At 44.0% G+C, this 71,603-nt stretch overlaps 2 protein-coding genes across 2 annotated transcripts; one reads left to right on the top strand and one right to left on the bottom strand.

Annotated features, from left to right (window-relative positions):
* Window positions 1–35,429: 35,429 nt before the first annotated feature.
* On the top strand, window positions 35,430–45,364 carry SDE2 (SDE2 telomere maintenance homolog). Its single transcript, XM_063124132.1, has 7 exons — window positions 35,430–35,587; window positions 37,269–37,386; window positions 39,709–39,820; window positions 40,629–40,798; window positions 42,073–42,181; window positions 43,518–43,878; window positions 45,031–45,364. The coding sequence occupies exons 1-7, from the start codon at window positions 35,480–35,482 to the stop codon at window positions 45,244–45,246; spliced, it is 1,194 nt and encodes a 397-aa protein (XP_062980202.1). The 5' UTR covers window positions 35,430–35,479; the 3' UTR covers window positions 45,247–45,364.
* Window positions 45,365–62,532: 17,168 nt separating this feature from the next.
* Window positions 62,533–69,977, bottom strand: LOC134398145 (left-right determination factor 1-like). Its single transcript, XM_063125390.1, has 4 exons — window positions 69,704–69,977; window positions 66,941–67,184; window positions 63,366–63,605; window positions 62,533–62,992 (listed from the first exon to the last, which is right to left on the bottom strand). Exons 1-4 carry the CDS (start codon window positions 69,975–69,977, stop codon window positions 62,653–62,655), a joined length of 1,098 nt encoding a protein of 365 aa, XP_062981460.1. The 3' UTR covers window positions 62,533–62,652.
* Between the last annotated feature and the right edge of the window lie 1,626 nt (window positions 69,978–71,603).

Raw genomic sequence — 71,603 nt, 5'->3', positions numbered from 1 at the left:
CCTCTCCCGCCCAGGCCGCGCCTCCTCCTCGCCCGCCCGCCAATGGCGCACAATGGAGGGAAGGGGAGGCCACGCCCACACTCCGTCCTCCTTGCCTACTCTCGGCTTCCCGCGGCCGCCTCTGTGTGTACAAACACAAAAGACACGCCGCGCGCGCCACAGAGGCAGAGAGTGAGTGACTGAGTGGGATTCCCCTCGGCCCTCCTTCCTCTTTCTCTCTCTTCCACCCCTCCTCCAGTCTAGTAGCCGCGGGATGGGAGCAGCAGCACGAGGTCCCATTCAACGGCCAACGGTCCGGCGGGAGCAGCCCCAACGGTCAAGAACCGGCGCGAGGTCAGGGCAACGGTCGCGTTATTACTGCAGTTAGTAAATTATTTGGGAGTGGGGAGAGAGGGGTGCTCCTTACCCCTCGCTCAGAGTCCAGTTCAGTCCCAAGTAGGGGTCTCAGTTTAAGATGGCCACCTGAGAGACCCGCTTCACAGGTGTCACTTGACGACTGAGGCCTCAAAAGGTGATGGCTAGATCGAGCGCCAAAGGGACGTAGCCATGAAGTTGGTCACTCAGCGTTGTGCGGGGCTTCACAACGTGGCAAAAGAAGAGGAGAGGTTGGGGACTGCTTATAGTGAGGCAGAGTGTGAAAAGGAGAAAGGGTTTTTTTTCAAGAGTCCTTTAAAAATGTGACATAGTTTATGACTTCATATTACTTTATCTCATTACTTATGAAAGGATGCTCTTTTTTTTTTAGTCCACCGATTGGGCTGCAAGTCAACAAGTGAATGAGAAAAGGTGAGGTTTGTGGATGTGAGGAACTGGCCTTCATAAAGTTCAGATTCAGTTTTTTGCTCCTCTGGTAATTCTTCAGATTGAATCTGGTGGGACAATCACACTAAAACTTTGCTTTAGCTAGCTGCAGGGTTTTCATTTGTCCAGCTCAGGTGGCTCTGGTTTCAAAGATTGGCAGCTTACTCTCTTTGTATTCAGTTGTCCATCTGTAAAACTAATACTGAGACTTCTTGACCTTCCTACTATGATAAAGATTGTGAGGCCATAATAACGCTGGGTCCAAATCTGAAAGGATGTAAGATAGTGAAGACAAAAAACGCTACAAGATGTCTGTTTTCTAACAAATGAACTGACACCATGTTGCTTTTGAGATTTGTAAAATCTACAATTGAGCCAAGGCTGGCTGCACATTCTGGTAACTGCTCTGTGTGTCTCTTTCAATCATGCACACACATACTGCCATGCAACAGGTGCCTCTCAGTTGAGAAGCTGTACCTAGCCTTCTCCAACCTGGTGTCCTGCAAATGTCTATGCTGGCTAGGAATTATGGGAGTTAAAGGCCAAGTCATCTGCAGGACACAAGGTTGGGGAAGACAGTGGCCTGGTTCAGACAACACGCTAAACCATGCTGCTTAACCACAAAATGGTTAAGGGATTCCTTCTATGGTTAAGATTCCCTTAACCATTTTGTGGTTAAGCAGCATGGTTTAGCATTTTGTCTGAACCAGGCCACTGTAGTGTAGGGATTTCAAGGCAGCAGATGTAAGGGAATGGGATAAAAGATATAAGGGCATGCCTGGCACATAGTAATGTGTGGCACGCTGAGGTTCCAAGCTTTGAGAAGAACTTTGTGTTGCATTTCTAAGCAACAGGATATATAAACTCAGCTGGCATTGAAACATTATTGCTGAAGCAGCCAAACAGTTTCTGCCCAGTGGCCAGCCACTGCCCCCCAGCTCACCTGCTCGCCTGCCGGACTTACCTGAAGCCTCTGCACCACCCAGCCTCCTCCTCTTTGCCCCCCCCACTCACTCCCAGCCACTGCCCTGCCCACCAACCAGCGGGACTTACCTGAGGCCTCCTTGTGCACCAATGAGCCACCCAGCCTCCTCTCTGGGCTGCTGTAGTTTTGGTATAGTAAATGAGATTTAGTGTAGAGGAGGGACAGGAGGCTCACTGGTGTGTGAATAGGCCTCAGGTAAGTCCCACATGTCGCCAGGCAGGCAAGCAGAGGGGGGAGGGGCTGGGAGGGGTAGTCCAATGAACTCCCCATCGGCCTCGTACCTGGCTTTCCCGGGCACCCAGAAAACCGCAACAGTTGCCCCTGTGTGAATAAATAAATTTATGATACTGAGCAATAAAATAGCAATGTGCAGATGCTCTCTGAGCAAATCAAGCTACTAAAAAAATTAAAACTCCAGATGGATGAGGCTGATGGTCAGAAACACTTTTCACCAACTCCATCACATTAAAAAAATTGTGATCTTTTCTCTCTTGGTTTTGGTCCTGTCAGCATCATTTTCTTGCCTTCATAACTAAGATTAGAATACTGACATGTGCTCTGCACGAGATGGGGTTTTATGAATAAGAACATATGAAGAGCCATTCTCGTTCATTTTAGTCCATCTAGTCAAGTATTCTGTTCAAACAGTGGCAAACCAGCTGCCTGTGGTAAACCCGCAAGTAAGAAATGAGTGCAATAGCACCCTACCACTTATTTTCCCCAGCAACTGATACTGGGGGTAGCATATAATCATCAGGACAGGAGCCATTGGTACTTACCCTGCATGATTTTGGCCATCATTACATCTTACGTTAGTGAATTCTATACTTAACTATGTGCTGTGTGAAGTAGTACTTTTATCTACCCCGAATCTCCCACCAATGTGCTTCATGGGATGACCCTGAGTTCATGACAGAGGGAGAAAAATGTCTCTCTGTCCACTTTCTCCACAACATGCATAATGTCTCTCCTCACTTGCCTTTTGTCTTAAGTAAAAATATTGTAAGCTTTCCTCAAAGGGGAGTTGGTCCAAATACTTAATAGTTTTACTTGCCCTTTTCTGCACTTTTCCCAATTCTACAATATCCTTTTTAGGTGCGATGCCCAGAACTGTACACAGTATTCCAAGTGTCATCAGACCATAGATTTGTTTGTATAAGGGCAGTAAGATATTAACCATTTATTTTTTATTCCTTTCCTAATTATGCATAACATGGAATTTACCTTTTTCATATCAGCCACACATTTAGTTGACATTTTCATTGAGCTGTCCACCACAACCCCAAGATCTCTTTCTTGGTCAGTCACCAATAGCTCAAATCCCATCAGATTGTACTTCATATGTGAAATTGCGATTTTATGCCCCAATGTGCATTACTTTATACTTGCTTACATTGATTGCATTTGCCTTTTTGATCCCTGTTCTTCCATTTTAGAGATCTTTTGGGAGTTCTTTTTGTTTTAACCACCCTATTTGGTGTCATCAGAAAATTTGGCACCTCACTGCTCACTCCTAATTCCAGATTGTTTATGAACAAATTGAAAAGCACTGGTCCCAGTACAAATTCGTCACTGTTTACATCCCTCCGTTGGGAGACTTTACCATTTATTCCTTCTCTCTGCTTTGTGTGCTAAGTTTGGTCAGGAGTCTTTGGTGACGGACTATGACCAAGTAAGCAATGTCTACCAGATCACCACTTTCCACATGTTTGTTGACACTCTCTAAAAGGTTAGTGAGACTGGACTTACCTTTGTGTAAGCCACATTGGTTCTTTTTCAGCAGAGCTTGTCCTTCTATGTACTTACTAGCCAAGCGACTGGAATACCACTCTGGCTTGTTTCGTAGCCATCCTCATAGTAAGTGTCGCCTACTTGTTTTGCATTGCACAGTAGAGTAGGATCATCAAGAGCACTGTACACTAACAGAAGCGGCTTGTTTTAGGTTCCAGCAGCCTTCTAAACTTTTCAAGGTGCTTGTTCTGTAAATCTCCTAAATGGTCCCAATATACCTGAGATAGGATACTCCCAGATGAAGGGCTGCTAGTGCTACCAATAAAAAGGCATTGTCCAGCAATCTTTTTCCTTAAATGGATTTGCTGTGGCAAGGAAACAGAAGAATTAGTGGGAAAACACAGGAGGGTTATGAATGGAAAATGATGTCGACTAGACCCCATGTAAGATTCTGTGCATGAAGCAGGGCAATGGGATCATAAAAGGCCTCATCAAGAAGCACCCACGATCTCCTTCCCTTTGTTTAGGTAGCAGTTTCTAAGATCAGCTAAGAATATCTGGCTGAATCAATGCATCACATTTGTATTAAAAGGGGATAGAAAGTGATGTTCTAGTTCCACAACTATAGAAATTATTTTCCCTGGAAACTTAACAGATCCTGTTGTTTGCTGAAGGCAAACAGTGTGGGATCTCTTCTTTCAGAATAGTGATGTCTGGGATCCAGCTAGCTAGATCTTGCCCATCCCTTCTCATTGCATTCACTAGATGGACAAACTCTACAGACCCTGGGATTTAGCAGTTTGGTTTGGTTAGCTATAAAGACGAATGTACAATCTCTTCCCAGCATGAGATGAGCAAGCGGAGACAATATATATGAGCTGGTGAAAGACTTGTTTCAGAAAAGCCGTTGAGGACAAGATGAAGTCTTCTATATAACAGACTTTCTTGACATTGAGAATGTTCTTACCCAGAAGTTTCACCAAATATGTGTGCTTTTCTTTCACTCTGTTTGCCCTCTTAAGCTGTGCTGGGAAGGGTTGAAGAAAATGTGTGTTTATTGATACTGTTTATCAATCTGATAAGTTATTTGGAGTTATTCTTCAGATAGATCTTCCTACTGAACACAGTTCGTATATTTCAATTCAAGCAAATATGAATTGTGATCTTAAGAGTTAATTTGGAATTATGGTCCAGTGAAACCAATAAGAACTAACCATCTTAAATCTAATATTCTGGATTGACATTTGTAAATTGAGCTGAAAATCTTTTGGGGCAAATATGTGAAACCTTTGAACAATATTAAAGTGAATCAAGAATGGGAAAATATTTTCTTCTTTCCCTGTGAAAGAAATTGTAGCTGATATTGTTTTACCTGAGAAACCAAAGTCATTGGAAAGCAAATCAAAATGATTTTTAAAAAAAGGGTAAGAACAGATTTCAAATTTAGAGCTGTGGTAGATAAGTAGTATAAGTCGTGTTCAAAATAAACTAGAGATTGTTTGTCTAAATACAGCTCATTCATCAAAGCATACAACAGAGCAGGCCCCAATCCTGCAAATACTTGTATGAATTCTGAAGTTAAAAGAGCTTCAAGAGTAAATTTTTGCATATTTCTCCTGCATTGTTTTTCAGTTAAATTCATTCATCAGATTTATAATCAAAGCTCAAACTGTATGGGAAATTATTATGAACCCAGAAACCTAAAACACAAATATTTTCACATGTAGACTGAGCATATCTAGCATTGGAAACAATCCTGAGCCTTAGAGTAAATATTAATGAGTCACTCTTTATTAAAGAATAGAATAATTCTAGGTCAAATAATTAAAACAGTCTAAGCAAATAATTAGAGATTTAAAAATGTAATGTAGGTGCTAACTTAACAAGACAAGTACTTTTATAAGTTAAAAGTCATAATCATATAGAGACTGTTCAGAACCACTCCCCCACTCCCCCCCAGAATGCTGCTGCTGCCAGGCTGTTGACTGAGGATCTTTATTCAGAGCATGTAACTCTTTTGCTAATGAATCTGCATAGTATGTTTTGAAGCCCAATTCAAAGTGCTGGTAGTTAACTTTAAAACCCTATGCCAGGGGCAAGTAACTTTTGGGGCCCAAAGACTGCTTTCCCTTGTAACTAGCTGGGGGCCACACGGCAAAGGTGGAATGGTCCCCCACAAAAAACAAAACCAAAGTGGAAGTGACCAAAACAACTCTCTCATCCACACACGCACACCATCCACACATACATATCCGTTTTCGCACTTTAACACACCTGTTCATTCACACAAACACACCCATTCTCCCATGTAACACATATTTATGACAGATGAGGCTATCAAAAGCTACTAGTCATGATAGTTATATACTACCTTCAGTACAGGAGGCAGTATGCAAGTGAGAATATGAGTGAGAGAGTACTATTGCATTCATGTGCTTCTTGTGGGTTTCCCATTGGGGCATCTGTGAACAGAACGTTGGACTAGATAGGCCTTTGGTCTGATCCAGCAGGGCTTTTATAACACCCATTCATTCACATACACATAAGAAGAGCCATGCTGGATCAGACCAAGGGTCCATCTAGTCCAGCACTTTGTTCACACAGTGGCCAACCAGCTGTCGACACACACATAATACATATACCCATTCTCACACAGAAGCACACCCATTCATGCACACCTAATCATACATGCACATACATACACAGAAAACACACCCATCCTCACACATAGCATGTGCCTTCATATTCTCATACACACATATATTTACATGCCCTCTCTCCCCTGTGCCGCAATTAGGCTTGGAAAAAGCCTTGACTCCAGTGGAAGACTTTTTTCAAGCCTAATTGCTGTGTATGGAGGTAGGTAGGCTATGAGCTGGTTAAAGAGGCCCTGCAGGCCATGTCTAGCCTGAAGACTAAAGGTTCCCCACACCTGCCCTCTGCAGTTTGAGCAAAGGATATTTGAAGGATCGTCATTTATCTGTACCCTGCTTTTCTTTCCAAAAGGAAGCACTAAGTGGCTGCCAGCCTGCTAAGATTTTTTTTCCTGGTGGTTCTGCTCCACCTCCCACCACCATGTGAGTGCGCTTCATGAGTATTTAGGACAGGACCTCCTTGGTGATGGCACATAGGCTCAGGAACTCACTCTCTTGGGGGGCTTGTTTAGCCCCTTTCCTCCCAGCCTTCAGAAAGGATAAGTTTTGATAAACTTTTTATTGTTTATGTTGCTGTAATTTTTAATGTTGTTTGTCTTTAGAATGATTGTATTGTTCTTATTTTATTATTATGTGAGCTACATTGGGAGGGCATATGGGCATATAAATACTTATAAAAATAAACAAATGTTACATATGCAATTTATCCTACTGAATTAAAACATAACTTTATGATTCCCTTTCATTAACACATTTCCCCTCTCCTTTCACATGTATAATTTGCTCCTGTGTATCTCTGTACTTTGTGACTTTATACTTTTTGGCCCATTTCAGTGACCCTCTCACGCCTTGTGAGTTTCAAATGTGGAAGGGCAACTAATTCTGCTTGAAGCAGCATTACCTAATCCCTAATATTTACATGGCCCAGTGGTCGCAAGGATCTTCTGGGTGAGAAATTAATAGCTCTGCAGAAGCAGGGTACATTCATTATAACCTCTCCTACACTCCCCAGGTTTTTACAACATATTTGTTCTGCATTTTGTACTCTGGATTATAAATAGGGTGGGGGAGAGGAAGCTATAAAGAGAGGAGTATGTCTGGTTATTCACTACATTCAAATTCTATACCAATAGGATTGTAATACTCTTATATGGCTAATTTATGTACAGGTAGCTATGGCAGGAAGAGAAGAGAAGTGGGGCTATTCCATCAGCTCTGCTGAGCTATCTGTGTATTTCAGTAGCATAGGGTAGCTGCATGAATTGCCAAAATAGAGAACATGTATCACCAAAATAGAGGACAAAAGAGGGTACTCGTTTGCATATGCATGTGTGTGTATGCAAATTAGAAAGAATTATAATAGAATTAGAAATACAGTACATCTCATCATAGTGCAGACAACCATAGTGACCTGCACTATGATGAACCTGCTCAATCTGCTGTACAGGTAGGCAACATTTCTTATGGTTCTTTATCATTAAACTTGAATTGGCCAGGAGTGCCCTTCAAATAGAGGTTTCAATCCCTGTTAGAAAGACCTGAATTGCTCCAATCAGCTGTTTTGTGGAGGCTGCAGAACAGAATTCAGCTTTGTCGACTCTTCTAAACTAATTGGATGTTCCAACATGGATGTTCCATGATTATACTGTTTTTTATATATCATGCTCTGATAAAGGCCAATCAAGGAGCTAGCAGAAGAACTCTCAGAACCTTTGTCTATTATCTTTGCAAAATCATGGAAGACGGGTGAGGTGCCGGACGACTGGAGGAGGGCTAACGTTGTCCCTATCTTCAAAAAGGGCAAAAAGGAACCTGGGAACTACAGACCAGTCAGTCTGACATCCATCCCTGGGAAAATTTTGGAGCAAATTATAAAGAAGTCAATCTGTAAACACCTTGAAATCAATGCAGTGATTACTAGAAGCCAACATGGATTTGTCAGGAACAAATTCTGTCAGACTAATTTGATCTCGTTTTTTGATAGGATAACCTCCCTTGTGGACCGTGGGAATGCTGTGGACGTCATATATCTTGACTTCAGCAAAGCTTTCTGATTAACAAACTAGCTAAAAGTGGGCTAGATGGAACAACTATTAGGTGGATTCACAGTTGGCTACAGAATCGGACTCAAAGAGTACTTATCAATAGAACCTTCTCAAACTGGGGAGAGGCAACGAGTGGGGTGCTACGCGGCAGGGTCCTGCTATTTACTGTGTTATCTGTACAGCACCATGTACATTGATGGTGCTATATAAATAAATAATAATAATAATAATTAATAATTTGGACGAGGAGGTGCAGGGAACGCTGATCAAATTTGCAGATGACACAAAATTGGGTGAGATATCTAATACCCTGGAAGACAGAAACAAACTTCAAAGTGATCTTGATAGGCTGGAGTGCTGGGCTGAAAACAACAGAATGAAATTTAATAGGGATAAATGCCAAGTTCTACATTTAGGGAATAGAAACCAAATGCACAGTTACAAGATGGGGGACACTTGGCTCAGCAATACTACAAACGAGAAAGATCTTGGAATTGTTGTAGATCGCAAGCTGAATATGAGCCAACAGTGCGATATGGCTGCAAGAAAGGCAAATGCTATTTTGGACTGCATTACTAGAAATATAGCTTCCAAATCACGTGAGGTACTGGTTCCTCTCTATTCGGCCCTGGTTAGGCCTCATCTAGAGTATTGTGTCCAGTTCTGGGCTCCACAATTCAAGAAGGATGCAGACAAGATGGAACGTGTTCAGAAGAGGGCAACCAGGATGATCAGGGGTCTAGAAACAAAGCCATATGAAGAGAGACTGAAAGAACTGGGCATGTTTAGCCTGGAGAAGAGAAGATTGAGGGGAGACATGATAGCACTCTTCAAATACTTAAAAGGTTGTCACACAGAGGAGGGCCAGGATCTCTTCTCAATCCTCCCAGAGTGCAGGACACGGAATAACGGGCTCAAGTTAAAGGAAGCCAGATTCCGGCTGGACATCAGGAAAAACTTCCTGACTGTTAGAGCAGTGCGACGGTGGAATCAGTTACCTAGGGAGGTTGTGGGCTCTCCCACACTAGAGGCCTTCAAGAGACAGCTGGACAACCATCTGTCAGGGATGCTTTAGGGTGGATTCCTGCATTGAGCAGGGGGTTGGACTCGATGGCCTTGTAGGACCCTTCCAACTCTGCTATTCTATGATTCTATGAATATAAAAAGAAACCTCTTGGTGTGTTTTACTAGAACTGCAACCTGGTTCTCTTCATCAAGCAAGTTAAAGCTTATCTTTTGAAGCCATTTGACTTTCATAATATCCATTTTGAGGTAGATTTCCCTCCCCACAAAATTGTTGGAATTCCTTATATCAGCATCATTACTAATTGAGAATTGTCTTCTATGGTAGGATCCTTTAGAAGTCTCATGTGATATTCTCCTGCTGCAATCTGATAAGATTGTTTTTGTTTCTATTCAACACTGAAAAACATGTTACAGCATGTTTTACAATGAATGTATTTACAATGAGTGGGGCAGACGTATGACTTGAACCAAAGTCTCTCAGTTTGAGATTCCATTATCTGTTCACTGGGCCGCAGGGTTGTTGTGAGAGAAAAACAGTTTTGAATAGATTGCAAAACATTGTGAAATATAGGCCATAATCCAATGCAGAATGAAGGCCGCAGTTCTAAATAGGGTTAGAACTTACTTGGGAGTAAGTTCCTTGGATACATTTTGTTTTACTTCTGAGTAAACATGCTTAGAATTGTGCTGTCGGTCTGTGTGGGATTGAGGCCTAAGTCTACATACAGTGACCTAATTTGCACTTCACACTGGGGTATTACTGGGTAGTTTAACCCAGGAATTACTGGGGGAGTAGAGCATGTGAGCCATGTGCATGCCTGTTCCTATTTCAATTAATAACCCAAGAATTGGGTTAAACAATCCAGAGTTAAGCCAATAACAAATCAGGGATAATTGTTGGCTTAATTGAGTGTTGTTCAACCATAAACATTCCAGAGTTTCCAAGTCTGGGAGCCATGAAGCAACCCAGGAACAGAGTGTTCATTGAAACTGGAAATGGTTCATATGCTCCGTTCCTCCCACAATAGCCCAGCATGACATGTGAACCAGTTCAATGAATCTGTATCAGTGATAGAGCTTGAATCTAGATTTTCCAGATTGAGATTCAATTCTATCCACTGATCACACTGGATAATAGTAAATACTAGGAAACACTTTCTGTGGAAGGAACTGGGATAACCCTGGCTTCTGTTTATTAGATTCTGTAGAGGATGTATGTGGATTTCTTTTTCTTTTGTGTTTATAGAAGCTGTTAAAAATGCTATGGAGAAACAAGTCAAAGTCAAATTAGTTCTCAAACAGAATCTGTACAACTCCGGTTTACATTTAATTACCATTTTTTTATTAAAATCTGTTAATCCCTTATAATTTCCATTATAAGGAGAAACTGATAAACTGCTGATTCAGCAGTATGTGAACATTAACATATGACATATAAATAAATATTAAAGGACCATGAAGCAGAATATTCATGATTAAAATCTAAAAAATGTACAATATTAACTTTATCATTCCCTGTTTTTTTAAAGTAATCTATAAATAAGGAGCCCCCTTTTGGTATATGAATATAAAATGTCTGAACCTTAAAAGAAGCAATCAGCTTGAAGGGGAAGCCCAATGGTAGCTTACATTTTTCTCTTGTAGCACCAACACAACAAACTTTAACAAATTCTTATGCTGTAGGTGACAGATCAGTAATGGTATTAGTTTAGCTGATTATCAGCTAGTAAATGTAGCTATATTTTCACAGCCAGCTATGCCAAGTCTGCAACCTGCGCCTGATTCATAGTGTTGCCTATCAGGTTGCAGCTGATAGGCGACATAGTAGAACGGACATACCACTTGCTTCGGACAGGTTGTGGTTATTGCTCTGCTGCCACAAGCCACTGCTGTATTGCGACAACTGGGCAGCAAAGAGAATCAGGATGTAATCATTTATGAGACATATTTCTTCCCTAATATGCCTTTCTCTTGACATTATGCCAATAAAAGTTAGGGGTATGGTCTTTCAAATAAGTGCTGGAGTACCACTGTTAGAATAATTGAAAGAGATGTTTTTTCAGTAATGAAATCATTGCTACAAGAACTGGCTTTACCTGTTTAATTGGCATTGCTTCTCCAAAGGGAAACTAGGAGCTGGGATTTTGTCAAGATTCAGAGCACTTTCTGGTGGACATTTCATCCCACAGAATGAAAATTCTCATGGTTCCTCGAGCAAGGGAGAACCCATGACAGTAAAAGCTCTTGAAAATTGGTTTGTGAGGATATTAGATATCCATATTGTGCCACATTAGTCTGGTTATGTCAGGACAAGCTCTGATGTCCCTTATGGATATAGGAAATCCAATGGTCACTTATATTTGGAGATCTTCCTAGGTCTTTGACTTCCTCTTACCCAGCTGAGACAGTAATGCACTAATTAAAGAATACTCAGGGCCTTTCAGTGCCTATCAGTATAAAGGTGCCCAATAAGCATTTTAACAATATTACTGTATCCCTAAAGCAAACCAAGGGCACATTGTAGCCAAAGTTAAGCACTTTGAAGCATACATATAGCTTTCCCATTGGAATCAGTGGGGCACCATAGTGCTTAACTTTTGCTGGATCATGCCCCAAATGTTAACAAAAAGGAGGACAGTGTTGCTGCTCTTTATTAAAAAAAATGTTGCAACTCTAAAGGTACTCTAGAGCTCATCCATGGTCTTGTACAAGACCTATTCATTTTAAGGTAGCTCACACAAAACTGGTTGCACTCCTTTATCTTTTAGTGAAACTATTCTGATCCCTGTTCAGCTGGCCAACAACAGAAAATAATGGAGTGCAAAAGACAGGTTTTGTCGTCACACCCTTTCCCTGTGCTTCCTTTGATGGTGCAATATGGAGACACAGAGGATGGTTCCATCTGCTCTTTGTAATTCTTCAGATCCTTCCTGCTGCATATATAGTATTGCAAATGCCTCATTATTTACAGATCACATTTGTATCCTGACAATACATGGCAACTATCCCATTTGAGGATAACATACCCTGTGAGGTATGTTAGGCTGGGAGAGGACGCAACTGGTTCAGAGTCACTCAGTGAACCTTCATGAATAAATTGGGATTTTTGAACCTAAGTTGTCCTGGCCCAACACTGTACCAGCTCCATATAACAGGGTGTTTTCAAATCCTTTAACGTTGAGCTTAAAGGCCTCTTTCAGATCCTGATTGACAGGGAGTGCACTTAAGTCAGAATCAAGCTACCGGTCTTACAGGTTTGGGGCCTTAAATTATTCTCTACTTAGGCCTGTCCCATGTACTCTTGGTTAGATAGTTCCCATTTGCTATGAACAAGTGTTCTAGGTGAGCCACTACCAAGCGGATGTGGGTGCGGTTTTCAGTAACTTGGGAATTATTTCCAGCTACTGGAAATTCAACTTGTGTATTAGAAAGGAGGAGTTTGCAACAAGGAAACATCTCTGGCTTGTGTGTGGTTTATTTTACTTCAGGCTCTTCAGCTGATCATCTCAGTCACCACATCATTAACTCTGTTTTGCAAACTTCCAGTGATTACAAATGGTGTCAAGCTCTGTTCCAGGAGGCATATTGCAAGGTCATGTGATGCTTGCCCTCCCATTTCCTACATGTTTTAATACTCACAGTCCTGGCTGGCAGCTCCTAGAAATGCCCTCAAGATACACTGCAGCCTGTATGTTCATTCTTAGACTGGAGATGTTGGCAAGGTTGCCAAATGCTCAGATGCTAATTAGGCAGACTAGAATCCCGTCCTTACTTATAGATTTAGTAGTTCAGCACTGTGTCTGTCTGTAAACTATAATTAAATTCAAGGAACCTCTGGGGGTGGGAGCAAAAATAAAGAGGGGTGGAGACTTATTTTGTCAATTGTTTTCTTCTCTTAAATCTAGTATATGTTTGCCAACTCTTCTCTGGCACAAAGTGTCAATCATAACTGATCTAGTACTATAAAGCAAGCTAAGCACTTCAGGAGAGAAACAGTCTGAGTGAGGCCTTCTTGATGGAGCAGCATGAGTTTTAGAAAATAATTGATTTTCTGATAAATTATTGAATTTCTATTGTCCAAGTTTGAAGACATTATGTATGGGACTACAAAGTTAAGGGTGCAATCCTATGCATATTTAGACTGAAAAAGTCCTACGAGTCCCAGCATGCTGGCTAGGGTATGCTGGACATTGTAGGAACTTCTTTCTGTTTAAACATGCATAGGATTGCACTATGAATGTCAGAGTTTGGGATCCAGTCTAGTAAGTTATTTTGCAGATGTTCCCACCTGCACCTTGATGCTGGAGTCCACATCAAGGTGCAGGTGGGAACATCTGTGCAACATCAATCCTTGTGACTGGCAGGCAGTATGAACCCTCTGGATTGGCCAGGCTTGCTATAAATACCAGCAACCTAACTTCCTTCTTTTGCCTAGTCAGCAGAGTCTGCTTTCTGAATGGAGCACCATCTTACTTCTCAGGAACCCTAACCTGGAAAATGCACCTTCCGTATCTTTTTTTGGGGGGGGGGGGCGCTGGCTGGACCTGACTCATTGTTAATCATCATCCATATGGCCCCTATTATTGATCATTACTATGGCATTTTATTTCAATGGCTTCTTGGCAGAGGATGATAGGAGTTGTAGTCCAATACATCTGGAGAACACCCAAGTTAGGTAAGGCTGTTGTACAAAATAGTTTCCAGTCATTACCTTATCAGACTTCTCAAAAATCATGTGAAATATTATTAGCATTGTTATTTTGTAGATGAGAAACTGGGGTTTACATAATATTACTTGCCTAAGAACACCCAGACATTCAGTATCAATCTGAGGGCTGGAGGACAATTACTTCCATGTAGCAAAATAAACCATGTGTGAAAGAATCTAAAATTTGAAGATCTAGGTCCAAGCACTCTGTCCAGTAGAATAACATGCCTGTCTTTCATGTTCAAAGTAAGTTCTCATTTGAAGTTACTATTGTTCCCATTTTATGGAAAGAATTAGGTTGACAGGTAGTGATTTCTGTAGCTGAGATGGGATATGAACCCAATCACTTTGTCCATTAAACTGAACTAGCTCTATAGACAGACACCACTTTATGTTATCAACAACAACTGTTTTGTGAATGGCCACCACTAATAACCTGATTGTCACGGTTTGTACTTTCTTCATTTTATTTCCCTTTGACCTCACTGTTTACAGTCCATACACACACAGAGAGCAACGTGCTTGTAAATATATATAATGAGTGTATATTTATGTATTTATTGCATTTATATACCTCCCCATAGCTGAAGCTCTCTGGGCAGTTTACAAAAGTTAAAAACAGTAAACATTAAAACAAATATACAAAGTTTAAAAAAATAAAAAGCATAAAAACAGAGTATCCTTAGAAAAACAGCTATTCTGGGGTCCGTTAAAAACAAACAAATTCAGCATATGCTATTAAATGCCTGGGAGAAGAGAAAGGTCTTAACCTGGCGCCGAAAAGATAACAATGTTGGCGCCAGGCGAGCCTTGTCAGAGAGAGAATTCCATAATTGGGGGGCCACCACTCCCACAGGGCATCTTGACCATGTGGGGAAGAAGAAAGTGCAGGGGAGGGGACAAGAGCAGGCGGAAGAAACATCATGGCCTGAGACTGTTGGACTCTTCCCCCACTCCCACACGGCGAAATGTCATCTTGGCCCTGTGGGGAAGAAGAAAGTGCAAGGGGATAGGAGCAGGTGGAAGAAACATCATGGCCTGCTCCTGTTGGACTCTTCCCCCACCCCCACAGGGCAAACTGTCATCTTGACTGTGTGGGGAAGAAGAAATTGCAAGGGAGCAGGTGGAAGAAACATCATGGCCTGCTCCTGTGGGACTCTTCCCCCACACCCATAGGGCAAACTGTCATCTTGGCCCTTTGGGAAAGAAGAAAGTGCAAGGGGATAGGAGCAGGCAGAAGAAACATCATGGCCTGCTCCTGTGGGACTCTTCCCCCACACCCATAGGGCAAACTGTCATCTTGGCCCTGTGGTGAAGAAAAAAGTGCAAGGGGGGGGTACAGAAACAGGCAGAAGAAACATCACAGCATGATCCTGTTTGACTCTTTCCCCACTCCCACAGGGCAAACTGTCATCTTGGCCCTTTGGGAAAGAAGAAAGTGCAAGGGGATAGGGGCAGGCAGAAGAAACATCAAGGCCTGCTCCTGTTGGACTCTTCCCCCACTCCCATAGGGCAAACTGTCATCTTGACCCTGTGGGGAAGAAGAAAGTGCAAGGGGGGGTACAGGAGCAGGCGGAAGAAACATCACGGCCTGATCCTGTTGGATTCTTTCTCCACTCCCATAGGGCAAACTGTCATCTTGGCCCTGTGGGGAAGAAGAAAGTGCAAAGGATAGGAGCAGGCGGAAGAAACATTACGGCCTGATCCTTTTGGACTCTTTCCCCACCCCCACAGGGCAAACTGTCATCTTGACCCTGTGGGGAAGAAAAAGTGCAAGGGGATAGGAGGAGGCGGAAGAAACATCATGGCCTGCTCCTGTTGGACTGTTTCCCCACCCCCACAGGGCAAACTGTCATCTTGGCCCTGTGGGGAAGAAGAAAGTGCAAGGGGATAGGAGGAGGTGGAAGAAACATCACGGCCTGCTCCTGTTGGACTCTTCCCCCACCCCCACAGGGCAAAATGTCATCTTGACCCTGTGGGGAAGAAGAAAGTGCAGGGGGGTGGACAAGTGCATGCGGAAGAAACATCACAGCCTGCTCCTGTTGGACTCTTCCCCCACTCCCACAGGGGAAACTGTCATCTTGGTCCTGTGAGGAAGAAAAAATTGCAACGGGATAGGAGGAGGTGGAAGAAACATCACGGCCTGCTCCTGTTGACTCTTTCCCCACTCCCACAGGGCAAACTGTCATCTTGACCCTGTGGGGAAGAAGAAAGTGCAGGGGGGGGGACAAGAGCAGGCGGAAGAAACATCACGGCCTGATCCTGTTGGACTCTTTACCCACTCCCACAGGGCAAACTGTCATCTTGGCCCTGTGGGGAAGAAGAAAGTGCAGGGGGGGGGGGACAAGAGCAGGCGGAAGAAACATCACAGCCTGCTCCTGTTGGACTCTTCCCCCACTTCCACAGGGGAAACTGTCATCTTGGTCCTGTGAGGAAGAAAAAATTGCAAGGGGATAGGAGCAGGTGGAAGAAACATCACGGCCTGCTCCTGTTGGACTCTTTCCGCACCCCCACAGGGCAAACTGTCATCTTGACCCTGTGGGGAAGAAGAAAGTGCAGCGGGGGGCAAGAGCAGGCGGAAGAAACATCATGGCCTGCTCCTGTTGGACTCTTTCCCCACCCCCACAGGGCAAACTGTCATCTTGACTCTGTGGGGAAGAAGAAATTGCAAGGGAGCAGGCGGACGAAACATCACGACCTGCTCCTGTTGGATTCTTCCCCCACTCCCACAGGGCGAACTGTCATCTTGGCCCTGTGGGGAAGAAGAAAGTGCAGGGGGGTGGACAAGTGCATGCGGAAGAAACATCACAGCCTGCTCCTGTTGGACTCTTCCCCCACTCCCACAGGGGAAACTGTCATCTTGGTCCTGTGAGGAAGAAAAAATTGCAAGGGGATAGGAGCAGGTGGAAGAAACATCACGGCCTGCTCCTGTTGGACTGTTTCCCCACCCCCACAGGGCAAACTGTCATCTTGACCCTGTGGGGAAGAAGAAAGTGCAGGGGGAAGAAACATCAAGGCCTGCTCCTGTTGGACTGTTTCCCCACCCCCACAGGGCAAACTGTCATCTTGACCCTGTGGGGAAGAAGAAAGTGCAAGGGGATAGGAGCAGGTGGAAGAAACATCACAGCCTGCTCCTGTTGGACTCTTCCCCCACCCCCACAGGGCAAACTGTCATCTTCACTCTGTGGGGAAGAAGAAATTGCAAGGGAGCAGGCGGAAGAAACATCACGGCCTGCTCCTGTTGGATTCTTCCCCCACTCCCACAGGGCAAACTGTCATCTTGGCCCTGTGGGGAAGAAGAAAGTGTGTGTGTGGGGGGGACAAGAGCAGGCAGAAGAAACATCACAGCCTGATCCTGTTGGACTCTTCCCCCACTCCCACGGGGCAAACTATCATCTTGACTCTGTGGGGAAGAAGAAATTGCAAGGGAGCAGGTGGAAGAAACATCATGGCCTGATCCTGTTGGACTCTTCCCCCACTCCCATAGGGCAAACTGTCATCTTGGACCTGAGGGGAAGAAAAAAGTGCAAGGGGATAGGAGCAGGTGGGAGAAACATCACGGCCCGATCCTTTTGGACTCTTTCCCCACCCTCACAGGCATCTTGGCCCTGTGGGGAAGAAAAAAGTGCAAGTGGGGGTTCAGGAGCAGGTGGAAGAAACATCACGGCCTGATCCTGTTGGACTTTTTCCCCACTCCCACAGGGCAAACTGTCATCTTGGCCCTGTGGGGAAGAAGAAAGTGCAAGGGGATAGGAGGAGGTGGAAGAAACATCATGGCCTGCTCCTGTTGACTCTTTCCCCACTCCCACAGGGCAAACTGTCACCTTGACCCTGTGGGGAAGAAGAAAGTGGCGGGGGGGGTGGACAAGAGCAGGCGGAAGAAACATCATGGCCTGCTCCTGTTGGACTCTTTCCCCACCCCCACAGGGCAAACTGTCATCTTGACCATGTGGGGAAGAAGAAAGTGGCGGGGGGGGGTGGACAAGAGCAGGCGGAAGAAACATCACGACCTGCTCCTGTTGGATTCTTCCCCAACTCCCACAGGGCGAACTGTCATCTTGGCCCTGTGGGGAAGAAAAAAGTGCAGGGGGGGGGAACAGGAGCAGGCGGAATAAACATCACGGCCTGATTCTTTTGGACTCTTTCCCCACCCCCAGAGGGCAAACTGTCATATTGGCTCTGTGGGGAAGAAAAAAGTGCAAGGGGATAGGAGCAGGCGGAAGAAACATCAAAGCCGGATCCTGTGGGACTCTTCCCCCACTCCCACAGGGCAAACTGTCATCTTGGCCCTGTGGTGAAGAAAAAAATGCAAGGGGGGGTACAGAAGCAGGCGGAAGAAACATCACAGCCTGATCCTGTTGGACTCTTTTCCCACTCCCACAGGGCAAACTGTCATCTTGGCCCTTTGGGAAAGAAGAAAGTGCAAGGGGATAGGGGCAGGCAGAAGAAACATCAAGGCCTGCTCCTGTTGGACTCTTCCCCCACTCCCATAGGGCAAACTGTCATCTTGACCCTCTGGGGAAGAAGAAAGTGCAAGGGGTGGTACAGGAGCAGGCGGAAGAAACATCACGGCCTGATCCTGTTGGATTCTTTCCCCACTCCCACAGGGCAAACTGTCATCTTGGCCCTGTGGGGAAGAAGAAAGTGCAAGGGGATAGGAGGAGGTGGAAGAAACATCATGGCCTGCTCCTGTTGACTCTTTCCCACTCCCACAGGGCAAACTGTCATCTTGACTCTGTGGGGAAGAAGAAAGTGCAAGGGGGGGGACAAGAGCAGGCGGAAGAAACATCATGGCCTGATCCTGTTGGACTCTTTCCCCACTCCCACAGGGCAAACTGTCATCTTGGCCCTGTGAGGAAGAAAAAATTGCAAGGGGATAAGAGGAGGTGGAAGAAACATCACGGCCTGCTCCTGTTGGACTCTTTCCCCACCCCCACAGGGCAAACTGTCATCTTGACCCTGTGGGGAAGAAAAAGTGCAAGGGGATAGGAGGAGGCGGAAGAAACATCACGGCCTGCTCCTGTTGGACTGTTTCCCCACCCCCACAGGGCAAACTGTCATCTTGGCCCTGTGGGGAAGAAGAAAGTGCAAGGGGATAGGAGCAGGCGGAAGAAACATCACGGCCTGCTCCTGTTGGACTGTTTCCCCACCCCCACAGGGCAAACTGTCATCTTGACCCTGTGGGGAAGAAGAAAGTGCAAGGGGGGGGGTACAGGAGCAGGCGGAAGAAACATCACGGCCTGATCCTGTTGGATTCTTTCTCCACTCCCACAGGGCAAACTGTCATCTTGGCCCTGTGGGGAAGAAAAAAGTGCAAGAGGGGGGGTTCAGGAGCAGGTGGAAGAAACATTACGGCCTGATCCTGTTGGATTCTTCCCCCACTCCCACAGGGCAAACTGTCATCTTGGCCCTGTGGTGAAGAAAAAAATGCAAGGGGGGGGTACAGAAGCAGGCGGAAGAAACATCACAGCCTGATCCTGTTGGACTCTTTCCCCACTCCCACAGGGCAAACTGTCATCTTGGCCCTTTGGGAAAGAAGAAAGTGCAAGGGGATAGGGGCAGGCAGAAGAAACATCAAGGCCTGCTCCTGTTGGACTCTTCCCCCACTCCCATAGGGCAAACTGTCATCTTGACCCTCTGGGGAAGAAGAAAGTGCAAGGGGTGGTACAGGAGCAGGCGGAAGAAACATCACGGCCTGATCCTGTTGGATTCTTTCCCCACTCCCACAGGGCAAACTGTCATCTTGGCCCTGTGGGGAAGAAGAAAGTGCAAGGGGATAGGAGGAGGTGGAAGAAACATCATGGCCTGCTCCTGTTGACTCTTTCCCACTCCCACAGGGCAAACTGTCATCTTGACTCTGTGGGGAAGAAGAAAGTGCAGGGGGGGGGGGACAAGAGCAGGCGGAAGGAACATCATGGCCTGATCCTGTTGGACTCTTTCCCCACTCCCACAGGGCAAACTGTCATCTTGGCCCTGTGAGGAAGAAAAAATTGCAAGGGGATAAGAGGAGGTGGAAGAAACATCACGGCCTGCTCCTGTTGGACTCTTTCCCCACCCCCACAGGGCAAACTGTCATCTTGACCCTGTGGGGAAGAAAAAGTGCAAGGGGATAGGAGGAGGCGGAAGAAACATCACGGCCTGCTCCTGTTGGACTGTTTCCCCACCCCCACAGGGCAAACTGTCATCTTGGCCCTGTGGGGAAGAAGAAAGTGCAAGGGGATAGGAGCAGGCGGAAGAAACATCACGGCCTGCTCCTGTTGGACTGTTTCCCCACCCCCACAGGGCAAACTGTCATCTTGACCCTGTGGGGAAGAAGAAAGTGCAAGGGGGGGGTACAGGAGCAGGCGGAAGAAACATCACGGCCTGATCCTGTTGGATTCTTTCTCCACTACCACAGGGCAAACTGTCATCTTGGCCCTGTGGGGAAGAAAAAAGTGCAAGAGGGGGGGTTCAGGAGCAGGTGGAAGAAACATTACGGCCTGATCCTGTTGGATTCTTTCCCCACTCCCACAGGGCAAACTGTCATCTTGGCCCTGTGGGGAAGAAGAAAGTGCAAGGGGATAGGAGGAGGTGGAAGAAACATCATGGCCTGCTCCTGTTGACTCTTTCCCCACTCCCACAGGGCAAACTGTCATCTTGACTCTGTGGGGAAGAAGAAAGTGCAGGGGGGGTGCCAAGAGCAGGCGGAAGAAACATCACGGCCTGCTCCTGTTTGACTCTTCCCCCACTCCCACAGGGGAAACTGTCATCTTGGTCCTGTGAGGAAGAAAAAATTGCAAGGGGATAAGAGGATGTGGAAGAAACATCACGGCCTGCTCCTGTTGGACTCTTCCCCCACCCCCACAGGGCAAACTGTCATCTTGACCCTGTGGGGAAGAAAAAGTGCAAGGGGATAGGAGGAGGCGGAAGAAACATCACGGCCTGCTCCTGTTGGACTGTTTCCCCACCCCCACAGGGCAAACTGTCATCTTGGCCCTGTGGGGAAGAAGAAAGTGCAAGGGGATAGGAGCAGGCGGAAGAAACATCACGGCCTGCTCCTGTTGGACTGTTTCCCCACCCCCACAGGGCAAACTGTCATCTTGACCCTGTGGGGAAGAAGAAAGTGCAAGGGGGGGGTACAGGAGCAGGCGGAAGAAACATCACGGCCTGATCCTGTTGGATTCTTTCTCCACTCCCACAGGGCAAACTGTCATCTTGGCTCTGTGGGGAAGAAAAAAGTGCAAGAGGGGGGGTTCAGGAGCAGGTGGAAGAAACATTACGGCCTGATCCTGTTGGATTCTTTCCCCACTCCCACAGGGCAAACTGTCATCTTGGCCCTGTGGGGAAGAAGAAAGTGCAAGGGGATAGGAGCAGGTGGAAGAAACATCACGGCCTGCTCCTGTTCGACTCTTCCCCCACTCCCACAGGGGAAACTGTCATCTTGGTCCTGTGAGGAAGAAAAAATTGCAAGGGGATAGGAGGAGGTGGAAGAAACATCACGGCCTGATCCTGTTGGATTCTTTCTCCACTCCCACAGGGCAAACTGTCATCTTGGCCCTGTGGGGAAGAAGAAAGTGCAAAGGATAGGAGCAGGCGGAAGAAACATCACGGCCTGATCCTTTTGGACTCTTTCCCCACCCCCACAGGGCAAACTGTCATCTTGGCCCTGTGGGGAAGAAAAAAGTGCAAGGGGGGGGGTTCAGGAGCAGGTGGAAGAAACATTACGGCCCTATCCTGTTGGACTATTTCCCCACTCCCACAGGGCAAACTGTCATTTTGGCCCTGTGGGGAAGAAGAAAGTGCAAGGGGATAGGAGGAGGTGGAAGAAACATCATGGCCTGCTCCTGTTGACTATTCCCCCACTCCCACAGGGGAAACTGTCATCTTAGTCCTGTGAGGAAGAAAAAATTGCAAGGGGATAGGAGGAGGTGGAAGAAACATCATGGCCTGCTCCTGTTGGACTCTTTCCCTACCCCCACAGGGCAAACTGTCATCTTGACCCTGTGGGGAAGAAAAAGTGCAGGGGGGGGGAACAAGAGCAGGTGGAAGAAACATCACAGCCTGCTCCTGTTGGACTCTTCCCCCACTCCCACAGGGCAAACTGTCATCTTGGCCCTGTGGGGAAGAAAAAAGTGCAAGGGGGGGGGGTACAAGAGCAGGCAGAAAAAACATCAAGGCCTGATCCTGTCGGACTCTTTCCCCACTCCCACAGGGCAAACTGTCATCTTGGCCCTGTGGGGAAGAAGAAAGTGCAAGGGGACAGGAGCAGGCAGAAGAAACATCACGGCCTGCTCCATTTGGACTCCCCACCCTCCAGGAGCAGGACAATCCCATCAGCACTGTTCCCAGTCCGCTTAATCTCTCTCTTCTCTCTCTCTTTCTCTCTTCCCTCCTGGACTCCTTTTCCTTGTGTGTCATGTCTTTATTAGACTGTAAGCCTGAGGGCAGGGAGTGTCTTTTTTGCTAAGTGTAAGCCGCTCCGAGAGCCTTTTTTGGCTGAGGAGCGGGGTATAAATATGATAAATAAATAAATAAATTTAACCATGCATCCAAAGTGGCCTGCAGTCCATTAGGTGCATATAGAGCCATAATAAATCTGTTAGACTTTAAGGTGCCACAAGATTGTGTCCCCGTCCCTCTTTAACTATGTCTCTGGTCTAGATACCCTTGTGCCATTTGGCCCTGGAACAAGTGCTGCTGCTGCTAGGTATATACTAATTTCACAAAAGAATTCATTGATCTCAGGCCCTGTGCCCACTGAGAGGGGATTTTCAACTTAGTGGTAAAGCACATACCTTACATACAGATGGTCCCAACTTAAATCCCTGGCATTCCTGTTTAAAAATAAATAAATAAAGATGAGATAGCAAGAGATGTCAGAGGACTCTGCCTGAGGCCCTAGATAGCCACTGGCAGTTAGAGTAGACAGTACTGCACTGGATGGAAAAATAGTTTGACCTGGTATAAGGCAGCGTCCTGTTTCCCATTAACATAGTAGCCAGTTGTGGTGCATAGCCTGGCATGGATGCGGGAGACCCAGGTTCTAATCTTCACTCAGTTGTGAGTATGGCCTTGTACAAATTACAGTTTTTTAATGCTCATCCTACCTCACAGGGTTGTTGGGAAGATAAATGAGGTGAGAATTATCAAGTAGTTGAAGAGTGCTGTAGAAATAGTGGGAAAGAGCTGTGAAACTGATCCCTGATTGTAAAGTATTCAACAGTCTTGATATTAGCAATAGTATCAATGCAAAAGCAATATACCTTTTGTGTTCCTGCAGTACATTGTAGCACAATACTCCTGCAGTAATATCAAGTATCACAACATATGGCTTTTACTCATTTTCCTGATGAGACTAGCAGCTGAGTAGGAACCTAACAACACTCAGTTTAATTACATTTAATATTCTGAGTTTTGTTTCTTCTTTTCCTCCTCCCTCCCAATTCCTTTTCCTTGTGTGTTATGTCTTTTAATAACTGACTTGTTATTAATCTTTGTAAGCCTCTCTGGGAGCCCTTTTTGGCTGAAGAGTGTGGTAAAAATGGGGTAAATGAATGAATTATTTTTGCTACATAGCATGTCACAGCATCTCAGACCTAAGAACACACACAAATAATGTGTCCTACTGTGTTTCTCTGTTAAAATGTGCTGCTGAACTTTTATAGGAATCTAGAATCTACAGACAAACTCAGGCTGAGGGATCATTCATCATGCTGCACTTTGGAGGTACCTCAGGCACTTTAGAAGTGTGGTGTTGTGATGGCAGGGCTCCCAGCTTCAAAGGAGACCTGATATAGTCTGTCCTGTACTGTGCTTTGGAGGTGCAGCATGACAAGGATGAGGCCCAGCCCTCCTCCAACACTTTCAGCAAGGGAGAGAGCCAGATCACTGTACCTAACACTGTGCTGTGCTTTGAAGTACTCTGTTTTTTTTTTAGGAGTGTTTATTTATTTTATTTATTTATTACATTTTTATACTGCCCAATAGCCAAAGCTCTCTGGGCGGTTCACAAAAATTCCAGTAGTGAGATTTTAAAAGCTAATTAAAAGTAATACGGCATCTCGATTTTTTTTTTAAAAAAAAATAAGGTAGATGGTAACATCCCATGACTAATGTCCAACTGGGTAGTCATGTTATTCTGTTGCAGCAAAACTAAGAGTCTTGTAGCATCTTAAAGAATTACAGTGCAAATTTATCTACAAGTCTAACCACTGAGACCAATGAATCTTACTCCCAGGTAAGTGAGCAGCAATCCTAAAAACCACATGCAGCAGAACTTACTTCTAAGGAAGCATGCATGGATTGCACCATAATACATGTATTATGGCATAAGCTTCCTGCAGGTGATGGTGAACTTTAGCCCGTGAAAGTATATCCCATTAGGAAGAGTTTTATCTCTTGGTTAAATGTACTGGTCATTTGTTCTTTGGACATTTATCATAAATGCTTAGGGGAGGGAAGAGGTGTTCGAAACTCATTACTTGTAAAATTTCTGTGCACCAGGCTGATATTGATTTAAACGTCCCAGAGAATAAAAGAGAGGGCAGTTTTTGAACACCCTCTTTTGATGCACACCTAAATGCAGTGGTCTCAGACAGACATGCAGAGTTTCTGTGAGCCTATCTACATTCCACATTCCTCAGCAGATTTTTCTTGGCGATGGTAGTTGGAAATCCAGTTTGCAAAACAGTGTGCCTTACATCCTGATTTACTTAGAAATCCCATAGATTTCAGTGAAATTTGATTATGCCTCGCTTGGCCTGCGGTCTGAAGGCTTCCTCGCTTGCTGCATCCCCTGCTCTGGCTTCTTATGTTCATAGTAAAGCTGTAGTAAGGAGTGAGATATAAAAATAGAATAATTCCTGTGGGAGGACATCCCACTACAGCTCAAGCTGCCTGCGAGTGGAACTCCTTTCCTCCTATTGTCAGGCAATGTGATTTTCCTTCTCAGCCATCACTGTGGAGAGGAGGGGTGTCTCTGTTCGAAGATCCCCCACACCCCATCGCTGCAAGGCCTTCGTTTCCTCCCCTTGGCTGACCTCTGTAACGAAGCTGTCAAAAGCTCCTAGAGGCGTCTTTCCCGACTGCCTGGCAAGGCAGTCATTCAGCAGAAAACCTGCCCCACATTAAAGCGCAGCGAGCCCATGACGTCACCCCCTAGGGCCTTGTTCCCATATATGGCATTCAAGACTGGGCGGAGCTTCCCGTTTCATAGTTACTCCGGCGCTGGGCCGCGGCTCCGGCGCAGGCGCTTTGCGGCCCCTGCGGCGAGCTGCTAAGCCTCCCACCACAGAGAGGCAATGGCTGACAGGCGCGCGGGCGCTGAAGCAAACGCTGCCTGAGTTTTGTCCTTGAAGCTTCTGCTCCAAAAGGCTGTGTGGCCCACAGTTTGCCCTGAACACAGTTACTAGGTTTCCTGTTAAAGGGCGACAAACGAGCTCGTTTTGCAGGAGCTGGAGAGGAACTCCATTTTAGTAGCAATTTGTATCCAAGTATGACTAGAGGGGAAACAACAAACCTCTCCTCAAATTCCTTCTCTGAAGTTCTACTGGATGGAACAGGAAGGTCACGGTCTCTTTTCTAGAGAACAATTATTGCCCAAATAATTCACCATCGTTTTGGGGTAGAAATTCTTTCTTCTGTGGCAGGGATGCTGCCTTTTTCTTTTGAGTTATTAATTATTGAGAAAAGAGCTTTCCACTTCTGCCCTGGCCTACAGAAATCTGCCGTCTAGCTCAGCTTCAGGCACAATCTCTTACTAAAATCTCTCACCAAAAATGGTGACAGCTGCCAGCTCCAGATGTACAGGGCTGATTGCAATGTAACATATTTAGTACTGCAGGGGAAAATAAACAACCTCACGTGATGGTTGAATAAACATGGAAAACGTCGTGTCTGAATGCAAAATTATACACAGGAATCATGCAGTCTTGATCCTATGCATGCTTAATTCAATGAGGCTTACTGACAAGTAAGCATACATAGGATTAAAGCCTTACAACCTATGCTGAGTTAACTGTGCCTAAATCGCACAGTGGTCTTAGGTGTAACACATAGGATTTGGCTGTTAACACTCCTTCCTTTCCTCCAAATCAGAGTAGAACCTAATTGTTTGTGGTTGTCATTTGTATATAGTGCCCAAGGAGATCAAATGAAAACTATGCAGATGCACTGAAAACCACATTGGGAGCGCAGTGGGTCATAAAGGAAAGTAATGCTGATTGCTGAATCTAGAATAAGACTATCAACCTCATGCACAAAGGCATGACAGACAGGGACATTACCAAACATTTTGCGCTTCTAGGAAGGTAATATTCGTTCTGGCTAGTTCACAGCAAAAAGCATTCTGTTTTGTCACCCAGTACAGCTGCACGCAGCACAACCGCTTTACCAATATAGGGAGTGATACTGGCCTCAGTATCATTCCCTATATTAATCCAGTATAAATTTCTGGTCCTGGACAGCACAATCCTATATGTGTTTACTCAGAAGTAAGTCACCCTATGTTCAATGGGGCTTACTCCCAGGTAAGTGGGTATAGGATTACAGTCTCAAAAAGCTCCTTGCAGCTTTAAAAAATGGGAAGATTGGTTTGAGTGTGTTGCATCCTATAGGGAGACACATCCCCGTCCAAGATGCAATACATATCACAATTTATATTTTTTTACAATGCCCCACTTGTCTTATCTATTGTATTGCATAGATCTTCTATAACCAAAATATTAGCCGCAGAGAAACATTAAGAACATGTCTATGGGTGCTTCCAGACAGAAGGCCCCTAATCAGAAGGCATTATGCAACTGTTCTGTATTTTTATTCCTTAACAGGTTTTCAGCATTAAGGGAGAAAAGGTGTGAAAACATGGGAGGGTTACAAGTGGACCCCCTTTCAACTTCTGTGAATGAGACAGGACGATGGCAACATAAAAGTCTCATCTGAAAAAAACCCACAAGTGTAGTGAGTGTCCTTGTAAGCACATCATTTGGGAATCAATGGGCACAACCTGGCAAAAGTTTGTTGTAACTAAGGGTGTGTGTGCAGCCATGCATAATTTTAGCCATGGGCCTGTTGTAGAAATGCACTCACCACATTTTGGGCAGACATACAATCACCCTCCTCACATCAAGCTTAGGGGAAACCTGTTCTTCTGGTTTGCAATTGAATGGACTGTGCATAGCATTGATTGGCTGGCTCTTGTATCAGTCACAAAGGCACATGCATTCACACATACATAAACAGTTTTTCAACTAGAAAAATAATTTGTGTGTTCATTAAAAAAATAAAAATAGAATCTGGAAAAACATTTGCTCAAATAAACATGCAAACTACTTGAAAAACAAAAATGAAGCAGACAGCCTGCCTGAAAAAGCAAAACCAGGCTATCTTGGAAGGGTTTAGAAAGTTTATTTATTTGTAAAATTTGTATCCTGCCTTTCCACCAAATTTTATTATCTATTATAAATGACACTCAGGGTGGCTAAAAACAATAATACAAATACAACAACAATTATAATAATGCAATAAAACAGAAAACATCAGTCAAAATTAGTTATAACCAATTATAGGATGTTTACAACTCAGCTTATTGACCAACAACTTGCCTAAATAAAAATGCCTTTGCCTGTCAATTGAAGGTCATTGGAGATGGAGCTAGCTGGCCATCTGTTGGCATGGAATTTCAGACCCTGGGAGCAACCACTAAAAAGTCTCTCACTGGGTTTGGATGTCACGATAACCCATGATGGGTTGAATAAACCATGATGGCTTATTTAATCCATCATGGCTAATTGTGTTGTCTGTCAGGAGTTTTTTAACACATGATAGCTTATTTGAGCAAAATAACCCAACCTGATAACCCACAGCCTGTGGAGTGGGTTATTTAACTTAACATGAGTTATCGTGCTGTGTAGCAGTCACAGTGGGTTATTTTAGTTGCCTATAGAGTCGCTTGGCAGGAGTGGTTAAAACCACTGTCACCGCACTCCTCCAGCCAGCAGATCTGTTTCCATGATCTGCCTAGCAACTGATTGTGCTTGCAGCCCAACCCCACACGAACCCTTCCCCCAGAAGTGTGCTCTTCAACCTCCCCAAGTGTCAAACACTCGGTCGGGTCGCAGCAGTTGTGCAAAGATGTCATTTTGCCTTGTTTGCATCCTTGTCAGGGGATGCTGTCTACGAAGTTTTGTCCCGCTCCTGCAAACTTTCATGGAGTTATAGCCACCAGCTATAACTTGGCAAAAAGGTGCTTTCGCTCATGTGGCTTTGTCAGTGTGTAAGGTTTTCAATGGGCCTTGTGTGCATCCCCATTAAGGGTTTTCAATGGGTCGCCTCTTCAGATGTTGGCAGGGCAGAAGGATCAGCCTCTTCCAACGGTCCTAAAACTTGGGTAAGTTCATATGGAATAATACAATATTTCAGATAACTTGGTTCCAAGCTGTGTAGGCCTTTGTAGTTTATCTATTTTATAATTTAACTAGCTGATATGCCCGGTGTTGCTCAGGTCCGTGAAAAATGTTTATAAAATTTATTTGATAAATAATAAATTTCTCTTGTTCAGGCCATCTAAGATATATGTCTGTGAGGTAATCATCTTAAAGTAGCAGGCCAGTGCTAGGCCTGTGAGTTAACTTAAACAAATTAAATTCGTTTCTTTTTTTCCTCCCTTACCTCATGACAGCTCTGCAAGGTAGGCCAGTCCTAGGCCTGTGAGGTAACTTTAAAACAAATTAAATTAGATTCTTTTCTCTCTTCAGGCCCAGGATGGCGAGCCACTTCCAAATGATGGCTGCCACAGCCTGATAAATCTTCCCTCCCAACCAAGGCATGCTGGTAGTTGTAGGCATAAGCCTAAGTTCCTGAATAACAATTTCTGAACACCATCTGAGGTGTGGTGGAAGACAACTGCAGAGCAGGCCATCTTAGTTGTGGTACCCGGCTTATGGATTTCTTTTTCCCAGGCAGGCTTGCCTAGTGACTGCATTAATGGCTTTTAAGTGCCAAGTGGTTTATTTTTTAAAAAAGTTTATTTTCCAAGGCCTTTTAACTTGTTGAGATTTTTTAATGCTGCGGGGGGGTTTCTGTTATAAATAAGCCACAACATTCCAAGACAGATGTAAGAATTACTGAATAAAGTTTATGATTTTATGTAAAAGCCTGACAGAAGAGTGAATGCAGGAAGGACTAACAGTTGAGGCTAGAATGGAATGGTGGGCGGTGTAAGTGGCAGTTGGTGAAAGTCAGTTAGAAGGAGAGCAAAGACAGTTAGCGAGAGGTCAGGAAAGGGGACTGAGTTAGGACTGAGAGATGATGCCAGTACTACACCTCCCAGCATGCCTTTGGCAGCCCTCAGGTGCCCATGTTCTCTGAGAGGCACTTTCCTTCTCTCTTTGCTGATGCTGTTCCTTGACAGAGCATTGACAAGGAGGGGAGGTAAGCGACTGTCAGTGGATGCACTCAGCTCTGGCTAATCCTGCCATGACTGCCTCGGCCTGCACTTCTCACCCATCAAGTGCTTCATCAGGAGCCTGTACTGAAGGTTTGGGGCTGGGCCAGGCACTTCCCCCCCCCCCTTTGTCAGGTCTGTTTCTGGGAATGTGTAGAGTGCCTCCCCTCCCTCCCTCCCTCCCTTTTAAGGGTGAAGGCTGTGTGTGTGTGCTTCTCTCAGTTTCTGATATCAAGATAGGGTGCCTTTCAGCCTCTCAAAGACACACTGTTGTATCTAGTTATGATTTTAAAACCACACATGGCAGGTGGGAGGAGGCACCGCAAATAGATACAGCCCATTTATGTTGGTTGTTTCCTTTTATGTGGAATTGGGTTGACTGACTTTAGGAATCACAATGGCTGCCAAAGGCCAGTAAGTCTGGTCTCCCACTCAAGGCATGCTGGGAGTTCCACCCAAGGCATGCTAGGAGTTGTAGATGTAAACCTATGGTTTTATTAAATTCTTTAAAAATACTAAAACCCACAAAATCCATGTTTTTAGAAGAAAAGAAAAGTCCTACTTTATAACTCAAAGCAGCTAACAATGTGATCAATAAAAAAAGAAAACATCAATGTGCAAAGCAGCAGAAATAAAAAATAGGCGATATACTCCTTTCAGTGGAAATAAGGAGGAACAGCAGAATAAAGAAGAACATATACAAGGAAAAGCAAGGTGACACAGTCAACAAACCCCAACTAATTTACCAACGAGCCAGTTTTTTCCCCTGCGGTGTGAAGGCTGAAAGTATTGGGGCTGGACTGGTGTTACTGGGGAGAGCATTCCATAAAGTTGGTGCAACCACTGAAAAGTCCTTGCTCTTAATGGATATCTGCTGAACCTCAGTTACCAAGACATATAGAGCAGGACCTCATACACCTATTTGGGCCATTAAAGCTAAGAATTAGCACATCAAATTGAGTTCAGAAACTGTTGTCATATACCAGTAAGCTTGAAGGTGGTGCTAGTTCATGCCAGATCCATGAAGAATAAGAACATGGTCATCCAAACCTTCATCCTAGATGAGCAAGGTGATCTGACATGTATTACAGAGACCTGGCTTGATGAAGCAGGTGGAGCGAGTCTCTCCCAGCATTGTCCACCAAGTCTCAAAGTCCAGCAGTAACCAAGTCTCAAAGGGTGATCTATCATGAGTCCATCCCCCGATCCAGATGCTTTATTCAGTAGTCACCAAATTTTGAGTGTGTGTTGTTGATGTTGGATGTGCAAGATATGACATAGATTCTGTTGAGGCACCATCCACTGTGCTACTTGTGTTGGCTGGTGTGATCTGTGGCATGGCTTTAGAGACACACCCACCCACCCTGGACTATTGCTGCATGCATGTTGAAGCCCACAGGGTAGGTGCAGCTCAGGATTTCATGGCTATTATTGCAAATCTGGGCTTTTCTCGATTGATAGTGTAAGGGGTTTTTCTGGTGGTCTTTTTAGTTTTAAGAGGCACTGAACATAGGCTGCTTGGAGGCGTAAGTTCCTGCAATAACTTGCAACAGTACTCTTTAAATTCCCCACTATAGTAGGTGTAAGGTAGATCCAGAGATAGACATCCAGAATGATTGACTTCACTCAGACTCACAAACTCAATGAAACTTTAAAACATTTATTAAAACAATTTAAGAAAATTAAAGTCAAACAGACATGCGAACCTCCATTCAGCAAAGCAAATTAAAAGAATATACTCACAAGTCTGGCAGATTTCTGGAGAACAAGACAAATGTAGACAAACACCGACTCTGCGAAGGAGTTCTTCTCCGCAGAGGGACTCCCATCTCTTCCAGGCAAGACCAAGTCATGCCTGAGAGAAAGGGAAGACATATTTCCCTTCTGTGCTGAGACTTAAATGCCCAATTTGACATCAACTCCTATTGATGTCTTCTAAACTCCTAAACCCATTGGACCACCTCATAATTTTGACTGTCCTTTCCTGAAAACCTCCTCCCCTTTCTTGATTACGGTAGTTGTTTATGACAATGAAAGGTCAAGTTCCCTGTTGTGGTTAACCTCTCTTTACTTACATACACTGGGATTTTTCCAACCACAACTTCACCTGTCCTTCACCCTGGACCCTTCACCTAGTTACAGTTAGTACATGTCACAAGTTCTTATGACTAATTATTATTATTATTTTGAACAATACCAAGTTGCATGTCCTCATGAATAATGTCTTTGAGGAACCTCAGATCATATTTCCAAATCATTTTCTATCAGGCCTTATCCAAATTAAATCATCTAACCCTTAATACGGTGTTCTATGTGTGCATGCCTACTTGCCCATCTAATATTAAAGCACTACCCTATTGTACAACCATTTAAACCCATTCTATGCCCCCAAAAGCTTTTCAACACCTACATGAAACTGCTTAGAGAGATCATTCGGGGATGAGTGGTTTTCATCAATATGCTGATGATACTCAGTTCTGTATCTCCTTTTTGTCACATTCTGGGGAGGTTCTGAATTGGTGTTTAGAATTGGTAATGGACGGGATTATGGTGAACAAATTGAACAAATCCAGACAAGATAATGGATTGGATCCTACCCTCACATGAGTGGATGTCCCTGTCCCCTCATCCCCTCCCCCCGCAGTCCCCCACACATGCCCCAAATTTGCTCTGGAAAGCCCTCCAACCCTCTGGAGTAGATTTGGGGGGGGGGGACATTGTGGGATGCAAGGGAGGCTGTGAGCAACCCCAGGCGGGAGCGTAACTACCAACAATGGCTGAGGAAGGCATTGCTGCTGGAGATGTAATTAATTTGTGTGTGTGTTGCCGCTTTCAGCTCATTAATATATTTTGGTGATGTTTATATATTTTTATTTTTTATAAGATGCTTTGAGCAATTCTTTTTTTTGGAAGGGAAAAGCAGGGTAAAGATTTCTTAAATAAATAAAGGTATAATAAACATTATTTATGAGGCCATAACCTAATAATGCAATCAGATAGGTCAAGAGGTTAAACGTTTATTGGTTGGATGTTTTATTTTTAAAATTTGCACGTTTAATTAGTTTTTAATTGTCTTAACTAGATTTTCATTTCAACTGGATATTTTTGTTTACTTTTTTATACACCTGAGGATTTGGGGGAAGGATTTATTCATGCACCGTTATTTGATGCCCAATGCTAAAGAATCCACAGTGGTCAATATTAATTTCTACACTTGCATCAGATGTCTGTGGCAATACGTAGACACGAATGCAGATCTCCATAATATCTGATTCCGAAGCTCACCTCCAGAAACCCTAAACTCGTCCCTAAAACGTGGGAATAATAAAGAGTGTTGCTATTTGCAACATGGATGTTGTCTTGTTGGGAAGCCATATATAGTTCTCACACATCTGAGGTTAGGAGCCAGTTCACAGGGTCTGCATCCCACACACTCTTGAGCCTTGCTACCTCTCTTTTTAGAAATGAATCAACCATTTTTTCCAAGGTTCCAGACTCAACCCATAACAGCTTTACCACCATTCTCACTAGGTTGCTTAGTTAGAACATCTCTGTATCAAAACTGTACTTCATACTATGCTAAGTGGTGGCAACTAGGGCTGTGCACAGGGCCCCCGAACCACTTCGGATCCCGATCCGGACCTTTTGGATCAGGCCCAAACTGGTTTGAGTCGATCCGGACCTCCCCTGATCCGCTCCGGAACCGGAGCGAGATCTGGAGGTCAGGATCGATATTTGGTGCCCCTTTGCCCCCCCTTCCCCACTTACTTGCCTCCGTGGTGGGCAGCAGAGGCAGGTAAGTGGGGAAAGGCAGACAAAATGGGGGGCAAATAAGCCCCCTCCTCCCTTACCTGGCTCTGTCATCCACCGCCACATGGACTGCGGCAGTGAAGCCAGGTAAGCCCCCCTCCCCCACTTGCCTGGCTCCGTTGCTGTCCGGGCGGCAGCTTCAACTGACGCCCAGGCCTAAGGCCAGAAGCAGGCTACAGCCTGTTTCCGTCAATAGGCCTCGGCGTCAGTTGAAGCTGCTGCTCGGACTGTAAAGGACCCATGTAAACCCCCCACCCCACTTACCTGGCTCCAAAGCTTCAGACCGGTCTGAACCACTTCAGGCCAATCCGGAACCGGGCTTCGGAGGTCCAGATCAGCCCGTTCTGCTTTGGATCCAGGGATCCATAATGGAGCAGAGTACACCCCTAGTGGCAACATCAACTTTAGTAGCAGATCAAGCTGTAGTCCTTTAATGAAGCTGCATTTCCAGTCCTTTTATTATTATTTTTCATGGTTCCCATTTGAACATAACTTGTTTGGATCAGTTCTAGAAGCTGTTTTGATAGATATGTGTTATGTCCAGGTGGAGTTGGTTACTGGGGAACACGGGTGGGGTGCTATTGCACTCATGTCTTGCTTGTGGGTTCCTGGTCACAGGCTGGCCACAGTGTGAACAGAATGCTGCCTAGATGGACCCTCGGTCTGATCCAGCATGGCTGTTCTTATGTTCTTTTGGACATTAGAACCTGAATCTCTCATATCATACTCTGTGACTTTTGTGTGCACCTTTAGACAGGCTGGAGAGGTGTGTTTAAGTATGTGCAATGCCTTTTCCGCATACTGAATCAACACCCCCGATCTTCATTGTTTTGAGGTTGGCTCTCGGCTTCAGAGTGAGGCATACATGAGGCATCCAGCCACACCTCGACATAAGCACTCATTATGGGAGGTCCATGTGGGGTTGCTGCCTTAGCTACAGGCTGTTCCCGCTCCCCCTTCAAATGTCCTGGGCAACTATTCAGACTTGTGCCATGCTTGTTTTACAAGCTGAATGTCGCAGTGTATTTGTGTGTGTGTGTTCATGTGTGAGCGTGCTCACTGACACATATTTGCTGCCTCCTTGGAGAAAATCGACGGAGTGAAGGAGACTGGCGTTGTTGCTGGAGCATTGTGTAATTCGAGTCCCAGTTTCCCCTGACGCGGTTCCCCCTCCTCTCCTTCCTCAGTGTTTACACAGTCTTCTCCGGAAAGGACAGGCAGTGTGTGCCTCGCATCGCCGCCGAAACGAGCACAGCCATCATTCCTCTCGTTGCCGGTGGCATGGGCAGTCGCATTTGCTGTGCTACCACCTGGAGAGAGGCTGAGAGAGAAGCTCCCCAGATCGTTGCCCCGGAGCCTCCAGATCGTTGCTCCCAAGCTGGCATTGGCAGGGAACATGGCGTTTGCGAACAAGCACAATGAACTGTGTGGGCAGAGGGAAATGGCGGGGGTGGGGTGAACGCTCCTTTGCGGGTGTATAAATGTACCAACTGCTGTATTCTCCCGCGCCTGGAACTAGAAGTGGAAGGCAAGCCGTGTACGCTGTTGCTGTGAGCACCAGGGTGGCCTTTTCCACTCGGGTCTCCAGCCTTGCTGTCATTTTTTATTTTTTTAAAATGAGCCATACCATGCTAATTGTTCGTTAACAACACGGGGACTTTCCCGCCCTCCTCCCCTTCTTCAAGACGAGAAAGCAGCGCGGAGAAAATGTCCTCGCACTGCAGAGCAATGGAAGCTTCGGGGGCTATGTTGGAGCCACCAATTACACGGACAGAAGGCTGTGGGGTTGCCAAGAGAGCGGGAGGGGGGAGGAAGCCAAGCGGATAACAAGCCTGCTCTGGTTCAAAAGGGGCAATAAACTTGAGGCGCCATGAACCAGGAGAGACATTGCAGCTCCAGCCACTCAGCAGCGCCATCCTCCCGCTTCTTGGCTTCCCTCGCCCTGTCAGCCTGCCAATTCCAACCCAGCTGCCCATCCCCCATCGCACCCCCGTTTATCTGCCTCCTTCAGACATCCCTCGCGGATCCACCCTTTGCGCGCGCATACATATATATATATATATATATATATACGTACACACACACACCACTCCCTTTTCCTTCGCCCACCCTAATCAAAGTCACGTGGGCCGAGGAGACCTACAAGGAAACTTTCCCTCTGCTGGCAACGTAACTTCTCATGCCCTATTTCCTGTTTGTCTCCTACGTCACTAGCACGCGACGGTCTGCTCTCCTTGCGTTGTACCGGAAGAGAAGGGGCCAGACTGGCTGCTGACCGTCGTTCGGGAAAGGCAGAAAATGGCGCTGTTGGTGCGAGGCCCGTTGGGTTCTGGAGTGGAGCTGGTGTCGTTACCGGGCGAAGGTCGGTCGGTTTGGGATTTGCTCCGGGCCCGTTGCCAGGCACAGGTAAATAGGCTTGTTTGAAAAACGTGGGTGTCTAGGCAGCAGGAGATATTTCTCTGGGCAGCAGGAGATATGAGGAGATAGTTTTTGGTTCCTTTTCATCAGTCTCTTTTAACACAAGCTACCCTATTTCTTCGATTCTAAGACACACTTCCCCCCCCATATAAACATCTCTAAAAATGGGGTGCGTCTTAGAATCGCGGGTGTGTCTTAGGTTTTTTTTTTTCTGTTGGTGGTACTGAAATTATGGTGTGTCTTACAATCGATGGCGTCTTACAATCGAAGAAATGCGGTAGGTAGAGTGGGGGCCAGGAAGTGGCCTGGTGGGGGGTACTTTAGTAGTGAAAGGAAGTGTGTGGACGGTGTAACTTACAGAAAACCGAATCGGGTCATGTACAAAAATCCGAATCTTTTACTTCGCTTGCTCGTTCAAGGCGAATCCTATAGATGTTTTAGGCAGAAAAAAGTCCTACAATTGGGTGGGGTATGCTGGGAATTGTAGGACTTCAAAAATGCGTAGGAATGCGTCCTCAGAAAGATTGTTTATCTAGTTCTGTACTTGCAGTAACCAATGTCAGTTAGAAGCCGTAAGTGTGTATTGGGAAAGTGGGGGTGGGGAATCCTTTTTGTGATCGCTGACAATTACTCTTGTGGTTAGAAATTGTTAAAAGAATGACGATTTGATTTATTTTATGCAGAATAGTTATATACTGCTTTTCAGTGAAAGTTCTCAAAAAGATGGCTTACAAACTTGTTCAATAATTATTGTTTCCACTCACAGCTGGAGTGGGCTTTTAAGATGAGAACTGAAGTTATCCAAAGGGGGGGGGAAGGGTGCATCATTTGGCTCAGGGGCAATACAACATTTACAATGTAGTCTTATGCATGTCTACTCAGAAGTAAGTTCTATAGATTTCAGTGGGATTTACTCCCAAATATCTTTAGGATTGCAGTTTTCTATCTTGCCCCTTCCCAGGGCTTAGGCAGGTAACATCAGTTCAAAGTTAAAATATATTATAAAAACAAGATCCTCTGTTAAGTTGAATATCCCTAAGGATCTGACTATTGGGTGCCAGACCAGACAGGAATCATTTACATCTCTGTCAGAAAATATATAGGGTCCGCCTTTGTTGGAATTCTAGGGAGAGGGAATTTCAGAATAGTGTGACTTGGAAGCTTAATAACTCTTCAGTGCAGTTGGTCACTGCTATGGGTGATCATCTGGCACTGACCTTGTGGCTCTCTGTATGTTTTGGCCTACAACTCCATAATCTCTCACTTTTGGCTAAGGGTGATGGGGGTTGAAGGCCAAAACATCTGGAGGGTCACAAGTTGCTCACCCCTGATTTAACTGGAACTTGCTTTTGCATAAGCATTTCCATTAAAAAAACAAAACTTATCTGTATTGCCATTTAGTGGAGAGAGAGAAACATTAGTTCTCAAATATTAGTGGTGGCAGCACTGATTTGTGCTGAACTTCTTGTAGTCTGTTCTGCACATCTCTGCATACATGCACTTAGTCAGGAGCTGTGACCTATTCAGGGGAAGAACCAAATCCTTTTACCCATCTTCCTCTTACTCTTGAGACAGCTGGCAGCATACTGTTGTAACTAACTTGATTGGAAGTAATTTAATTGCCATTTGCTAAAGACTAAAATATGAAAAATAAATATCTTGTTTCTAGGGTCTTCCTGAAGATCACTTCTATGTAAAATGTAATGGTCGATGTGTTAATTCTGAAGATGTGCTACAAGATGGAGCTGTTTACAGTCTGGAGCCAAGACTATGTGGTGGAAAGGGAGGTTGGTACACTGCTGCTATATTATGTTAAATAAAGCATTATAGTAGGATTTGACTCTTAAACTGTAAATGACAATGTGGTCTCCTATCTTTCATGTTGCCCATAACTGTAGCAATGAAACCTAACTTTTGACTAATGACCAGCTTAAGATATTATTCTCAATACAAATAATTCAGCAGTCAGGATGAAAAGAAATATTGGAAAAGGATACTCATCCAGTTCTTGTAACAAAAAGTAGGTTACCTATATTGTATTGAAAAACCTCAGAACTGGGGGCCATATCCAGTTCTCTGGGGTTCACCAGAAGGCTGTGTCCCTTCCCCTGGCCCCATTCCCTTTCCCCTAACCACCAAGTATTTGGTTTCCAACTATTTTGGCCCCACTTCTCTTGCCTTTGGCCATGCCCATCACTGGAATGTGGCCCCTGAGAACCTCTCCAAAATGAAATTTGTCCTTCAGGCTGAAAGAAGTTCAACACCCCCTTTTTAAAAACACTCACATGCATGTCCTAACTTGTAATGCTAACTTCCTATAGAAGCCCTAGGCTGGCTTTTCATGGTATATCTTGATAAGTGATTATAATGTTAAGAACAGTTAAATAGTCATAGTCCAACAATAAGAGCTTTCTAGAACCCCCTGGAGCTTACCTGATTGTTTATGTGGTGTTTCTTCCTCTTCAGCTTCCTTCATTGATCTTGTTCAGACGACACACTAAGCCACGGTGGTTAAGCCCTTTCAGCTAAACATTATGGCTTAGAGTGTTGTATGAATCATGACTTAGCGTGTGGTGTGAACATTCCTAGCTATGGTGGCTACATAAGCACAGTTTAAACACACTCATTAACCATTTGCTGCAACTGGGTTAGCGGCCTAACCATAGCTTGGCAATATTATTTGAACAGGCCCATTTGCTGTTAACCCAACAGGTTATTTTGTCTGATGATTATCACAGTTGCTGCTAAAATCAGCTCCCCTGTGGAACTTTTTTCAGTGGTTCCCTTGTTAGAATTTCATATGATTACTGAAATATAATTGGTGAAAATATGATCATTTCATCCTAAAATTTTTTAGGATGCCTATGCATTTCATCCTAAAAAAATTTCAATAACCAATAGGGTTGGAAAAAATCCAGATGCCCAATTGTCTAGGAATTTGATTGTGGCTCCTATAAAAATGAAATATGTATTTAGTCCTGGGCTGGGATGTCAGCTACAAAAGCTTCTTCAGTGTGGTTTATGTATCTCTAAATTGGGCCTTTTCATCAAGGCTGCAATCCTATACCCCATTACCTAGGACTAATCCCCATTGAATTCAGTGGGCTGACATCTAAAGAGGCATGTTAGTGTATTTATTTAAGTGGCCTTACTGAGCTAGTAGTGTTGGGGTTTAGCTGTAGTTCTTTGTCTTTTTGATTACAACGTGAAATGAAATGCATAGTTCTGCAAGGAACCTTGCAAAAATTTACCCACCCATAGAACTCTTTTGCTGTTCAGGTGTTTGGCCATATATAGTTTCATAGGTTCTGCTGAGTGGTTTGAAATATCTTCCAAGAATTCCAGTACAAATTGTTGCTATTAAAAAGAATGAACTGCCTATCTCAAAGCAGTGTATTATTTATTATAGGCCTCTTTGATTTACTTTGCACACACAGCAATGGCAAGACACAATTTAAATAACTTTGGAGAATGTGAGCAGTTTTGTTGCGCTTGTTCAGACAACATGCCAAGCAGTGGTTGGGCTGCCAACCCTTTTGCAGCAAATGGGTAGTGAGCATGTTTAAACCTTAGTTATGTAGCCACCATGCTTAGGAATGAATTCAGACGACATGCTAAGTCATGGTTCACAATACACACTAAGCTATAAAGTTTAGCTCGAAATGCTTAACCACCATGGCTTAGTGTGTTGTCTGAATAGGGCTGTTGTGTTTCCATTTAACTACTAATGCACTCTAGGCCACACACTCTTCTGACTACTGTATTGCATGTTTACAATTTCAAAAGTCATTTCATTAGTGCAAACATCACCAGAATGTACTGCTTTCTCTTGAGGGTAAAATTTATTGGGCCTTCCTGTGTGTAACTGAGCTAAGACATAAAGGTCATTTTGTACACAGATAAAACATTTTCTTAAATGTATATATAAACTAAGAATGCTTGGTGCCAAATTCTTAACAAATGCAAGTCTGTCTCAAATTACTGGATGTGGCAGTAGGAAGAAACAAATGTAATGAATAAAATAGGTTGTGATAAGTCCTGTGTAAGTGTCCCTGGAGTGTTCTTATTCTTGTACTTCTGCACTGACATTTTCTTCAATTTCCTTCCAGGTTTTGGATCTATGCTCCGAGCGCTTGGTGCTCAAATTGAGAAGACAACAAACCGAGAAGCTTGCAGAGATCTCAGTGGAAGGAGACTTCGAGATGTTAACCATGAAAAAGCGTAAGGCATTTCTTTCTCTCACAAACATAAAATAACCATACATTCCACTGTCACTATTGCGTGGCCTTAGAAGTGGGTTTCTGAAATTTTGAGTTGCAAAAATTCCAAAGGAGAACAGTGTGACTAGTGCAAAATATTCCTCCACTGTGTCGCATTTGTGTAAGCTCCAGAAATTAGCATCAGTCTCAAAAGACAGGCTAAATTTACATGATGGTTTGTGTTCCACTAGTTTTGATACAGCTGCCTCTGATCAGTCATGTAGCTGTTGCTCTGCACTGCCTTGTGTCTGCTTCTGTACAATGCTGAAAGCAACTAAGTTCTGGGAGACTGTAGCTGTTTGGTTACATTGTTAAAGCAGCCAGCCCTTTGAGATGCCTTTGTAACATGTGCAGACAGCGAGTGACACCTGTTTAAATGCAAAGAGAGTAAAACTGGCAAGGACATGATGCAAGTAATTATAGTGGGCAAGACTTGTGTCAATCATATGATAATCATTCAAAGGATTATTCTTTGCCCTTCTCACCTCCCATAACACACATTATTAGTAATTGTGTTTATGTTGGAAGCATAGGCATATAAAGTTTTTCAGTCATGTCTAAGGCAGTGGCAGGCAATCTGGTGCCTTCTAGATGTTTTCGACTACAACACCCATAATTCCTTACCATTGGCCATACTAGCTGAACCTGGCTGCCTATTCCTGTCCCAGGGCTTTTCTCCCAGGTAGATGGGAGAGGTGAGTGACTGAATCCATAACAGAGTTTACACACTGAAATGCATCCTATTTCATGTGGTTTCTTCTTCCTTACAGAATGGCTGAATGGGTGAAGCAGCAAGCGGAACGTGAAGCGGACAAGGAGCAAAGGCGTTTGGACAGGCTGAAGCGTAAACTGACCGAGCCAAAACACTTTTTCACCAATCCAGACTACCAGCAGCAATGTCATGAGATGGCGGAGAGGCTAGAGGATTCTGTTCTCAAAGGTAGTGCTAGAAACACCGTTTGTCTATACATTGGAATGCATTTCTGAATAGCTGATTGGTTATAACTACATATTTTGTCAGCGACATAGTTCTGGAATGGTGTTGAACCTCCCTTTGTTCTTGTCTTGTTTTCAACCTCTGTCTCTGACCTCTTTTTTCCTCTCAGTGGCTAAGTGGCTCTGTCACGTTAGCTGTATCCATGCAGGTCTCCTGGCTGCCATTGGTTCACCTGCTTTGATATTAGAACGGCTTACTAGCCTTGTTGTGGAGGCGCTTAGAGTAGCTCCATAGTAGGACCTTAGAACCCTAATTCTGAGCTCCATGAGCAACCAAAGTGACATTGAATCCTTTTTTCTAAACTTGAATAGCATCTTGGCACACAGATTGGTTCAGAAGTATCATAGCCTTCTGATGAAAACTTGCACAGCTATGTAAAGGCGTGCTAACCTTTATTTTGGAAAGTGAATATTGAAAACTGAATTCCTTGGTGTCCATTTTGATAGTTACATTTGATTAAGTTCTAATAGGCTTCCTGGGAGAAATTAGTGGAGAACACCTACCCCTTTTTTAAACTTAGGGCGCAATCCTATGTGGATTGCTGGCATCCTCTGAACTAGGAGGCTGCCAAGTACCCAGTGCGGGACAGGAGTGATGATCTTCAACTCCAGTCACTCTGCTAGACAGGCTATTTTGCCTGTCTAGTGATGGCACTTTGGAGGGGAAGGGAAGGATGCTAGGGCGGCCATAGGATATGTCGTATCACAGCCACCTTGGACTGCTTCCCATCTGCCTCTGGGAACGGCCCCTTTTCCTTCTCTCCATGTTCCATTATCCGAGCTCAGAGAGGTAGCCAGTACAGCCCTTTCCATGCCAGCAGGGGTTAGAAGCCCAGTTTCCTGGCTTCAGAGTTGGACCCTGTTTATGACCTCAGACCCAGGAAACTGAACTACTCTATGCTCCCTCCCGCCCCCCCATAGGTGCTGTCTGGGGGCTTAGGATCACTCCCTTGATTGATGTACAATAAAGGGCAGAACAGAGGAAATTTTGTAGTATTCTATCAGCTATATGGAAGACTGATGATAACCTGAACGAAATGGCCAGACCTGGGTGGTGGTAGGAAGCTAAATATTGAGGAGTAGGGATAAGAAAAAGAAATGCAACTCCCACTTAAATTCTTTCACACCTGAATGTTTTATTATTTTAATGTCTAAATTGATTTACTCTCCCAAAATTTAAAAGAGTAAGGAGAGCTGAATATTTTTTATACTTTTCAGGCATGCAAGCGTCCTCCAGCACAGTGGTATCTCCAGAAAGCAGTGAGAGTCGGAAGCGGCCAAATGAGTCTGAAAAGGGAGCATCACCAGAGAAGAAAAGGTGTTTTTGGTAAGCATTATTGTTAGACCTCTGCGCAATAGAAAGGAACAAAATATACAAATTGTAAGAAAAAAGATCCAAATTGCATTCTTTAAAGGAGGTGGTGTGGGAGAGAGAGGCCTTAAATACAATAGGTTGGATCCTGAGAACTGCAAACAGTGCTCTGCTAATGGAATGGGGATTTCTCCCTTCTCTGCTTGTACAAGTGTTTCGTTGGACACAAGCCAATAACCATTTCATAGCAATCTGCCACAACAGTTCAGCACGTTCATCTCTTTTATTTATTGCACTGTACAGTAGGAAAACTAGAAAGCGGCTTCTTGTAGACATCTGTGTAAGTTTTCCAAGTGGTGGACTGCAGTGTTTACAGAATAATAATAATAATAATAATATTATAACAATATATTACCTGCCTCTCCCCCTGGATCAATAACATGTGAGTGAGCCCCTTGGAACTGGGTGGGAACACTCTTGGTAGTCGGGTGCCTGTTCGGGTGCACATGAAGGGCCGTACCTCGGTGGTAGAGCACATGCTTTGTATGCACAAGGTCCCATGTTCAGTCCCCAGCATCTCCAGGTAGGGCTGGAACAATTGCTGCCTGAACCCCTGGAGATTCAATGCCTGTCAGTGTTGACAATTCTGGCTAAGAAGGACCAAGCGTTTCACTCAACATAAAGCACCTTCCTATGACCTCAGACTTCCTATCATGACGTATTTTTGAAAGTGTTGTGCTCCTTTTAATGATGCACTGGTATTAAACGTTTGAAATATTAGATTGTAAGCCTGTGCGGCAGGGCCTTGCTATTTACTGTTTTACTCTGTACAGCACCATGTACATTGATGGTGCTATATAAATAAATAATAATAATAATAATTAGTTGTATGTATTTTATGGTGTTTTTATTTGTGTTGTACCCTGCCTCAATCCAGAGGGAGAGGCGGGTAACAAATAAATAAATATATTATTATTATTAACCATTAGCATAAAACTGTGGTTACTTGTATGGAATTTCAGCAGTGCAAAAGCTTCATTGATACTGGTCTTGCATAGGTTTTGGTAGAGACAGAACGGCCCCATTCAGACAACACGCTAAACCATGCTGCTTAACCACAAAATGGTTAACAGAATGCATTAACCTTAATGCATTCCATTAACTATTTTGTGGTTAAGCAGCATGGTTTAGCGTGTTGTCTGAACCAGGCCAACGTGTGTTCGGTAGCTCATTTCATGGTTATGGGGCAAGCAAGCTCATGGCCCTTGGAAATCTGCTTCACTTCCGGCTTCATAGAGACCATTTGTGTAAATTATGCACTTTCTAAATGGATTTCTGTTGATTGTGACAGGCTGGGTGTGGAAGGCTTGGAGGATCCTGATAGTTCCCAAGACAGCAGTGACAGCGAAGATGACAAATCATCCAGTACAACGGGAAGTTGTGCAGCGTCGATTGGCAACCATATTGAAATGGCTGACAGTACAGAAGAGGGGCCCAGCAGTTCAGAGGATTCCGTAAGCTGCAGTTCGGTCTCTGATACAGCTGGGAAATCACAAGCACAAATGGAGGAGGCTAAAAAAGAACTGGCAGAGGATCCACCTACCAGTGAAACAGCAGCTAATGAGAAACCTGAAGCAGACAAGACTCTGAAGGAAGAAAAGCAAGCCAATGCCTCAAGTAATCTGGAAGCTGTGAGCCAGTCACAGGGCACCGTAAGTATGACAGATTCTTTCTGACTGGAGATAGGCTCATTTTACTTCTTGAACCCATTGTACATTTTGTTAAAGTGGGGGGAGCCTTTTTGGGACAGCTAAATGCCTTTCTCCAAAGCCTCCTTTGCTGACTCCTTCCCTAGCCAGGTTTGTGGCGTTGGGTCCAAATTCTTTCTCACTTTCATATAAAATGTATTGGAGAATAAAAATGCTGGTTAATACTTCATGCAAGGTGAGGTTTTCTGCCATAATACGAGCGGTTGCTGCGATGGCTTTAAAGTAATGCGGATGGACATGTGTTTGGAGAGGTGTCCTTCTGCATGGTGGAACAGCTGACTCTTTTGCCAGTGTGACTGCAGCCCCTATTGCAACCGGGATGGTGCTGTTTAGCTGGCTATATGCAGTCATAGCGTCCTAACTAGTTCTAGGTGGAAGCTTTTGTGAATCGCCCAGGGAACTTCAGCTATTGGGTGGTATAAAAATGCAATAAACAAATAAATAGGTGGAAGCTTTTGTACTTGCTGTCTTTGTCGATTTTTTGCCAGAGCCTAAATGAAACATACATTTGAAGTGAGGACTCTCCAGTAAAGGCAGACAGCCTTTGCTGGAGAGAGTTGTTGTTGTTGAAAACATAAATTTTCTCAGCTGTCTGAAATAGCCAGGAGTAGCTACAAGCAGTGGTCAGCCAGGCCACCATTTTCTCTCACAATGTGCCAGTTGAAATGATACTATGTCATGATATAAGCAGTATCTTTCTAGATGCGTTGTTAGAAAAAGGATGGCGGTTTTTAAAAAGAGAGAGAGGAAAGAGAAGTTTTTTCAAAAAATCCTGGTACCCACCCCCCTCTGAAATTTTACCTCAGTCCTGATAATTTCATCAAAGAATGTCATCCTACTTTTGCAACCTGTAGGTGTGGCTGTGAAAGTAGGAGTTCTACTAGTTAGGATGTAGTTCTAACCATAGAGTTTTTCAGTAAAAGACAAAACACTCATATCACTTAAAGCTAAACAGCCACTATATTACATAATGGGATTTTGCGATATGACTGTAAGCATTTAATTCAGTGTTTGCTGAAAAATCAACACTTCTTTTATCTCCTTGGTTATCTGTGATGAGCATTTTAAACACTGCATGTTTCTGGTTTTTTTTAGGAGATTTCAAGAGTAGATCTGCTGGAATTCCACTCCGTTTCTGAACTGGAAGCCCTAGGGCTAGACAAGCTAAAGTTCGAACTGATGGCTTTGGGACTGAAATGTGGGGGCACATTGCAGGAAAGAGCAGCACGACTTTTCTCAGTGAGAGGCCTATCTAGAGAGCAGATTGATCCAGTCTTGTTTGCTAAGCATTCAAAAGGGAAAAAGAAATAAACACCATCGTTTGGTTTGATTTGTACGCCTAAAAGTTTTGCAAGATTCTTCATATCATGTTTCCAAAAAAGCTAATATGAATGTGTGTATTCTTTAAATAAAGTTCTTATAAGAATAACTTTCGTGTGTGGTGAAAGTAAGGTTTAAATGTACTCGTCAGCTGTCTTGTCATCCCTTCTGATAGTTGTGAAGGTTCTTCTGGAAGACTAGTAGGTTACTGCTGACTGGGAAGATGTTTTACATTCAAGCTCATTTGCTAAGAGTAGTAAGTGGCAAACGTGAAATACTGTACAGTTGCAGGGAAAGCAGAAATGCTCTGAGTGACATTCTTGGAGAGGGGAGTGGGTTGAAAAAGAAAATGGGGTAGTTCAGACGATCAGCGGGGGAAACAATTCAGTGTCGGTTGTTTCACCCACATGTGCCAGTGGCATGTTTGGGATTGCCCTAATTACCTGTGCCCCGTTGCCTAAAGCTGGAGCAGGCGTAGTGCATTTTCACCCACCCTACAAACCCTACCGCAAGCCATGGGTTGTAGGGTGGGTGAAAATGCACCATGCCATGCATCAGGTTCGGATGACACGGCAACCCATGATGTGGGTAAGTAGGGTAATCCTGGTCACAGGACTAGCATGTGCAGGAGTAGGGAAAACAACTGATGCTGTGTTGTTTCCTCCGCTGATCGTCCAAACCCAAACATAGACCATTGCGATAGAAGAGAAATGGTATATCCTAACATGAATAGGTAATAAAAGCTAAAGGTATGGACATGGCCTTGAATCTTCTCAGACCAGATTTCAGGTTTGAGATTTGACTCCGCATTTGTTGCTGCAAGAATAGAGATGGACAAGGGAGAGCTGTTAAGCATCAACTTGGGGCAAAGTGCCCTTCAGGCAGTTTCTGTTGTAGTGGCATTTACACTTTGGGAGTCGACATTTTCTGGACCTTTGTAGCAAGCCAAAACGGAGGTCGATGGACTGCTGACGAATCACATATGTACTCAAGAACTCCTATTCCTAATTCCGTAATGAAAATCTTTATGTGTGACTAGAAATGGGTAAGCTATCTTCATCCCTTCCTGTTCACATCATCTATGGGCTGAATGATTTGATCACATAGTAGGAACCAAACCATGAACTATCTCATCTCTGTCCTACTCTTCCTCTCACCACCATTAAACGCAAAATGATATATCTAGACTGGAGTAGGCAATCTTTTTAGGCCATGGGCACATTTTGTAACTTGAGAAAGTTCCTCAGCCCCACCACAAAACGGCTGCCATGGGAGGCATGGCAAAAGACAGGTAAGTTGGCCAAAAGACTGAGTACAATGTAGAGGTGGGGTCTGAGACCCAACACACTGAACTCCTTTTAACCCACAATTACAATCCCAGTTTTTGGTAAGAAAATGTGTTCATTGAAGGAAGGGAAAGCGGGGAGGAGTAGGGCACCTGGGTGGGTGCCAAGAAAGGTGTCCGAGGGTGCGTTGGTGCCCACAGACACCATGTTACCAACCCCAAATCTACACTAATGAGCATGTGTGCTCAATGTATTAATTGAGTACACCAAAGCCAAGGTACGTAGATGGTGTTTCAAGGTAATCTTGCAACCAGAGAAAGGCCACCATCCAACTTGTTTTTCATACTTGCTTCCGAGCGGCCTCTCATCCTAGTGTCCACACTAGTTTGGGGCCAGCAGTGCTATACTCCCGCTTCCATGGCCCCCCAAACTGCCTGGCTTTAGCACGGTTGCTGTGTCATGTACCTGCACTTTATACCTTGGTGCTAGGACCTTCAAGGCAAAACCTACAGAAATATCCTGGTGTACCAGCATCCCAGTTGTGGAGAGCTTAGGCCTGCCAGCTCTTTCGTGTCCTTTAGGCAGCTGGTGCAAATAATACTCTTCTACCAAGCTTTTAATAATGCTGCTCTGTTTTTATTATTCTCTGCTTTTAAAAATGTTTCAGGATTTTGGGAATTTTACATATCTGAATTCTTTGTACTCTACATTGCCCAAGCATTCATTGCATGGAGGGGGATTGAAAACATAATAAAAATAAAACCGAAATACACAAGTGCCACTTGGTAAGGTGTACATTTAGCATATGTGCTGTCTATGGAATTCTAAATATTTTTCGCCCTGAACCAGCAAGGTGATACGTGTCCAGAGATAAGCCTTTCTATGCCTTGCTAAATGAAGTATTGCATGGGCAAACAAGTATTGTTAGATTAGAAATAAATGGTCAGTTCTTGCAATGGATGGATAGATATAAATGGTGGTGTCCCCAGGGCTGGTGCCAGACTACTTTGCACCCTAGGCAAGGTGAGCTACTTGCACTCCCCCTCCCCCAAATGGCCAACTTTGATTTTTAAGAACAGATGTTTTGTAGAAAAAATTAAAAGCACAAAACTTGAACTTATTCTGTTTTTTCTTAAAACAGCTAATTTGTATAAAACGGTGACCCTTAAAGGGCAGTACTGCGCCCCTCTGAGGTCTGTGCCCTAGGCAGCTGCCTAGTGGGCCTAATGGTAGCACCGGCCCTGGGTGTCCCCAAGGATTGGTTTGGGACCAATGCTTTTTAATGTGTTCATAAATGATCTAGGCTTAGGTGTGAGCAGTGAGGTGGCCAAATGTACTGATGATGACACTAAATGATTTAGGGTGGTTAAAACAAAAGGATTGTGGAGAGCTCCTGAAAGTTCTCTGACCTGAAGGAATGGGCATGAAAGTGGCAACTGTGATTCAACATAAAGAATGTCAAGTGATCCATGTTGGGGCAATAAATCCTAACTTCACATAGTCCTGATGGCTCTATGCTACTTCCAGTATCAGAGACAGAAGGTTGTAGCAGTGCCTATGGCCTTGGAGGGGGAACTCTGAAATACTGTATGGTCCCCGCGATGCTCTGCCAGGGACCATAGGATTGCTCCCTTATGCTGCAATAGTGTTGCCTCATTCACAGAATTTTACGGGGCGGAGGTGGGGATCCAGATCTCATCATTTTCAATTTGTAGCCCTTGGGTGTTTCCCCATCACTTCTTCCTCCTGTTTTCTTAGCAGAAAAAGTGTGTTAAGGGTAAAAAAGATGGACAGCTGTGCAGGGCCTTCCTTTCAGTGCTAGGAGCCCTCTGCCTGCAAGCACCCCTGATTACAGCTGACTCTCATGTAGGATGGCAACGTTCTGCCACGAGGGGTCACCAGACACCCACTAAGCCACAAAAGGCTCTTGCCTTGATGCAATTAACTGCTGAAGAGCCTTTACAAGGGTTTGATTATGTCTGCTATGAATAGAACCTTTGTTTTTCAAAGGAAGATGTCTTTTTTTAAAAAAAAAAGTTATCTGATCAGGATATTTAAGCCTCAACATCTACCTGCCATAGACTTTACTCCATTCCTTTCTTTCTTTTCTAGGTCAGACTACTGTGGTGTTACTATTTTATTATTTATTTTATTTATTTAAATCATTTATATCCCACCTTTCCTCAGCAGAGCCCAATGGGCCAAAACAACCGTAAAATTAAAATGACACTTTAATGACAAGAAAAAGTACAAATTTATTTAAGCAGTTAAATAAAAAAAAGAAAGAGTATTACTAAAACCAATATTAACTTGCAGCTCCTAGCAGATTAAAAATAGTTTATGTTAAATCAAACACATTTATGGCTCTCAAAGGCTTATCAGCCTTAGTTTTATAATTAAGATCAGAGTAAAACATATGGAGGAAAACAATATGAGTATATCTTACATTGTAGATAAACTTAAATCTCAACTAAGTACCCACTCCCCAGAAGAGTTTCTGTGCTTTTAACAGCTGCAGAAAAAGCAGCAGTTCCAACATGCAAACATTTATAGCATTGCATTGCTGAGCTGGGAAATACCACATCGGTTGGATTTCTGCCTGTTTTAAAGGCACAGGAGCCCTGCCAGAAACCATTAGAGCAGCACTTTTCTGTTTTAAAGTTTTAGAAAACGGTTTGTTTGGGAATGGGTATATTTTACTACTATTAATATTGTGTATTATGTTTCTATTATCTGTTTAATTTGGTGTGTTTTTTTAATTTTGCATTTCTTAATTATAATCTGCACTGAGTGCCTTTTGAAGATGGGTGGGCTAGATATAAAACATAGCAATAAAAAGTTTCATCACTTGGCAACCCTAAAAAAATTCTAAGATGTATCATTACTACTAACACAAATTACTACATCTCTTAACTTGTGCTTGTCTTCCTGCTCCATAAGTAAAACTACTTTTTGCACGAAGTCGATTTTCACACTTAATAACTCCCAGAAAAGTTTGGAAATCTCTTGCAGCAAAAACAACAGAGAGAGTTTTGCAGCACCTTAAAGACATTTTATGGACTAGAGTAAGTCCATTGTATCATATCACAGGTAGTTCACCTGCAGGGGGCAACAGAGAGCATTGCTCCTTGTGTCGGGATTCAGTCTTGGGAGGGCAGTCCAACCTCTGAACTGGAACACCTGTCCTAGAGACTCATTGCAGATGTGTGTGTAAGTGTGTCTCTGTGTGCTAGCTATCCTGCCACTATAATGAAGGAAATATATACTATGCAGGGTTCTTGTCCTAAACTTGTTCCAGGGCTACTGCTTGGCTTTTAAAATAGGTTCTGGGGCTGATGCCTGATGACCCACGGCACAAATTAAGCCCTGTTTGTTTAACCTCTTAACAGCTTATACCCTCATGATTCTTACTCTGTTGTAGGGTGTCCAGGTGTCCTACTTTATAGAGGTCAGTCCTCCGTTTGAAGGCAACCTCTCTTTGAAGTGCTGTCCAGTCCAAGTTCAGTTAAAAGACAAAGGGGACTTGAAGTTGCTTATCAAATCCTTAGCACCTGGACAGCAGGCTGATAGGCACACGTCACCTGGTCATACTGTGAGCATATCAGGGAATAGGGATTTAACCTGTGCTGGATGGGGTTATGTTCCCCCTGAAGACTCAGGGTGTACTCTTGGTCTCAGCTCTGAACTTGGATGGCCAGGTTTCAGCGATGGCCAAGAGTGCATTTGCACAGCCAACTGCTCTCATTCCTAGATATGTCTGATTTGGCCACGGTCACGCATGCCTTAGTTATATCCCAATTGGACTATCGTAACAGGATCTACGTAGGGCTGCTTTCAAAAACTACAGAAACTTCAGCTGGGGGGTGGGGGATCTACACTACTGCTTTAAAGTGCTTTATAACAGTTTTGACAACCGTTGGGGCCCAGGACACACTGCATATACAGGTTTCAAAACATTTTCAAAGCGCTTTAAAGCGCTTTAAAAGCAGTAGTGTAGATTCCCCCCCTGGTCCAGAAAACTGCAGCTAGATTGTTGACTGAGCCCCGGTTACAGGAAGCACTTGACTCATCTGTTATAACAGCTTCACTAGCTACCGGTCTGTTTCTGGGCAGATTTCAAAGTGCCGGTTATGACCTATAAAGCCCTATATAGCTTGAGACCAGGCTACCTGAAAGACCATCTCCTCCCATGTGAGCCTGCCTGGGTCTTAAGATCTTTGGGAGAGGCCCTTCTTTCAATACCGCTGCCTTCAGAGGGGCATTTGGTGGCAACACAAGGAAGAACCTTCTTGATGACTGCTCCCAGGCTATGGACCTCCCTGCTGAGGCAGGCTAGTTTGGCTCCCTTTCTGTTTTCCTTCTGCCGGCAGGCAAAGACCACTTTATTCAATCAGGTCTTTGGCATATAAGCGGGTCAGTTGGGCTGGATCCTGGTTTTTATTCTGTTTTTAGTTGTGTTTCAATGCATTTGTTTTATTATTGCTTTAATCCAGTTTTATTTATGATTGCAAGCCCTCTTAAGTGCCATTTTTTTCTTGGAAAAAAGGTGTGGTACAAATCAAATAAATGTATTTTATTTAAATTAGAGTAATTATTTTAAAATGTGTACATGCACACACGGAGTTTCCATGTATAAAATTTTCCCTATATTAACATTTGTAAATCTTATGCAAATCTTTGTCCTTCTTTGTCTTATTTTTGGGGGTGATGAGTAAGTGACCACCCTAAAGTCAATATCTGAAAGAAAATGAAGAAAACCTGCTTGTCTGAAGGCACTCTGTCAGCACAAACAGTGTGGTAGGTCATTCATGCCCCAGAAACCTGAAAGGGGGGGAAATGTGGCATCTCCTGTATGCAGAAATTGTGCCCCCCCCCCCTTTGAGGAACCTCACTTCACACTTTCCAAGCTGGGATGATCCTTGATCTCCCTTGTAACCCACAGTGCAACCTCATGCATGTTTCCTTTAAGTCCTTCTGTATTCAATAGCGCTTCCTTGCAAGTAAGTGCGCATAGGATTTTAGCCTTAGTGAGCCTGTGAAAGTAGAAAGTGGCAAGTGTTAATATAGAACCCTAAGTGGGTGAGCTTTCATCTGGGAGACGCAATGCCTTTTTGCAAACATCCCCCTTGCAATTCACGAAGTAGGAAAGGGATATGCGGCCATTTTCACTAACCCTAATTATCTTTCACTAATTGCTTTGTTTGTTTACTTACTGTGGCATTATGCATGATTGGAACCATTACAGTTTCCAGGTAGAGAGGTTTCAAGGTCCTGAAACTGTAGGCCTTGTTTTTGTTCATGATTGTGTGTCTTCTTTTTTTAAAGGTTCTTTTCTTTATAAATTTATGAATCTTAAATTGGCCCCCAAAGTGACATTCAATTAAAACTTTTCAATGTTTTTAAAACTTTGAAGAAAAAGTTTTAAAGGGCGCCTTTTTCCTATGTATGTGGCCTAAAATTAAAGGAGAGCATGTTATAATCATCTGATCTATTTAAACTAAAGATGAGGAACCTGAAGCCCTTGAAATGCAGCCCCAGCCAGTATGGTCAATGGTCAGTTGTGGTCCAACTGGAGGGTCACATGTTCCCCATCCCTGATTTTAAAACATGACCATCTGTTGAAATCCTTTACCATACAAAGGAATAGTTTTTTGGCAGAGGGAGTAATGAGAACAAAGATAAATTAACTGGTGGACATATAAGAGTTTTTATGGATGGGTGGATGGAAGGGATGTTCAGTTGAAAGTCACCTATAATTAGAAATATAAGGGCCAAAACAAACATTACTTTATATGTGGGTCTAGCAGCTGTATCTTCTCTCCCTCCTACCCCATGTTTATTCTGGAGTAGGCACAGGGATCCTGGTCCAAATTGTTATTTTGAAAGTTTTGTAAAGCTTCTAACATTTTACAGAGAGCCATGTTGGGAAGTAAAAGTGGAATGCTTTTGAAGGAAAGGTCTTACCTACTTGTCTGTTCCATCTGTCTGGAAAACAACACATTGTTGAAATGCACTAAATCATTTGCTTTCTTTTAACCCAGTGCTCTCCAAAGGTTTTAGACCACAGCTTCCACCAGCACCAGACAGTGGGCTAGTTTGTACAATAAGCTACCATGAGTTAATTCAGCTGTGGGGCTCCAAGATGCACATCAGCCACCATTTTGAATATGTAAGCCCTGTAGAGACACACCATGTCTTGATGTGTCATGTGAATTCATACATTATGAGTTATTTGAGGATAAGCACCCCTCAGATAACTCTTGAACAACAAAAGGGCTCACATGAAGTGACAACCTGTGACATCCATATTCAAAATGGCAGCTGGCGCACATCTCTGATGGTTTATCGTGAGATGTGAATTGGTCAGTGATGATATTTATTTATTTATTTATTTATCATACTTATACCCCGCTCCTCAGCCAAAAAAGGCTCTCAGAGCGGCTTACACTTAGGAAAAAAGACAGGATTCATAGTCCCAAACATTTTGCTTAGTTTTGTTCCAACATGATTATCCCAAGCCTAGTAAATATTCCTGCATTTACCTTTATTAAGATATTATGGTCACTCCTGTGCGGCTCTGATTTTTGGTTTGGGGGTGTTTTATTTATTTATTTATTTATTTATTTATTACATTTTTATACCGCCCAATAGCCGAAGCTCTCTGGGCGGTTCACAAAAATTAAAACCACAATAAAACACCCAACAGGTTAAAAACACAATTACGAAATACAGTATAAAAAGCGCAACCAGGATAAAACCACACAGCAAAGTTGATATAAGATTAAAATACAGAGTTAAAACAGTAAAATTTAAATTTAAGTTAAAATTAAGTGTTAAAATACTGAGTGAATAAAAAGGTCTTCAGCTGGCGACGGAAGGAATACAGCGTAGGCGCCAGGCGGACCTCTCTGGGGAGCTCATTCCACAACTGGGGTGCCACAGCGGAGAAAGCCCTCCTCCTAGTAGCCACCTGCCTCACTTCCTTTGGCAGGGGCTCACGGAGAAGGGCCCCTGTAGATGATCTTAAGGTCCGGGTAGGTACATATGGGAGGAGGCGTTCCTTCAGATAACCTGGCCCCAAACCGTTTAGGGCTTTAAATGTCAATACCAGCACTTTGAATTGGGCCCGGACCTGGACTGGCAGCCAATGAAGCTGGAAAAGGACTGACGTAATGTGATCTCGCCGGCCAGTCCCTGTTAGTAAACGGGCTGCCCTATTTTGTACCAGCTGAAGCTTCCGGACCGTTTTCAAAGGCAGCCCCACGTATAACGCATTGCAGTAATCCAAGCGAGAGGTTATCAGAGCATGGATAACTGTAGCTTTTTTTGTTTGGTTTTTGTTTGGTTTTGTATTATGCTTCCCAGATACCTTGAACTGCAGCTCCCAAAATTCCTGAATATTGGCCATGCTGGCTAGAGCTTATGAGAGTTGTAGTCCAAAACACCTGGAAGGCACCAGATTGCCTACCCTTAAGGACCTGTGAGCTAATGTCAAACCACCAGGGTGGTGTGTATGAAGTCTTAGAGAGCAGACCTCCCCAACCTGGTGATCTTCAGGTGTTTTTGGCTACAACTTCCATCAACCCCACCCAACATTATTAATGTTCAGGGATGATGGCATCTCTAGTCCAAAACATCTGGAGGGCAGCAGAACAGGGAAGACTGACTTTAGGATGATGTGTTTTATTTTGTTTTAGGTTTCTCCTACCCCTAGTCTTTTGTTACTGGATTTTTAGATTTACGTAAAGTCCTCCACATTTTTGATGGGGTCATGATATTCTCCAATATCATTTTTTCCTTTGATTTTTTTTTAAAGAAGCTCAATATAGTTTCAAATTAAAATAAAAACCTATAGGAATTTTGTAATATGAAGTTTTGCTGCCATCACAGTATTAAGAAATTACTCCTAAAGGATTATTCATTTCATTTGAGAGAACAGCATCAAATTTATTTAAAGGTGGAGGGGGGATGTTGCTGCTGTGCTTTGGGCATTGAGTTCTTTTGTCCTGCAGTCCCTTCTTCCAAAGCTCCAGCTGGTTTGAGCATCAGCTGAATGGAGCCACGCTAATTTCCACCTTGGCTAGGATGTGGATTGGTCATTTGTCTTTCGGCTTAAGCTACCAATTAGGGGCAGCCCTGGAAAGCAAGGTGCCAGACAGCATTGCAGGGTCTTGTCAAATGAAGAGGAGGAGGAGGAGGAGGAGGACGCAGCCATGAGAGAAAGAGGAGTGTCAAGTCCTGCTTGCTGCAGCAGGAAGGTTATGGCTTTGCATTGGAATGGGAAAGCCAAGAAAGCCAAATAGCAAGCAGTCCAAAACCTGGGGGATTTTGCTCAGAGACAACAATGTGCTTCATTCATTCACTGAATCAAAGGGGGAAAAGTAATAAAAACAAGATGGTGCAAAGACTGAAATCAAGTAACTATATCAGTCCTGGTAGCGCGATGTATCTATTAGAAAACAATTGCCATGCTGTTGTGCTAATAATCATTATTGGGAATGTACCGGTATTGTGAAAACAAATGCATCCACCACTCCCAAAATAGCTTCAGCCCAGCACGGTCTCCTAAAATGGTTCACAGCCCAGTGAAAGGGTGGCTAGATCTACACTACTGCTTTATAGCAGTGTTGAAGTGCACTGATAACTGTTGGGGCACATTACATATTCCATATACCACGTTCATAGTGTTATTTCCTGCTTTTTATTCCACATTATCCAAAATACTGCAAGAAATGTCATTGTGTCCTAAAAGATATAAATGCACAAGAGGGATATAGTGTTACCATGTTGGGATCATAACGATTTGACACAAGGTGTAGATCTGGCCAGTGAATGTACAAAAACAAGACACTTTTTTTTGAAGTGCAAATCAAGAAACAATTTGTTCGTAATTTGCCATATTGGTGGCCACAAAGAATGCCAGCTCTTTATATTGCAAGTTCACTGAAATATATAGAGCAGGTGTGGGCAACCTGGGGCCCTCCAGATCATAGAATCATAGAATAGCAGAGTTGGAAGGGGCCTACAAGGCCATCGAGTCCAACCCCCTGCTCAATGCAGGAATCCACCCTAAAGCATCCCTGACAGATGGTTGTCCAGCTGCCTCTTGAAGGCCTCTAGTGTGGGAGAGCCCACAACCTCCCTAGGTAACTGATTCCACCGTCGCACTGCTCTAACAGGAAGTTTTTCCTGATGTCCAGCCGGAATCTGGCTTCCTTTAACTTGAGCCCGTTATTCCGTGTCCTGCACTCTGGGAGGATCGAGAAGAGATCCTGGCCCTCCTCTGTGTGACAACCTTTTAAGTATTTGAAGAGTGCTATCATGTCTCCCCTCAATCTTCTCTTCTCCAGGTTAAACATGCCCAGTTCTTTCAGTCTCTCTTCATAGGGCTTTATTTCCAGACCCCTGATCATCCTGGTTGCCCTCCTCTGAACACGCTCCAGCTTGTCTGCGTCCTTCTTGAATTGTGGAGCCCAGAACTGGACGCAATACTCTAGATGAGGCCTAACCAGGGCCGAATAGAGAGGAACCAGTACCTCACGTGATTTGGAAGCTATATTTCTATTAATGCAGTCCAAAATAGCATTTGCCTTTCTTGCAGCCATATCGCACTGTTGGCTCATATTCAGCTTGCGATCTACAACAATTCCAAGATCTTTCTCGTTTGTAGTATTGCTGAGCCAAGTGTCCCCCATCTTGTAACTGTGCATTTGGTTTCTATTTCCTAAATGTAGAACTTGGCATTTATCCCTATTAAATTTCATTCTGTTGTTTTCAGCCCAGTGCTCCAGCCTATCAAGATCACTTTGAAGTTTGTTTCTGTCTTCCAGGGTATTAGGTATCCCACCCAATTTGGTGACATCTGCAAATTTGATCAGCGTTCCCTGCACCTCCTCGTCCAAATCATTAATAAAAATGTTGAAGAGCACTGGTCCCAGAACAGATATGTTGGAGGAGAAGTCTATCAATGGCTATTAGTCCTGATGGCTATGTGCTACCTCCAGTATCCAAGGCAGTAAGCTTGTATACATCAGTTGCTGGGGAACATGGGTCCTGCTTGTGGGTTCCTGGCTGACAGCTGGATGGCCACTGTGTGAACAGAGTGCTGGACTAGATGGACCCTTGATCTGATCCAGCAGGGCTCTTCTTAAGCTCTTCCTTTTGCTTTTCTTATTTTCCTAGAAAGAACTTTTGCAGATCAGGATGGGAAGTGAAACAGGCTCATCCAGCATTGTTTTTCTTATTTTCTAACTCCCATCAACTCTCACCACTAGCCACTGGGAGTAGTAGGCCAAAACACTTGGAAGGCCACAAATTGCCCACCCCAGTACAGAGGCTCCAATCATATGTACTACTAACATCGATCTCAGTTCTCTAAGTGCCAATCCTAACGTAGCCCGATGAGACCATCTACACAGAAGAGAGAGGTATCAGCAGACTCAGGGGAAGACCTAGCATTGCAGATATACAAGGGTAGGCATGGTTAGGCACCTGACAAGAGTCCCTTGGAGTCACTCCTCCTCTTCACCATTGCAAGCTGCTTGTTCACCTGCCTCCCTCTCTGGCCCAAACAACGGAAGTGGTGAGAAGGTGAAGCAGTAGATGCCACTGCCTACTTGTTCACTGTCAAGTGATTAGAAAGAGAAGCAACAGCATCTGGTGACAATGGCCATGAGAAGGTAGACTCAATGAAGAGGGAGGCCACTGAGAGTGTCTTGAACAAGGGGCCTCCAACATCTGGAGCTGGCACTCTCAGAAAGGATATCGTAGAGCTGGAAAAGATGTAGAAAAGGGCAACCAAAATTATCAGAGGGTTGAAGCAACACCCTTATGAGGAAAGGTACAGTGTTCGGGGCTCCTTAGCTTAGGAAAAAGGTGAGTAAGGGGGGACATGATAGAGGTGTTTAAGGTTATGCATAGTGTGGAGAAAGTGGATAGCGAGAATTCTCTCCCCACTCTTATAGTGCTAAAACCTGGAGTCATCCCATGATGATGATTGGTGGAAGGTTCAGGACAGACAAAAAGAAGTACTTCTTCACACAGCGCATAGTTAAATTATGGAATTCGCTACCACAAGACATAGTGAAGGCTGCCAACTTGGATGTCTTTAAAAGGGGATTAGACAAATTTATGAACAATAAGGCTCTCAGTGGCCACTAGTCATGATGGCTGTATGTTACTTCCAATATTTTGAAGTAGAACAAAGCAGCTTACCTATAAGCTGCTACTTGAAAAATAGTTGTCTGTATATTGATTCACCTTTTCCTTCTATTCTCTACAGAACTGTTCAACAGAAGAGAGAAGACTTAGCCTCTGTTTGTGGTTAGGGTCCTTGGAGAACCTAGGAATACAATCTTCTTCTCTATGCCCACTTTGATTAAGGCAAGAGCTACACTACTGCTTTATAGTGGTATTGAAATGCACTGCTGATAGTGTTATCATGATGGGATTGTAATGATTTGGCACAGGTATAGATGTGCCCTGAATACGTATTTCTGTACACTAGTTTAACTGGGAAGGTGGAGGGTAAATTGCAGAATTAGTGAAATAATGCCTTTTATTAAGACTGAGCAGAGTTAAAAATGCAGCACTGAGTTAGACAGAAAGCTTCCTCGTGTGAGGTAACAGAAAAATATCACAAGAATGTAGAGTATAAACTCTACATTTTTAGCCTTGACATTTAATCAGGAGAGTTTCAGCCTTGTAAATTGTTTTTAACTTTGTATGCTGCATAGGGGATTTTGTATATAGGCGGGATATAAACTGAATAATGTTGCTCCCCGCCTCGATCCAGAGGGAGAGGTGGGTAAGAAATAATAACAACAACAACAACAACAACAACAATTAGTAATAATATTATAAATGTGGAAACCAGGCAGAACAGACTTCCCATCTTCAGCTGTCTCTAAACAAGCAATTTATAGCATGCTCATGACTGGCCACTCACAGAAGTCTGTGGTTCGATTTCATGATATCATCAAGCAGGACATGTTCTGCCCTCCCCCCCCCCCCCCGTTCCCCTGTCAGAAAACAGAGATAATCAGCTTTAGAAAACAAATCCGCCAAATAGCCCCATGTATTGGAGGCGTTGGGCTGTAATTCTGCCATTTGAATAGAGCCAGTGTGGTGTAGTGGCTAGAGTATCGAACTGGGAGTCGGGAGATCCGGGTTCTAGTCCCCACTTGGCCATGGAAACCCACTGGGTGACTTTGGCCCAGTCAAAGACTTTCAGCCCAACACACCTCACAGGGTTGTTGTTTTGAGGATAAAGTGGAGAGGAGGAGGAGGAGGATTATGTACGCCGCCTTGGTTTCCTTGCAGGAAAAAAGGCAGGATATAAATGGAATAAATAAATAAATAAATAAATAAAATAAAATAAAATAAGTCCAAACTCAAGGCAGAAGTAGGAAGTATTCCATTCAAACCACATGGCCACCTATGTAATGTGCTGATTGCAATCTCAGGATGAAAATGGAAGCAGAAAGCAGTGGATGATTTTGTTTTGTTTTGTTTTTTAATGTAGAGAGCAGCTTTTTGTGTGGTATTCAGATTGTATGACTGGTGGGTTACTGGTTACCTTGTCAAAAGTGGGCGCCCTTTCTTGTGCTTTCCTTTGTCTCGCCACAGCTTTCAGAGCATAGGTGGAACAGAAGTTGCTAGTGCTAGTAAAGGCAGAGTCCTATTCAAAAGATAATGCCCTTTTTGTCCCTTGCCTTTTCTGCTAAAAGTCTTCAAAGTGACACACTGCCATAAAACCAAATGACCTTACCAATCAAGATTAAAACACCGATTCTTTGTGTGGCATATATTTAAAGATTCAAACCAAATGTGTACGTGTGTTATCCATAACACTGACATGGATTAAATTACAAGCAAGAGTTGTTGTAGAGCCAGTGTGGTGTAGTGGCTAGAGTGATGGACTGGGAGTTGGGAGATCCGGGTTCTAGTCCCCACTCGGCCATGGAAACCCATCGGGTGACTTTGGGCCAGTCACAGACTCTCAGCCCAAACTACCTCACAGGGTTGTTGTGAAGATAAAATGGAGAAGAGGAGGAGGATTATGTATGCTGCTTTGGATTCCTTGGAGGAAAATAAATGGATATAAATGGATATAAATGGAATAAATAAATAAAATAAAATAACTTTGTGTATGTTTATGAAATTACAATTCATTAAACTATAGGGTGTGGCATTAACAGAAATCCCAAATTGGGAGCAATGACCACATATGGTTTCAGGAACTTGTATAGTAAGTGAAAAGGTAGAGTGTTGTCTCTCAAAAAGAAACCTTATATTGCAAACTTGCATTAAAAGAAGGTAAAGAGTGTTTTCAAGCCTTCTTAATATAAGAAGACATTAGGTAGCTTTTACTGGTGTCTTGTCTTGAGAGATTTGCCAATCCTTCACATAAAGGAGCAATTGGATAACAAAGGAACAGCAGATGAAAGAAACACTGAGATACATTTATTGCTATATTCATATTTACCTATTTCTATAATCATTTAGAAAAAATATCTTTACCTCTTGTCTGTGCATTGTGTCATCGTCATCATCATATTAATTAAAGGATTTAAAAACTACCTTTCAGGGCGCATTGCCCCCACAAGGTGGCATACAAGAAACTCATAACAAAATATAATATTATATAAAACCACAGATTAAAACCACACTGCATCCCCTTTTTAAAAAGAAGCAACAATTAATCAAAATGTAGCATTTAATTCAAAGCCGACTGACATTTTAAAAATGTCTTAAGGGTTCTCTTGAAGTTTAATAGTGCTGGGTAGTGTTTATTATTGGGGGGGGGGGGGGAACTCCACAAATGAATATTATACTTTCCCAGACAGTCCAGTAACAGGGCTGTTTGCAGGATCAAATAGCCCACTGTGGGTTATTTAAATAATGGTGGGTACCAACAGCAGCCACCTCATCTGCACTACAGCTGGGATCAGGTCCATATTCCAACACTGGGACCTGAATTACTCGCTATATGCGGATGAGACCAGTCTTGCTTCTCAGTGGTTGAGGACAGAGAGGTTCCAATGCCCACACCAAGTGGTGAACTTGAGTACACCTCTGTGCTGTTCCCCATAGGGGTGAATTGCAACCATTCAACTCTATGGGAGAAAGTGACACTACACTTGGGGATGCTGTTGCAGTGAGGGTAAACCTGTCTTCCCCCCCTGACACTGAGGGCCTCATGGAAGGTACAGTATGAGTCTGCTTGGAGAGTGTGCATGTGAAATTCCTCCCGTAATGATCCTTGCCATAAAGAGGGCCGCTCTCCACACAGACTCCCAACCAGTGCCGGCTCCAAAAAATTTTTGAGGACCCTTGGGCAAGACACCTGCCTCTCTCCGTGAGTCTACTTTCGCAGTACCATTGTCACCAGCTGCTATTCCTCCTAGTCCTCTTGCTCATCATTTTTTATGTTTTCCTCCTTGACTGGCAAAAAGCCAGTGAGCAAGCAGGCAGTGGTATCTCCTGCTCCTCCTTCTCACCACCACCAATTCTGACTGGGCCAGAATGAGAGGCAGGTAAACAAGCAGGTTGCCATCTTCAAGGAGAAGCAACTCCAGGGGGCTCTTGTCAGGGGGCCCCTGCTGGGCAGGGGCGGTGCTACCATAGCGACCACTCAGGCGGCCACCTAGAGCGCCAAACTAAGAGGGGCGCCAGGCGCAGCACTCACGCGCGTTGGCTGTGAGCCAGGCCGGCCTGAGGATTCAGCTGGGCCTGGGCGGGTGAGATGACGCCCCATGCCCGCCCAGCCGAAGCAAAGCCAGGGACGCTAGGGTGGGGTGGGGCGGCTCCACACTCGGACTTCTGGAATGCGCCCGGAAGAGAGAGAGAGAGAGAGAGAGAATGTATGGGTGAATGAGGTGCATGGGGTCTTTGAATGAATGCATGTGTTCATGCGTGTGTTTGTTTGGAGTGAGTGATGCTGAGTGTGTGTGTGTGCGCGCGCGTGTGTGTGAGTTGGGGGGGATGATTTGGAGGTGATATTCCTATTAAATAATGCATTTTAGACCCCTAGACGTTCTTTCCAATTTGTTTGCTGTAATTGGCATGACGTATTTCTTGCACTTTAAAATAAATTTAGCAGTTTCAAGTTTTGTGCTTCTTATTTTTTCCAGGAAACATATGTTCTTAAAAATCAAAGTTGGCATTTTTGGGGGTGGGTGGGGTGTGGGGTGAAAGTAGCTCACCTTGCCTAGGGCGCAAAATAGTCTGGCACTGGCCCTGCTGCTGGGATGTGGGGCCTTGGCAAATGCCCAGTCATGCTTAACCTCGATGCCAGCTCTGCTCCCACCCATACTAATGATACACATTTTGTTAGTAAGAAGAACCTAAGAACTAGCATGAAGGGCATCCGGGCAGCTCTCAACTAGCAAGCTGCTGTGGAATTTGGGATCACATTCCACGCTGTTGCTGTGCCATAGAAAACGGAAGCCCTGTAAAAACTCACAGCTCCATCACACCTTGGAAGAAACGCTGGCTACCGTTGCTTCTCTGTGGACACTCAGTTACTTCCTGTTTTCAAATAGGTAAGTAAACAAGGTGCACGAGGGCCATTCAGTCCCTCGTTGTTGACATGCTGCTTCTCCCCCACACAGAAGGCGAGAACAGCAACTTCGGTTTAAAAAATATTTTGTAGTTTTTCTGGTTTTTCTTCCGGCCAGAAGGGGCGGAAGGCGTGAGAGAGGCAGACGATGTCATGTGAGCTACCTCAGGGGAATCCATGAGTGCCCAGTAACGAGCGAGCAATAAAACGCTTATCAGATGGAGCTTTAAGTAAAACACACACAAGTTCTTCTGTGGTGCTGAATGCTATTATTTTGGCCTCTCGCGGGGAAAAGTCCCAATTGAAACAACCTCCATTTGTGGCAGCACAATTTTATTCCTTTGGTGAAAGAGGAACACAACAATGCTTTGAATGTGTTCGTAAGACAAACAGCCAAACTCAATATGCCACAGGTGACGTGTGGTCAGGAATGAAGAGCACTAAGTTTCTTGGCTGCACCCACAAGTCAGAAAAGAAGGCCCTGCAGCTGAGCCACCGTTGGCACTTCTGCTAGAGGACCAGTCTCTGTGTGGTTGTGTCTGTGGGTAGCTAGACCACCGCCATATGGTCCATGACACAGCCACACTTTTCAACGATCATGTTGGGGAACTCGGCCACCTCAATTTCTGTGTAGTTTCCCTTCTTGACCAGATACATCATGGGAAGTGGGGAACTCTCCACCACAGCACAAGTTCTCTCTCCATAGCCAAAATAGTGCGGCAACTTCTTGGGCTGCCGGCAGCCACCTATACAGTGGTAAGCCTGGTAGCCAGCCGGCTCAATAATCCAGTATTGAGTCCAGGTAAGCTCTCGGAAATTGATGTAATATTCCTGTCGGCAGCAGATGGCCTTCTCTGTCAAGGTTCCTTCTTTACAGTCTCCAGGTCCTCTGTCAAAAATCAGAACAAATAGTTTTATGACGAAGATGGGGAATTGGGAGACATTGGGCAGATCTGAGCTAAAGAAGCCTGGAGCATGCAAATATTTGTATTGAACACGGTGGGACTTACTTCCAGTTCCAAGTGAACATGCATAGCATCATGCTGTACAGTTGCGATCCTATGTATTCTCACTTGAAATCAGTCGGTGTTACTTTTAATTCATTATTATCAATTTCAATACCACCCAATAGCCAAAATTCTTCTGCGTAATCATGGTTCAAGTTGGGTTTAACTACCTAACCTTTGCCTGATATTTTCTTCAGTATGAAAGGGTAGTCCAACTACATGGGTCATGATAGGGTTATAGTTTGAGAGACTTACCCATATATTTCCAGGTTAAGAGTGTAGAGCACCAGCTCGGGTTTCCCCAGTGCCTTATCTGAAGGGTCCTGAGACGTAAAGCGCACAACTTTGGCCATTTCAGAGGCATAGCTGCCTAACCTTTCTCCTTCAATCCAGATCTCCAGAAGCATTGGGCCCGGCTTCTTCGCTTTTAGCCAAAACTGCACAGCCTGGGTGACATCAAAATTCCTCCAGCCAGACTCCATAATTGGAACTAACCTAAAGAAGAAAATGGATCATGGAGCTACCGCCTAGAACAGTTGAGATATTAAAATACATCTATGCAGTGGTGTAGCTAGGTAATTTTAAACCCTGGCCTTATTGGTGGTGGTGGTGTGTGTGTGCGTTAGTTAGCTTTGTGCAATGGAGGCTGGTGATGAATCTGCTCTGGATTTCAGCTGGAGCCAGTCAGAACTCCAAAGGAGCTATCCAGGGTGCTGAACAATATCTCTAAAATAGGTTCAGCATCTTGGATAGCTCCTTTGGAATTCTGACTGGTTCTCACTAAAACCCAGAGCAGATTCACTGCCACATTGGCATCAGAGCCACCAGCCTTCACTGACTCTGCATTACTTTAGCTGTGAAGCACACAGCTAACATTTCTCGTCACCCCCAATTGTCTTTCCATATTTTACAACTACTTTCCTTATTGTGTAGAACAGCTTTCCCCAAACTGATGCCCTCCAGATCTGTTGGACTACAACTCTCAGCATGCTCCAGCTATGCCGGCTTAGGCATCCTAGGAGTTGTAGTCCAAAAGAAGAACATAAGAAGCGGCATGCTGGATCACACCAAGGGTCCATCTAGTCCAGCACTCTCTGCACACAGTGGCCAACCAGCTGTCAACTAGGGACATACAAGCAGGACATGGCGCAACAGCGCCCTCCCACACATGTTCCCCAGCAACTGGTGTATATGGGCTTACTGGCCCTGATACTGGAGATAGCACATAGCTGTCAGGACTAGTAGCCATTGATAGCCTTCTCCTCCAGAAATTTATCCAATCCCCTTTTAAAGCAAATCCACATTGGTGGCCATCACCACATTTTGTGGTAGTGAATTCCATAGGTTAGCTATGCGCTGTGTGAAGAAGTACTTCCTTTTATTTGTCTTGAATCTCCCACCAATCAGCTTCATGGGATGAACCTGGGTTCTAGTATTATGAGGGAGAAAAATTTCTCCCTATCCACATTCTCCACACCCTGCATAATTCTATATGCCTCTATCAGGTCTCTCCTTAGCCTCCTTTTTTCCAAGCTAAACAATCCCAGCTGTTGTAACCTTCCCTCATAGAGGAAATTCTCCAGTCCCTTGATCATTTTAGTTGCCCTTTTCTGCACTTTTTCCAGCTCTACAATATCTTTTTTTAATGTGTGGTGATCAGAACTGTATACAGTATTCTAACACATCTGGAGGACACCTGGTTGGGGAAGGCTGGTGTAGAAAGTTTGCCAACCCTGCTAAAACCAAACAAACATAATACTCTGAGCATGCACAGCTTTGCATTTTAAGCTCACTTCAATCATAGAATCATCATTACTACAGGAAGAAAATAGTTTGCTTCTGCTGCCCTGACCCCTTCATCACCTGTTGCTCTCTAGGTTATCACTGAAAATCAGGCAGAGGTACCTTCCTTGAGCAGAGCTCTCCGCCAATGGAAGGCAAACACCCTGGACCCAACCCAATGCATTTAACATAGCATGTGGTTTGTTCCTCATTTGTTGTGCAATTGACTGTGCCATAGTCCTAGCCAGATTTGCAGAAGTGTTGAAGATGAAGCATCAGCTGCTATCTAGGGGCAAGTTGGAGCAATCGTTGCTTTACTGTATGCCAAACTGTTCCTAGTTGTTTTGTTTTGCTTAGCTGCAATCATGTTTTAGATTTTAGTGATTGGATGTTTTATTGCTAGTGTATATTGCTTTTATTCACCTTTGCTGTTTGATCATTGGATGTTTGGTGTTTTTTTTAAATATGGGATTTTATTGTATGAGCCATCTTGAGAGGGCTTTTGCACAGAAAGGCGACCTAGAAATATGGTAAATAAAATAGATACATCTTGTGTGCATGGATTTGCTGACCCTTTACTTGCAACACACCCAATTAGTTGTATGAACTTTTTTTTTCTAGGGATAGCATTAAAAGTATTACAACATTAGCCACAACGTTAGCCAGAGGCTCTGATTTGGAGCACACCTCCTGTATAGTACATGCAAGGGTTTTATTTTGAGGGCTCTAGGGCAAGATACCTACAATGGGCCCCCTCCTTCAGTGAGTCTGCCTTCTCACCTGCATTGTCAGCTGATGCTAAGGCTCCTCCTCTTTTTTCTCAACATTGCTACCACTTGCTTGATTGACAGGCAGAGAGCCAATGAGCAAGCATCTCCTGCTCCTCCTTCTATGCCCCGCCATCTTCCGAGCCAGAGTGAGAGTCAGGCGACAAGCAGTTTGCAGGAGTGAAGAGGAGGAACAACGCCAGGGAGCTCTTGTCAGTGGGCCCTGGATGGGGTGTGAGACCTCAGCAGGTGCCCAAATATGCCTACCCTCGATGTCAGGTCTGCAGTGAAGAACCAAGGACAGCTCTGTGTATATCTTCAAGGTGCACTGAGATTTGTCCCTGGCAAGGTAACCAAGTCATTGTAGCAAACAGTATGCCTCTGCCTGTATTGGTACTCGGTGAGCTGGTTCACATGATCGCTGCAACCCACCATGACTTATTTAAGCCATGTTGGGTTGCTGCATGTGCCAGTTTCATTTTGAATATTCAAGATGTGGCTGACAATCACTGTTGCTTATCATGCACAGCCATGGTCTGTTTTAGGACACCTAAATAAGCTTAGTGCAAACTGGCTCATTGACTTCACTGGGACTTACTCCCAAGTCAGTGGGTATAGGATCGCAACCTTAATGTTGCCCAAATGTTGACTTTTCTTATTTAAGAGGGATTGATATTTCAAGACACAATACAAGCAAGGGTACTGTGAGTTGTCTATCACATGCAAGTTGGCAACATTAGGCCTGTTCAGACAACACACTAAGACATGGTTTGGCTGCTAACGCCTTTGCAGCAAATGGTTAGTGAGCGTGTTTAAACCATGGTAATGTAGCCACCATGGCTAGGAATAGTTCAGATGACACGCTAAGTCATGATTCACGCAGCATGCTAAGCCATAATGTTTAGCTCAAAATGCTTAACTGCCGTGGCTTGGCGTGTTGTCTGAATAGGGTCACTGAGTTAGAACACTTCCAGAGATGCCATTTAGGGAAGGCTGGCACGGGGAGAGTCCTTAACCATCCAGCTTATGTCTGAGACCCCATATGATAATTCCTCAAAAGAAACAATACATCATGAATTATGAAAACTCAAACAAAACACCCAACCCCAACAAATATTCCTAAAATACATTCTGATTTTGTTGTTTGCAATTTCAACTGGAATATATTGGAGAGAAGTCTCTTAAATTTTGCTGGGAATTTTGCCCTCATCCCCTGAAACTGCATCATTGACTGTAGTAGGATTCAAGTGCACCTTTCCAGACGGGACGCTTCATTCGTACCTGGAATCAATCAAAGAGGTCCGGTTGGTGCCGTTCTCCTGAAGCTGCACCCAGTACACGCTCACCCTGGCATTCATGACCGGCCTCTGAGACGGCCTGCTTGGCAAGTGTTTCCTCTCCAGGGGCTTTTTGAAAAGCTTCAGCTCAGCCATGGTGACTTCGCTGTTTTCTGGTATCCTGCCCTCCATGTCGAAGATCAGATTCTGTCGGGTGGCGTCTGAATAGAGAACGTCTCCTGAAATATCTGTGTGCATTGGGGAACAGCAGAAAGTTCATCATAGTTTCCATCTCCCACTGAAGAAAAAACCACCACCACTCTATACTGCATTAGATACAGCCTTCCCCAACCTGGTGTCCTCTAGATGTGTTGGACTACAACTCCCACTATTCCCAGCCAGCATAACATGGGCTGTGCTGGCTGGTGATGACAAGGATTGTAATCCAGCACATCTGAAGGGTGTCTGGTTGGGAAAAGCTGCATTTTTGGAACATACAGCCCTTGATGCTCAGGACAGGTGTTCTCTTTTCTAATGCGCCATCAGATTGGCCTGGTCCTCCTTCAGAGGCCATCCAGCAGAGAAAGGAACGAGAGCATACGTTTAAGCCTGAAGATGTTATTTTTCAGTTCAGGACACTGATATTTGGGTTCTGCCTAATAGCAGGAAACAAACAACAGAGGACAGGAATTACGGGTGCACGCCTATGCAAGTTTAGACCCCAAAAAAGTCCTATAACTCCCAGCCTAAATGAATATATGAATGAATTATTATTGCTTAGAAGCAACTTTGCACAACTGAATAAAAATGATTAAACCCAACCTTTACATCATATGGAAAAACATTTAGAAAACAACCCTACTTGTAAGAATAGATGAGTGATGTGAGAAGCTGCCTAAGAAAGTTGTGGAGTCACTTCGGAGGAGGAGGAAAAAGTAGAAAAGATCTGTGCTTACTTAATTTGTTGGAAACTTGTTTCAGTACATCCAGTGCACATGGAGCCCCTGCTATCCCTTTGTAACTCCATCCCACTTCTCTCTCTTTCTCTCCCTCTCCTTCTCTTTCTCTGTCACACACACTACGGGTATTAAAAAAATATATGGGGCAGTGTGGCCTGGGTCAATTGCACAGCAGGAATCCTATTTTGGTTCAATGAAAAGGGCACCTGTTTTCCCCTCCCCCCTCTCTGCCCTTTTCTTCGCAAGGTAACCACATTACAAGTGCTTCCTGCATTACTAGCTTGGTACCCAAACACCGAATGGGGATCATGTAATGTTGCTTTCTACCCCTAGAGAAAAGAATTGTACAGATGTATTGGACTACAACTCTGCTCATCCCCAGCCATCATGGTCAATGGGCATGCTGGCTGGGGATGATGGGAGGGGTAATCCAACACATTCGGGAGGGTGCTGGTTGGGGAATGCTACTCCTGACGATCCACTAGTCCTTTCCAATGGAAGACTATATGCTCCATAGGTGCTGCTGAAAAACATTGCATGCTAGCTGAATGTTATCACATCCTCACTCTTCCTTGGGTGTTGGGAAATGGGTTAGTTCAGTTCACTACAAAGTGGAAACCATAAGCAGCTGGTTCCCTATGTAGTTAGAGCCATAAAGTAGGATTTAGAAATAAAAAAAGAGCTATGCTGTACATGGTCATATTTCTCTCTCTCTCTCTCTCTTCACCTTATTCCTATTTTAAACATTAATCATATTAAAAAGTAGAAATGGGATTGGCAGGCACAAGTTGTAATCCTGTACACGTTTACATGAGAGTAAGGCCCACTGAATTCAATGGGACTTACTTTTGAGTAAACATGCTTAGGATTGCCCTGTCAGACTCCAACCCAAAAAACAGAAGGAGGTGAGCTTCCAAAACAGGTCACGAAGGAGAGAAACATTTTCTCAGCATGTAAAATAGTTTATTCACAGGAAGCCCCATGTGATTCAGCTTGTTTCTTCTTCAGGGATAGAAAGTAATGTCGATTGGGTTTCTTCCAGCAAAAAGACAGTCTCCTGCATGCATCTACTAGCAACTCACCGTATGCCTATTTTAAACATTCAAATTGATTTAAAAGTACAACTGTAATTAGCAGACACAGGCTACAATCTTGTACATACTTACCTGAGAGTAAGTCCCACTGAACTCAGTGGGGCTTACTTCTGAATAGACATGCATAGGATTGAGCTGTCAAACTCCAACCCAACACACTTTACTTGGAAGCAAGACCCTTGATGAACACACCAAACTTTACTTCTGAGTAAACTCCTTTTTGGATTGTGCTGCATGTAAGGAACATGATGCCAATTTATCCTGTGAAAGGAAAAGTGGATTTCTAACAGATAAACTTCCTGACTACCATCAGCTGCTTTATAAACATGGCAATATGATGATACAATGCATTAGAAAGTTACTCAAGAGGCATCATATTTCCTGAAATCAATCTTGTCATGCTTTAATTCTAAAACAATACTTTGCACACACTACTGCCTTAACATCCATTTGACAACAAATAGGATCTATCTATCTATCTATCTATCTATCTATCTATCTATCTATCTATCTATCCATCCATCCATCTCCTGAGCCACAAATATAATCTTTTGTTATAAATTTGGCTCTTGATGTCTCTGAGATTTCGTCTCAGTGATTTGCATTAAGTTTATGAAACAGTTGAAACCTGTAATGACTCAGAGCAGACATTGATTTCCAGTTAAGACTGAGATTTTGCTTTCCATTCCCAGCGAGAATTGCCACAACATTTACCTGCATTGCCGGGAATTCCTCTCAGGATCCCAGCTAGACTTGGCAGTGCCCTCCGCTTCACTCGGTGACGCTTCAGCATGGACATGTATTTATTCCTTATATTCTGTGGAATTACTAAATTCTGCAGGTCGGTCCTCTGAAAGGTAGGGACTTCGGGAAGCCCAAGTTTCTCCAGCAACATCTGCTCAAGCCCTTTCTGGGAAAATACTTTGGCAGTGGCAGCTAAGAAGAGGGCACAGGTTATCACCCAGGCCCACCTAAGGCTCACAGCCATCCTTTGCCAATAAATCAAACGTGGAGAGAAGTCCCTTCAATCTCCCTCCTCGGCACAAGCTGCTCTTGGCAGAGAAGAGAGAGTTCTGTGAGGCTGCCAGCTGTCTGAATGGGAAGGAGAACTACTTGGATGGCTTTATATAGTGAGTCTGATACCACAGGCATAACAAATTCCACAAGCCGGAGCGAGGCTGAGGATTGGAAGTGTTACATCCCCTTTGATATAACCAAGCTCTAGTAACACCTCCCAGTGCCGTAAACATAATTCAGGAATATTTAGAAGATGGTGTGTTCCGAAACTTCTCACTGAGTTAAAATATAAATATCTCAGGCCTGCTTCGTTCATTATATTTCCCCACCCACCCCCTTAACACAATCTCCCCTACACAAGGAAAACATGTGAACAGGATGATGTTTGAAATGTGTTGCTGCGACAGTTTTTCCTTCAGTAAATACGTGGATTTGGTGTGTGGGTGTTAAGTCATATTGATTTCTACTATTATTAGATCCTGCTTCATAAACCAGCGAAGTCTCATGGATTCCAATGAAGAAGTGACAATTTTCAAAGCCACAAACAGTGCAATTCTAAGCATCTCTTCTCAGATGTAAACCAATGAGGCTTACACTCAGGTAAGTGGGTATAGGACTGTAGCTTAAATTGCATTTCTGCCAGGTGTTCAAATCTTATGGTGTACACATATATCACCGACATGCTCAAGTCTACGTGACTTACACAGAAGGCCAGCTAATCTTGCAGAGCTTTTACAATAAAGATGGAACAGGTTATAATGTATCAGACAAAATTTTTTAAAAATGAGTCTCCTAACAGTAGAAATATTAATATAATATTCTCCAGAATAATCTTTCTAGTCCAAATATTTTCTTTAATGAAGTTTGTGCATTATACATTGTGGCTGTTAAATAGGCATTAATCACAACACTTTGGTGGCTTATCTCCTTGAACCCAGGCAGGCTATTTTTGAATTTTAGATATCTAAAAATATACAGATGGAGCATTTTAAAAGGTTATTTGCATGATTTTTATTATGGCCTTCTGTATCTTTACATATAGTGTGTGTGGTTTATTTTAAACTGCATCATGTATGCCTTGATGTTATCTGAAATGTGATTTGCAGGGTATTTCCCACCCCCAGGAATAAAGCCAGAAAAATCCCATTGCTGTAGTAATGCACCAATGATAAAAGATTATGACTGTCTTTGAGGAAGAGCAAACCTAAGATGACTGGATTTCTTTCCCCTGGAGTTATTGTTTCAGAAGGTTTGCCTTGCTTGTCTCTGTGGTATTTCCATTCATGAAAATCAGAAAACTGTCTCCATGCAAGTTTCTCCAAGTGCAAGATTATTGAATAATAAGAACATAAAAAGAGCCCTGCGGCATCAGACCAAAGGCCCATTTAGTCCATCATCCTGTTTGCCACAGTGACCAACCAGATGCCTCTGGGACACCCACAAGCAGGACATGGGGGGCAATGGCCTTTTCCTACTGTTGTGCCCCAGCAACTGCTCTCTTAGGGGCATGGTAGCATATAGCAATTGTGATGGCTATTGTTAGCTTTATCCCCCATGAATTTGTCTAATCCCCTTTTAAAGCCTTCTAAGTAGAGAA

Source organism: Elgaria multicarinata, chromosome 4, assembly GCF_023053635.1.
Source record: "Elgaria multicarinata webbii isolate HBS135686 ecotype San Diego chromosome 4, rElgMul1.1.pri, whole genome shotgun sequence".
NCBI lineage: Eukaryota > Metazoa > Chordata > Lepidosauria > Squamata > Anguidae > Elgaria > Elgaria multicarinata.
Note: the sequence above shows the minus strand (reverse complement) of the source record. Positions and strands in the feature narration are given on the sequence as shown.

Coding starts and splice junctions, on each gene's coding strand:
- SDE2 (XM_063124132.1), top strand. CDS start 35,480: ATGGCGCTGTTGGTGCGAGGCCCGTTGGGTTCTGGAGTGGAGCTGGTG. Junction 37,387..39,708: donor ACTATGTGGTGGAAAGGGAG/GTTGGTACACTG, acceptor ATTTCCTTCCAG/GTTTTGGATCTATGCTCCGA. Junction 43,879..45,030: donor TGAGCCAGTCACAGGGCACC/GTAAGTATGACA, acceptor GGTTTTTTTTAG/GAGATTTCAAGAGTAGATCT.
- LOC134398145 (XM_063125390.1), bottom strand. CDS start 69,977: ATGGCTGTGAGCCTTAGGTGGGCCTGGGTGATAACCTGTGCCCTCTTC. Junction 67,185..69,703: donor AGGAATTCCCGGCAATGCAG/GTAAATGTTGTG, acceptor CAATGCACACAG/ATATTTCAGGAGACGTTCTC. Junction 63,606..66,940: donor ACCTCTTTGATTGATTCCAG/GTACGAATGAAG, acceptor TTTCTTCTTTAG/GTTAGTTCCAATTATGGAGT.